The following is a 67,860-nucleotide window of genomic DNA, read 5'->3' on the forward strand; positions in this document are numbered from 1 at the left end:
TGGGCAGCAGGAACCCCACCGCAGGCCCTGCGCAAGGCCTGGGCACCCCCAGGCCCAGGTGTGAGGGACTCGGGGGTGCTGGGGCAGGAGGACGGCCCCTCCAGCCGCAGGGAAGGCGTCTGGTCCCGGTCCCCAAAGTGCGCCGTACCCGCCGACCCCCGCCGCCATGACAGGCTGCACGGCGGCACCAGGCCACGCTACCCCAGGCCAGCGGGAGGGAGTGGGCCCCGCCGCCGGCATTGACAGCAGCCTCGCCCAATCAGAGCGGCGCCTCCTCGCGCTTTCCCCGCCCCTCGCTCTTCCCGCGGTTTCTGTCCCAGAGCCGCGTCGATTGGCTGGCGTCATCTCCCGGAAGCGTGGGTGCTCGCTTCCGGCCGTTGCTAGGCGACGTGACCCTCCGGTAGCTTCCGGGTGGCGGGGTCTATTTCCGGGAGCGCGGCGGCGTTACCGGGGGGTGGGTGTGTGTGGGGGGGTGGCATCACCATGAGCACTATGTTCGCCGATACCCTCCTCATCGTCTTCATCTCCGTGTGCACCGCGCTGCTGGCCGAGGGTGAGTGCCGGGCGGGTTGCGGCGTCCCCGCCTCAGCGGGCCGGTGGGGCCTGTCCCGGCTGGGCTCTGGCGGAGTGGGGAGGCCTTGGGGCCTCCGCGGGGAGGGCCCGGGGTGGCTGGGAGGGGACTGGCAGGAGGCTGCTCCTCGCCTGTGCCGCGTCGCCCCTGAAGGCTGGGGGGTGAGCTTGAGTAACAGCAGTGAATAACTCTTGAGCAAAATTGGCCTATGATGCAAAGCGGTGGGGATTGGGTTTGTTTCCTCTAGAAAGAGGAAGGCTGTGGGAGGATGGGCTAACAGTTTTCAGTGTGCCTGAAAGAGGACACTGGTGGCTTTCTGTAGCTGTTGGGAGAAAGAGGTGAGGAAATCGCCTGAACTCGCAATGATGATGACTTAGGCTGCTTGAAAAGGCTTTTTAAATGGTAGGGTGTTGAAACAGGTGTAGCTTTTTAAGGATGGGTTGGATAGATGCCTTTTGGGGTAGTCAAAGTAAGGGGCTGCTCCCTGTTCCTGGCACTGCACTATATCCCCAAATCTCCATCATCCCAGAGCTGCAAGACACTGCCTTTGGGCTTTCAAGATCAGGGAGAGTCCCAGGTACAATATGATACTTGCTTTTTAGGAGCCCTTCTTCATTGCATTTGGGGTTAGATGGTGTACACATCTGTTGCCTTTCACAGCATAAAGCTGTGTTGACCTCAGAAGCATCTACAGGGTTCCCTTCTCTGCAGCGGGTGATTGGTCCCTGGGACTCAGCGGCACAGCCCTGTTGTCAAGCCAAAACAACAAAAAAAAAGGGCCAAAAGCTTTGTGTAGGAGCTTAGATTAAACTGTTAAGAAACCACTGGTTCTGCATTTGTGGCACAACTTGTTTTGATCATGTTTCAGTGCAAGGATTTAGACGGGAGAATCTCTTGAGGTCTCTTCTAGCCTAATATCTCTATTTGCCTTTTCAAAATGTGCTACTGCTAATGGGCAGGCCCTGGTAGGAGCGGGAGTTATTCCTCGGGCCTTAATCAGGTGCTGTGAAGATGCAGAACACAAAGATGTTTATTGCCTTAATCAGCTTCTGGTTTTAAGGTGAGCAACAGCTGGTAAATATGAGCATGAAGGAACTGACTGAGTCCCACAAACCAACAGTGCTCAGTGAGATAGCTGGCAACTTCTAAAGACGTTTATTTTATAGGCACCATTGCTACATGGAAGTTGAGAAGGGGATTTGAAGGAAAGTGATGATACAGCTTGCTGGTGCTTTATGGTACCTTTGCCATATTATTATGTGGTTTTGTAGACACGACATGTATTTTTTGCATATGTATTTGCTAACTCATATCCCTATTATTGCAAGAGGTCTTTACTTATCTAGTTACTTGCTGAGTATTTGTTTCAGGCATAACTTGGGTGCTGGTATACCGAACAGACAAATACAAGAGATTAAAGGCTGAAGTGGAAAAACAGAGCAAGAAATGTAAGTACTTTTCAGATATTAGAGAATGTGTCTTGCTGCTCCTGTTACAGCCTGCTTTAGCAGATGTCCAATTGAATAGAGTCTGTGCTCTGAGAAATTCCTGCTGCCTTTTCTGCTGAGGGAGGGAACATTCTTCAGCTTGGATTTCATAGGAGCCTAATTTTACAAGTTACACAAATCTGTACTGAGGGGACTTATTTCTGTTCTGTCCTTAATTCTCGCCTTTTGCTGGAGTAAAGGTTGGTACAAAAACCTGTTGTGTTGTCTGAATTTCCCCTCCTCTTAATGGAGGACAGGAGGGAATAAGAGATCAGTACTGGCATATTTTTTCTGAACATGAGTAGCCAGTCTCTGTAGATTCCTTTAGGTGCCTGAAGTAAGTTAAAAGATGCAGTTTCTGCTTTTCAAGGGCAGTGGAGAATTTGAGGTCTGCAGTAAGAAAGAACTAGGGTCGAATAATGAATACTGTGAGAGGAAAGCATTAGATGTAAGGAGTAAAAGTGATGAATAATGGTGGGGGATGAGTAAAGACAAAGTCATGATAGAAAGGTCAGAGCTATTAGCTGATATAAAAATAAATTATACTAGTGTAAACTGCAAACAAATAGAATTGATTAGGAAAAAAAGTCCCAGATTACTTCCATAGAAATGAGATCTGAGAGGCCTGGGAGGTGTTGAACAAAGGATGAGGGAGGAGAAGAAAAGAGGGCTGAGGGTGAGCAGTCAGAAGGTATGCATTAGATGTTAAGAGGAATGGTAAACAGGAGTGTCTGGGCGTGGAGTGTTTCAATGGACCTGTCTGTATTGGAAGCCAAGGAGCAGAGAAGAAATTCCGCTGATCTTTCAAACTCAATTGTATGTACCCTACACAAATTGCAGCAGTAAGAGACAGCACACAACTGGGGCCAAACGTGAGCTGGCTTTACCTTAAAAACATTTCACCATGATGTCAGCGCTGTTAGTGTGTGAAACAACAATATTATCAAAGTGTGCTCTTTCCAGTCTAGCTTATGCCAGCCTTCCCCTGGGCAAAATAAACTAAAGAGTTGAAGTATAGTCATGCTTGTGTCACAGCTCATAAATTAGGGGCTTTTGTCATCACAGCAGAATCAGATGGGGGATTGCATCTCTGCCTGACTGACTTCAATCCCACTTGGCTGACAAAAAACATGTAGGGTAGAATTAGTCCCAGAAGAGCAAGTTAGGGAAGTAGTTGGAACCCAGCTTGAAAAATTAGAGTTAATGTCCTAGTATGTTTTTGCTGTGGAGCTCTCAGAGCAGTTAGCAGGGTTTAATCTCTGGGGCTTAATGATTGCTGTAAGAGTTTAATGCTGTTTGTTTTTATAGCTCTCCTCATACCTAGGCTATAATCTGTGAAGGGAAAGATGTGAGGTTCATGCATCTCAGTTAGTTTCTAGCCTCCTTGTTTGATTCCCCACCCCCAACAAAAAAAAGTAAAACAGAATAAGGAATCACTAAAAATTCAGCTTTGACTTTTGTTTTATTGTGGGGTGGGGTGTGTCCCCGTCCCGTCCCGTCCCCCGTCCCCCGTCCCCCCGTCCCCCCCCCCCCCCCCCCCCCCCGCACTAAGGACAGCTGGCTGACCTGATGGCTTACAGAAAACTTGCAAAGTAGACCACTTCAGCCACACCGTTCAACTGTTATCTAACACATCTGAAACAGGAAAAAACACATTTGAGATATTTAAGCTCTCCCATGAGAGTCCTAGCAATCCTTAGGATTTGCAAAAACAAATGGGCCAAGTAGTGTGCTTGAGCTGACACTGTTACTCACAGTCCTTAGTTTCATCTCTTCCTGTCCTCTTGTTTCTATTGAGAGGCACAGCATTGTCCAAGACTGCTGCAGAGATTGTTCTGGGGTAAGTGTAGTGGTAAATTTGCAAGGCTGAAGGCTATCTCTAGAATTGCTGCTGTTTTGTTGTGTATGTTCCCATGGACAGGCTTGCTAGACTGCCTGATGGTTGTTTGTTCTGCTCAAACCCTAAGGGAATTGGGGCTGTCGAGTTCCTCGCTGTTGGCATAAGGCTCAATAGCTCTGTCTAGAGTGAAGCTATGGTTTGGAGGAGCCGTCTTGTTAGGGCTGAGAGCAATAGGTAGGCCTGAGAGTCAGTGTTCTCCAGTTGGGTTTAGAGTTGGGGGCCACGGGGCTCTGTGGACTAGGATAGGGATGGATTGATCGGGATCCCCCAGCTGGATTTGGCAAAAGGAAGGTTATGGAGAGAGCATTCTGTGAGCACTGGGTGTGTTGTGTCATCTGGCACCTCTCTCCAGCATTCCCTCTGAGCAGACTTCCATGTTCTTTCCCCTTGTACTAGCCTGCTCATCAGAGATATGCTTGTTCTTTGGGAAAAGAGATGATGTTTTGGTATCTTGTCTGGGCTAGTGTGGTTTTCTCAGCAGTTGTGACTGACTTGCGTGTCACAGGCATTTCAGAAGGCAGCACTACAAATCCTTGTGTGACTTGGAAGGTTGGCTGTCTTTATTTCATCTGTGCTTTGTTTGAAATCAAGGCTAGAAGATCTGTGCTGAGGTAGTACTTCATGTGGGAGAGGAATCCTAATGCTTGTGTCTCTAAGCTGATTCTGTGAGCTAACAAGGAGCCAAGTCTATTTGTTGGTAGAGTAGATACGGTACAGATACGTAGAGTTTAGAGTAAAAAAGGGCTGCTATCTGTTGTTAGACCATAGTCATGCTGTATCATCCTCGCTTCTTGTAGTACTCTTGTTATAGGTCTTCAATTAAGATGTCTCTTACTTCTGGAAAAGCTGCTCTTGCTGTCAGCAGAAGAGTGTTTTCAGATGAGCAGCCCATTTACTGTGTTATAAGTTCACTATGCTGGCTTTATGTTAGCTTTTTTTGCTGCAGTGGTAGTTGTTTGCAGGTGCTTGGTGAGTGTCTGATTTGGGGTTTTAGTAACTTTGAACTTAGGCTCCTACTTTAAAATATTGGAAATGCTTCAGTACTAATTAATTGAAGAATGGAGAGGCTGTAGCTGACTGCTTGGACAGCATTTCCCCTGAGAATGCCTGCCTGTGAAGAAGGGATGTATGAGAACACAAGCTTTCCCTGTATTCTGCTTCCCACTGCAGATAATCGGGAGCAGAGCTTGCCACAAAGCTCTTTTCATTACACTTGCTGAATCAAAAGTACTGTCTAATACTAATGACAAATCAGCAAGAGTCATTAGAGCCAAAATTGTCCCCAGACTGCTCAGTTAACAATGTAATGGGCTCTTGACAGACTTTAAAATTAACCCTTTAAATATTCTGATATCCAGGGTTTTGAAATTTTTTTTTATTATTTTTAAGTGTTTGGTGGAGTCAGCCTCGGTGGTTTATAACTTGTAGATTCTGAATACATTCTTAGTCATACCTGGCTTCCTTTTGTGCCCCTGTTCTCCAAAGGAATAAAATGTTTTGTTTGGTGTGTGGAAAAGGAGTGATGGTATCCCTGTGCAGAAATAATGGAATATCTTTCTTTTTGCTTGGCAGTGGAAAAGAAGAAGGAAACAATAACTGAATCAGCAGGCCGACAGCAGAAAAAGAAAATAGGTAAGACTGGGAGAGGAGTGTGGTGCCCTAAGAATGGGGGAAAGTTGAGAAACTTATGGAAGTTCAAAACTATTTATTTAAAGTGGTACTAGAGCTGATTCCTGGCCTGATGACTGGAATGTGAACACTTCTGCCTTACTCTTCCAAGACAGGAGACATCTGGCTTCCTGATGGTTTTAGTCAAATGCAGAGAAGGGCAGCATCACTGAGAGGAGCAGCACTTCTTGCTGAACTGGTTGCCTTTCTCTCCAGTTTGAGCTTTTATATCCATGACTGTTATTAACTTCTGTTGTCAAAGCTGCAGTGCACTGTCAGCTTGCAAAACCTATATGACTGTATGATTGTGATTTTTTGGATCATGCGGTTTTCTCCTAATCTGAACACTTCAGAGCTGAAGGTGTTTGCATGTTAACTGTGCTTGGGTTTATTTCAAGTCTGATAAATTAGTTTTGCTTGTAAGTAGTGTTTTATTTTTCCATTCTTTTTCGTTGTCAGTCAGCTTAAGTCTGGATAAAGGTAACTCTTTAACTACTGAACTATGTAAGAACAATGTGGTAGATGTTTAATGGATGTGAGCTTTAGAAAGTTCTGTTATCTGCAGGACTCTAAAACGTGCAGCAAAGCTCAGTTGAATTATTACAGAAATCATGGCAGGAACACTTCTGAGAGCTCCTGGGAGTTGGTTTCCTCATTCCTCTGTAACACCAGGTAGCTGGATTAGTCATTTGATCTGTACAAAGCTTGGGAATAATTATAAACATATCTTCAAAGAGTTCTTCCTAGGTATAAAACCTGTTATCTCCAGACTCTTGAAGGGACAGGAGCCAAAATTATTTTTCTTGTGCATTTTCAGTTCTTAATCTTGAATAATCCATGCATGGGATGAATACTACTTGGTGGATAAAACAACTTTTTAGTGTTACATGCTGTTGTTACATGTGGTCACTTTTTAATGTGTGGCAGTGACTTTTCTGCAGGGCACTATCCAAGCTATGTTCCTAGTAGAGAATATTTTACTTGTGCTTGGACTAAACTAATAAACAGTAGAATCTGAGGAATTCAGATGCTCCACCAATTTTTTTATACACTGAAATAATCTTGTTTTGCAAATTTAAAACAAAGCACAAAGGGACTAAGAACAGAACTTAGGAAGTGACCACTGATTTTGTTTGCTGTGATGCTTGCTGGCCAAGCCTAAGATACTGAGACTGATTTTTTTTTTTTTTTTTTGCAAGTGCTGCATAACTTAAGTGTCTCATTTGTTTTCAGGCAAAGAGGCAAAGCTGAATTCTTAGTGTTTCTGAAAAAATCAGTCCCTAAATGTCAAGCTGGACATCCAGAAAATGACTCACAGCTGTTAACTGCTTTTGAAATCTGATGCCAGTAACTTACGGGATATCAAATCATTCTGCAAGATGTAGCATTGTTGTAACAGCAAATTTACTTGTGCTGGAGTTCCTTTAAATACTACCATTCTAGTTAAAAAAAGAGAAAGAAAAAAAAAAAGCTGAGGCATTACAGATAAGTCACAGGTGTGGTACAGACCTGCCTCAGCTGCCATCTGTTTTGTGCACAGAGAAGGCAGGAGGCGTGTGTATGATATTACTTGGTTACGTAAGGGATGAATCATGCATATGCACAAGTAGATCGGGTGAAAGTTGCATGGGAAGGCTTAATTTGGTGTTTCCTACTTATCAAACTTTTTAAGTGTAAAGTGAACCAACTTCAGTCACATTGTGTCTGAATCACCTTTCACACTGCTGGAACAGGACACCTTTAACATCATGGTGCAGCCTTCTGTCACTTCAGCTTAAGGAGTGCAGTTAGCTTAAACTTTGCTACTGCTTTCTGCGTCCATGTGCCCCTAGAAGAAAAGACGGTGATGTTCCTGGGACTCCACATGAGTGCTGGGTAGACGGCAAAACAAAATCAAACCAAAACACCAGTGCTGGCAAATAATATTGCTGTATACCTGTATCTTTGTGGTTTGTGTTCCAATGAGCAGAATAAGAGGATTTTTGGACTCCAGGGTGCTGCTTGTTGACCCAGTTCTCTTTCTCTGTGCCTCTACCCAGCTGTATAGCAAAGTACTTAAATGCTGCTTATGATGACTTGGACAGGAACAGAACATTTATGTAAGGCGGTAGGACACCCAGAGCCTGTTTGTTTTGAATCTGTAGAAATGGGTGAGAAACAGGTCAGGTCTATCAGGGGATCAGGGCTGTATTCTTTATCCCTATGTAACCTTTAACCCATCTAAATAGATGGTTAGTTTTGCAGCAGAGGGAAAAAACAAGTATTTGTGCCAAATGTGATTCCTAAAGAGCTGGCCTGTGGTTGCTCAAATGTCCCAGAACAAAACTCTCCACCTGGGTCAGGAAGCAGGTGTCTGGAAAGTTCCTGCCAGAGGGAATGGCTTGTAGTTAGGAGCAATTGAAAATAGTGGTGAGGATTCGAAGAAATTGGATAGAGGCATTGCTATTGCTTTTCATAACACTTACTGCGAGTCCCTGTATTTAGCACGGGCTTGAAAGATAACTGTTGAGCTTCTGTGCCATGGGCCTCTTGTACTGAAACTTCAGCAGAGATCCACTGGACAACTCATGTGCTGGATAGCCCTTGACAGTTCTTTTGCATCCCCCCTTCTCTTCACTCACACTGTTCTCTGGATATTTCTTCATCATCCACATCCTTACTTCAGCTAGGTGTTGCTTCCAAGCCCTGGCTGCCCCTCTGGATCCTCAGTCTGAATGGAGCACAGTGGACAGGGGATGATGGGGACATGGGACAAGAAAGGTGACAAGTGGTGGATAATGCCAGAGGCCAGAGCAGGCCTCCAATGAGGGGCATGGAAAATGCCCTTCCAGAAAACTGGGCATCTTTGAAGTTTGTGATGACTTAAGGACAGACTAAATTTCCAAAGTAGTATTTTAAAATAGTCTCTGCAAAGCGTAGTAATACACACATTACTGAAATTAATATAGAAAACATCTTTCGTCTTTGCAGACTTTTAGGTGTTACAAGGGTCCAAAAGTCATTACTAAGACCATCAGGATCTTAGCCTTGCTGAGGTGCAGCTCCCAGCTCTGTGTACAGTTTCAGAGTCCCTTCTGACACCTCCAAAATAAAATCCTTATATAATGTATTTGTAATGGTGAGCCTGGTGTGCAGCAAATTGAGACTGCTCTCTTTTGGAAGTGTGATATAGAGGCACTGTCTTTGTTTTCTGGCAACATTGCTCATGCTACTATGTCAGTTGGTTGAGTTAGCAAATTTGGGATTCTGTGCATTTCTTTCAGAAGTGCTGAATGTGTGATTCTAGCCTCCTCCTCTTTTGTGCCTGCTTTGCTGCATGTTGCTGTGATGGAGAAGCAGTTGGCTATATACAGTTTTTCACTTTATACTGTCTGGCATAGAGAGCTGGAGTTGGTTTTGGAAGTGTTATTTGTTTGGAGAGCCAAGAAGGTTAAGTCTTCCTGGAAATGAAAACACTGTGGTTTCTAGGTTGTTATAACTGATTATAACTGTTGTTGTTTTTGTCTTTCCAGAGAGACAAGAGGAGAAACTGAAGAATAACAACAGGGACTTGTCAATGGTAAGAAAATTAAAGCCAGTTCCTGACTGCTGAAGATTTCAGTCAGACTTCCGACAGAAAGACTTTGTTCAATTGGCACATACAGCGGTTTTTCCTCCTGACAGGTTCTTCTGGATTATCTCTCATAGCTACAGATTTTAGTATGAGCCACAGAGTTCTCCAGCAGTTACTGCCTCATCTCATGCCCAACCTTAGCTATTGTCATCCTTATAAGCCTCCCATGATGTTTTCAAAGTAGAATTAATTTGTCTGACTTCTCTTGTAAGTTCTGTCTTACTAATGATTGCCTGCTGATTGGTTGTATAGGCTTAAGGAAAAAACTAACCTGTGGAAGGTAACAGGACAATTCTTGAGCACTTTTTTCCGCGCCCCCCCCGAAGCAGCTCTTCACACCAGTGGTCCTCTCTGTGACTGCCTTTGTACCCAGCTGTTGACCAAACTCCTCTTTGGGAGTTCTCCAGTCACTTTTACAATCCCTTTGGCCTTCTGGGTCATCTTATTTCCTTCTAGATTCCAGTGGTACTGTACAAAGCCTGTTCTTAAGGGTGTGAGCCCATAATCCTTCAGTGTAGAGATAATCAAAACAACAAGCCTGACCTTTCTGCTTGCAGGTTCGGATGAAATCCATGTTTGCCATTGGCTTCTGCTTCACTGCCTTGATGGGAATGTTTAACTCCATGTAAGTATCAACTTTCTGGATTTTTCTGAAATTTTCATGGTGAATATGTTCTCCACCTTCTGTGTATCACCTGAAGCATTACAGTGACAGAGTCCCTCCAAGAAACATAACTGATCTGTATAAAATGGATCAATATTTTATATGAAGATGTGGTTGTTTGGTTACCACACGCATGTTCTGCTCAACAGGGAATACTGCATGTTGAATGCAATCGAGTTGAACAAATTGCATTCAATCTAGACACAACTCTGACATCCTTTCTGCTTGGGAACATCTTGATTAGGGCAAGTTTGGTAGATGTCAGGCAAGCAGCTACAGTCTTCAGCTTCTTTGGCTGTGCTATAATAGTATGACCAAAGAATGCTCTCTCAAGCAAAACTGGGTTGGCTCCCTTGCCCTTAGAAATGAGCTATAATTGCAGAGTTTGTTGTTGCTCTACTTAAGGTGATCAGAGTCAAGGCACTAACAGGTTCAGACATGGGCTGTAATCTTCATTTGCTTTAAAAATGACCTGGGATAGGTCTAGTTTTAAAAAAACAAAGACAAAAAAATCCGAAACTGGTTGGCATGGTTATAGACAGCTTTGTTTCAGACATGCAAAACTGAAAGACTTTGCTTGACTTTTAAAACTTGATTCAGTCTTGAAATATGAACTTCCGGTTGGCTGTTAAATCTGAAGATGATGTGAATATGGTTAGTATAACCTTTGGGAGGCTACTTAAAATCTGGGCCATATACTTGTCCTGCAAACAGGAATTTACGTTCTTGGGCACCAAAACCTTTGGCCTCTGTGCTGGCAGTCCTCAGGATACAGTCAATTGTTATTTTACTGCAGATCTGTGGGTGGGTAAATTGCAAACAGGGGGCAACAATAATAACAGAAGTGCCACTGTGTGGACTCTTTATTTATTCAGCTTAGTCAGACTTCAGCATCTAGCATTCTCTGGAATGCTGTGAAACTGAGCAGAGGAAACAGTGCTAAAGGATTTTAAAATTTGGGTACGATCTTGAGTCATTGATGTCTCATTTCAGTGCAGCCCTGAGCAGGATGGAGGTGCGTTGTGCGTCACGTGCCCAGCAACATAGCGTCCGTCTGTGGGGGATTTAAGTACTGCACCTAAGGCCTTCAAGTGCTTGCCTAGCTATTTGGATGCAATGCAAACACCACCACCACCTCTGCCCCTGAAAGAAACTGAAAAACAAACTAAAAGAACCCACCCTACTCTGCCCACTTGCCTAGAGTGGGAGGAGGCTGTTCAGAGTATGCTACAACTGACAAGTGTTACAGGACTATAAGTTCATGAAGAGCTTTATGAAGGAATTGATCTTGGTTAAATCCTGTGTGGCTCCTCCTTCCATAGATATTAACCTGAAAAATCAGTTTATTGGTTTCTTCCCCTTTAAGACCAACAAGTTTACTTGTCTTGTTCCTCTGTTGAGGATTCCTGCCCACAGAGGTCATGCTATTAGACACAGAGTTGACATGAAGCTTTTGGGCATATCTTTCGTTTAACTGACTCCTTTCTTTAGAGGGAACCTGAACATGAACAGCAGGAGTATCCAGAGAACTCGCTGATTGTTTGACTTGAAATAGCTTTCTTGCTAATAGCCAAGGCTATTGAATTAAAATCCAAAGATTTTGCTGTCTGGCCTTTGGGGCTAGATAGTTAAATTTTTGCTCCTGGTCTCAGTACAAGCTACCTAGTGCATTTGTATCTGAATTGCAGCTTTGGTGGGTTGTATCTGCACTGTTAGAAGCTGATAGAATGGTTTGATGGAACTGGTTCTCACATATTGTCATTCTCTTGATGTATCATAAAGAGCAGCTGCTTGTCTCAGGAGGAAAGTACTCCAGTTAGGAATTTAGGAGGCTCTTAGGCTCCCTCTGGGAAGCTGCTACTGTCAGGTCATCCATGGAGGCTTTGTAGGTGTGGTAGGAAAAGGAGGAAAAGGGTGGCTGACACCTGCAATGGCTGTAGCCTCATTTGCTTGCCTTTCCTGTTCTTGAATGAGTTCATTGCTCTGGGGGACAAAAGGAGCAGGAATTGCATGGAAGTAGCATGATGTGCTGCCCTTTGGACAAGTACTGTGCAGACGCTGCTACTCTGTGGCTGGACACCTCATCTTTGCCAAGTGTCAGCTTAGCCAAAATGGAAATTACTGTGATGACTGGCTCTCTTTCTTGGAGTGTCAGTAGTAATGGGGCAGCAGGGTGGACCATGCTGGAAGGATATGTAAGTGTCAAGAAGGCTGGTTTAAACCCAAAGAGCAGAATGCTGTGCTGAAGGTGACTAGCTGAATGACTGTTGTGGTTTAAAAGTTATGCTAGGGCAGCAAGATCTGTAGTGGTGGTGGCCTCCAAGCAGATGGGGTTTGTCCTGGGAAAGAAATCAGCTTCTGTGTGTCTCAGTTTTCTCTTGTCAGAAACTTTTTAATGCAATCAGTTCTCAGTCTTACTCAGAGTTGTGCATTTCAGTATCCCTTCACGATGACTGTGAAAACCTGCTGGAATTAAAAGCAGGTACCTTGGGATGCTACTGCTGAAGTACTTGTCATTCTCACAGCAGGAATAACGCAGAATTTTAAGCCACTGGGGGATGTTACAGGGAGATAAACATCCGTTCCTAGCTCTTTTGCCAAACTGCCTGTGAGATGTAAACAAAGTTGGTGTGTGTTTGAGCTGTAACTGTGTGAATGCATCTCCACAGGAAAGAACGCTCATTTAGGATCTCTTGAAACAAGAAACACCTGTTAGAAAATCAGCGCATGCAGAGAGAATAACATCCAAATATGCACATGCTGATGAGGCATCATACACACTTACTTCAAAAGATTGGGTTGACTGTCTGGGTTGAGAGAAATCTTTGCAAACTGGCCAGAATTCACACTCTGCTTGATGCCCTGGAATGTGGACCTGGAGGAGTTCCAGGAGCAGGACAGCCTGCTTGGAATACATGGTATCATCCTGCATCTGCACTGCCTTTGTCTTCAGAGCTAATGCAGAGAAGACTATTGATATTAAAAACCATTCTGTTGATGGCTCTTACGCATCCTTCTTTTGCTGAGAAGTATAGCTGCTCTAGGAAAGGAAAAGGTGTCTTTGGTTTATGCTCTGCTTAAAAAATGCTCTTCTGCTTAAAGCAGTGAGTCCATCTTCTTGCACAATATGGCCCGGTGATAGTCATCCATCTTTCATTCAAGTGTTGACTGTGTTCTGGGAAGGGATCTGCTAAATTTGACTTTTAAACAAAATGCACCACTACACTGCAAAATACCAACCAAGGTTTTGTAAGCCAACAGCTTGTCCAGCTGATCACTTAAATCACTATGAAACGCTTTGTGGCAAAATTGTTACTGAGGGAAGCCTACTTACGCTGTAGATGATTGAGTGTGGAGGGCTTTGTGAGAGAGGTGTATTTAGCCTCCTTGGTGTAGTGTATGTAGAGGTGGGCTGGAGAACGCAGCTTGGCTTTCTGGCCTTCCACATAGTCTTATCTGCTCTGGTGGCCTGTTGAGGATGCTCACTTGTTCTTTCTGCAGTCAAAGACTCTTGTACTGCTCCCAGTTGTGATCCAGTGCTCTCTTTTCCAGATTTGATGGCCGAGTGGTCGCAAAGCTTCCATTTATCCCCCTCTCGTACATCCAAGGTCTCTCCCACCGCAACCTTCTGGGTGAGGATTATACTGACTGCTCCTTCATCTTCCTCTACATTCTCTGCACGATGTCTATCAGACAGGTGAGTACATTGCTGTGTCTCTTGCATGCCTGGAGCTGGGAAAGCACATCTCTGTACATAGAGGAGTCTATTACTGCTGTCCAGTTTTGCATGTATAATCTTTGATCTGTTTGTGGTTTCTGTGTTTGCCTTCATTCCTATGCTTCATATTCAAAGCAGTTCTAGGTTGGGATCATAAAAACAGCCACTATCCTGGTCCAGTATGGAAGACTTGACTGGAGACCTGCACCAGGATGCTAGGGCAGAGTTGACAGAAATGGGTTTCTTCCTTGTGTGTGTGTGATAGCTTTGCGGATTGCCATACCAAGAGATTGTCTCCTTCAGAAGCCAATCTAAGTACTGCTTCTTGGTAATTATGACTTTTAGAGTAATGTGAGAAAAGAGAAGTGTCGCATCTTTAGGGGAAACTTGCTTGGTGGCTCGAGGTTTTATAAAGGTTCAATCAGTCCATAAAGTTGCTCGAAAAGTAAGGAAAGAGTTAAATGTGTACTTTTGGGTTTGTCCTTCCTGTTTTTGCTGACTGCATGATTATTTTTTTTCAGGGTCTTAAGAACTTCACCTTTGGTGTCAAGACTCCCAGTGTTAGGGATGTGACACAGAAAGGGGGTCTGGTATAAGGAGGCAAGAGTAGGCTACATATAGCTCTCCAGTAAAGCTGGTTAGTCCCATCCTTTGAAAAGAGAAGCACCAGTAAGGATAAGGGAAGTGGCTGTTCAGAAAGGTTTACTAGCAGCTTAAGTGGCAGAATGGCTGGTGAGGACAAGTGGGGTTTCTCAGTGCAACCAGAAGTCTACTTTGTTTGCCAAATTTCCCCAGAGAGTGCTGGGGATAAGTTAATAGGCTCTGGGGGCTGGATGAATGCTGTGCAACTAGCTGCAAATTACCTGCTGTTCTGTATTTATATTTCCTTTTTCTTTGGTTCACTTCCTGAATTCTTGCTGCTTTTCTCCTTGACCGACTTGTTGCTTTTCCTCAGGGGGTGCCAAGGGACTTAGAAAGACTTAAAGCAGATCAGCAAAAGGAAGTGGCGTGTTATGCCAGCAGCTGTCAGAAGTTTGGATGAGCTTGATAAAGCAGCTTAATAATAGAGAGTTCCCTTAGTCACAAAGTGCATGCTAGTGAATCAATTCGCCATAGCCCTCCGAATTGGGTGCTTGTGTTGAAATGGATCTACATCTGGTCCTGTGCGAAAGCAGATAATGAATTGTAAAATAATTTATGTTGAAAGGGTCATCTGGAGGTTATCTGGCCCACCCCTCACTCCAAGCAGGGCCAGCTTCAGAGTACCAAAGGCCAGGGGCTTCCTTATTCTGTTTGCTGCAAGACAAATCTTGTTTTGTTTCACTTCCCAGTAACTGGAACAGTGTTTGCTGCTTTGAAAGAAATTAGACCTTTTTATGTCTCAGGATCATCTTCCTGAATTCCTGGGATACTGTGGTCTGATGCTGTTGTTTCAGGCAATCTTGTCTGGTGCTGCTCTGTGTTACTCACCTGTTGCATGAAAAGTCCCTTCTTTCCAATGTTGCAGATTATTATATGAAAATAAATAGCACCATCAGCAAGATTTTTCTGCATCCATTGGGTTGATTGGGGAACTCCCTTGCTGAAAAATCCCCTATGGATTTTTTTTGTCAAAAAATGTAATTCCTGTGGTTAGTTCTAGTCCTGGGCATTTCCTGATGTTTCTTATTGTGAAATCAGTAGACAGCATGAACTGGGTGGTGGTCCTGTCTGGTTCTGGGCAGAAATGCTGAGCTGTTTGCAGTGGGATGGGCTTTCAAGAGAAATTCTGAGAAAAAAAAATTGTCCTTGTGCTTAAGAGTTCATGCTGACAGCCTTGTGGAGGACATAAGTTACTTGATTGCTTTGGAGAAGGGTGTTTTTGCTTTGAAGTGTTAGATTGCAGTCTTCATAGTGCTGCCTTATCTATATGATCTTGGTTAAGTATACCTGCCGTTCTCTAGCTGCTAGGCAGCTCAGTTTCTTCCTCCTTGCTACATGGAGGGAAGGGCAGAGACCAGCCACATTAGTTTGTGCAAGAGCTAGGAACTGAAGCTGTGATTGGTGGCATCCTGCTCTTGGCTTTATTACTATTTGAAGGAACTTAAATGATAACAGCATTGGGAAGAGGACTTTGAAGGGCTGTGAGAGGCTGGGGAGAGGGTAAGAAAGAAATTAAGGGCTTAAAATGGTGCCAAAGACTTGCTTTTGGTGCTTCCAGTGACCTTGGAGGTGAAAGCTTTGTGACCCTTTCACCGTGTAGGAAAGGGGAAATCTTGCCAGGTCAGCTTCAAAACAGCTGTTAGCCCAAGGGAGGAGAACTGATTGATGTGGGAGTTAGCGTCTGGCTTGATGCTGCTGACACAAAAGGAGGAGGAGTGGAGATGTACCAGAAGTCAGGGGACAGGTTGCAAACAAAGGGAGTCCATGCAAGCCTCAGCCTTCCCTTAAATCCTGAAGCTGCCTGTGAAGTGATCAAGGGCAGGGGAGAGAGGTGTCCCTGTGGAACTCGGAAGTAGAGGAATTGGTGTGCGTGTGAAAAAACAGTGACCTGGAGGGAAACGCGGGGGAGTATGTGAGAGGAGGGAGACTAACTGGACGGTGATTAAATTGACATTAGTGGGATGGGCAGAAGCAGCATCAGGCAGTCTCTTCATGTGGTCCTCAGGCATGTGGGGGTGATAAACTCTTCAAACACTGACTGGGAAGCTTGCTGCCTGTGACCTGGCCAGCATCTCCCAAAATAGTCAACTCACAGTGAGTAACTTCCTTTGCACTGTTCCCAGCTCTCCCTGGCACGTAAATCCTGTCCCCTAGTTCCTCCTGCCTTCCTGTTTGGAGAGAGGAGGGTTGCTGGGAGAGGCCTTCCAAGGGTCCTTGAGCTGTTGGGTTTCAGCTGGGAAAGTCTGCTGCTGGGCTGGGCAGGAGGCATAATGTCAGGGTTACATCCTCTGTCCCTGCTCCTGTTTCTGAGCTCCCAGCCTTCACCTGTGCTGTTTGTGTAGAGGAATATGCTGCTGTTCCTCAGGCGTTTGCTGGTCTTCACTTCCTTTTCGCACACGCCTGAACTGTAGATTAGGCTGCTTCTCTCTGAAGTGTGTTCCCAGTGGGAAGGGGAGCCAGCAATTATCCCTACTGCCAGGAGTGCACTTTCCCACACGGGCTGATCTTGGGGCAGGGAGCAACTCGCTGCCTTGTCTTTCAGGCCCCTTGTGGGTTTGAAGACAAAAGCAGAAGCAGCTCCTATCCTTCCTGCAGTCATTTGAGGAAAGTTCAGAAAGAGCTCAGATGAGGAATTTGGATCCTTAAGTCTTACAGGTTTCCCTCCCTTCTCCTGAAGGTGTTGGTCTTTGTGTTGGAAGTAGACTCTGCAGACTTCTTGTGCAACGTGGCCCACAGCAGACAGGGCAGACTTCTGTTGGACCTTGCCCCAGCCCTGGTGTTTCGAGCTGTGTAGACTTCAGGATTGCTGTCCAGAAAAACTTGCTTTGCAGCTAGTGCATGAGGCAAGCTGCCTTCCACAGCAAAGAGGGACCTACTATGGAAGGATAATGCTCGAGAGTGACTGTAGTCTTGAATCCACATACAGACAAGCTGTCGTCTCTCTTCTTGGAACTGTTTAAGCAGATGGAGTAAACTTCAGCACCACAATTCTTGTCTCTCTGATACTTAAAGGAACAGTGAGGAGGCAGTGCACACTTCTTTGCTTCCATGGATGCTCTGTTAGGATCTCTGCTCTTCTCCACTGGTGAGCCAGTACAAAGCTGGTAGGATCCTGGTCCTGCCTGCTGCTAGCGCTGCAGCACCCTCTGGTGTTGCTGAATCTGTCCCTTAGCTGCTTTTGTTTTCTCCTTTCTGTCCATCTCTTGACTAAGGAAGCTATGAGAAGAGGAACCACATGAAGGAGTCTCCCACAGGGAAATGCTCTCATATATATTCAGTTACTGAATATCAATCAGTGGCTGATTTATGTAGGCCACAGACTAAACCTGATGTAATTCCTTTTCAGGTGTTCCCCTCCTTTACTTTCATGCTTGTGTGTAGGCTGAAACTTCCTTTCCATAGTCTCCACCTGGAATGATTTATGATTTTTTATTTTATTTTTTTTTTATTTAGCTACTGTGGAATTATGAAGCTCTGACTGCTTTTTTTTTTTTTTTTTTTTTTAGTTTGTTCTCCTTCCATGATCAAAAAGTTCAGGAACTCTATGACCTTGCTATCTGACCTATCCTGACAGATATTTTGGAGAGGACACTCGGGTTTGAAGAAAATCCTCCTTCTTCCTTTGATTGTCTCAATAGCTAGGACTCAGCTATAGTGACATGAGGGGGACACAGTTGTTTTCTTCTTTCCCTTGCATCAGATGTCCCTGTTTTGCCAGCACTGCATGAACAGCATCTTGACCTGTAGTTATTGACAGGAAGGATGGAAAGAACTGGTAGCTTTTTGTAGTTGCACTGTTGGAAAATTTAAAAAGAATTTCACCAAAAAAAAAAAAAAAAAGAAAAACATTAAATATACTGCTTTTAGCTAGTGTCTGGCTCTGCTACTTAATTCTTTCCTTGTTTGTTGTTTGCCACTGAAACACCCTGCTCAGATGCAGATGAGGTCATCTCAATAGTCAGGTTTTGGGTTTTGCTACATATGTCCTGTTATACTGCACGTCTCCACCGAACCATTGTTCTGTCTGCATCACTAGTATTCATGTTAATTCTGTGCCTAAGCTCCTGACTTGAACTTGGCACACACTCTGGTTGCCATGTTGCTGACCCAAATTCTGGCTGCATTAGGAGCGAGCCTTCCTCGCCAGCTTGCAGAACCTCGGGCTCTGATGACTGCCATCAACAGTGGTTTCTGGAACTTGTGAAAACTGAGGGCTGCTTTGGTTCTGCCTGTGAGCAGATGTTAGGAACCTGCTCCTGTGTGTGCACAGCAGTTAAATTGCAATGGTAACTATAGTAGGTTGATTTTAAACCAACCCATGTGCAAAGGCATTAATGAGGTACCTGCCAACTGACTGTGTGGTGTGTAACTAGAGGTGGAAAAGAACCTTCAACCAAAATGTGGATTTAAGGCTTTTGGATCATTTAAGGCTGTGGATCAGGCAGGTTTTGCTGAGGTGGGCAAGAGTAGCCCAGCTCTAATTGTAGCCATTGTGGATGGTTGTCTGGCTCTGTGCTAAGCTGTTTTGAATGTGTAGAGATTGAGGTCCAATATATAGTAGCCAGACTGGTAAGGCTATGTGGGTGAGAACCTGAATCTATTGAAACTGGGGGGAAGTTTGTACTTGCAAGCAGAGTTGGGATTTCTTCCTCTTTGTCTCACTTGTCATGGTCTGACACTATTCTGCTCTTCTGTTCTTGTTTTTGCAGAACATCCAGAAAATGCTTGGTCTTGCTCCTTCCCGGGCTGCCACCAAACAAGCAGGGGGCTTCCTTGGTCCGCCACCTCAGGCAGGGAAGTTCTCCTAAAGCACAGTTACAGCCTTCAGGGAAGGTCTGACCAGTGCACAAGACTGCCTTTGGGAGGTAACCAGATGGGATTCTGCACCAGGCTTCACATGTCCAAAACCAGCCTATGCAGTATTGGCTACAGTCTTGGAAAAATCTTCCATTTGGAGTATTCTACCAGCAGTTGTTTGCTCATCAAACCAAGAAAGTTCTCAGAAGATAACTTGACCTTTTGTTTCTGGTGTTTCTGAGAAATAAATGGCATGGGCATGTTTATTTAGATGTCTCTTAATTGTGCTGTAGGACAAGTAGAAATACGTTGATGTAGTGCAGTTGATTTAGTTTGCAGCATGGAAATCAACTCAGAAAGCAAGAGTGAGATCTACGAAGTAGACAGGTTGGAAAATTCAGAACGATTATGCTGCAAAGTGACTCTCTCAGCCACAAGACTTGGCTCTAGTCTTGTGTAGTAGTGAGCTGGGCAAGGAGGTGGGCTTAATTCTCCCTTAGCAAGACTTCCAGCATGGAGGGTGAGGTTTTTTGTTGGCTCAGGTGACTGCAGGCACTAGAACCTGCCTCTGTGCCAGGCTGCCCTTGGAGGTTGCAAGTGTTTCTGGATGTACTGTCAGCCTGTGTCTTCCTGGCAAAGTACAGCCCCACAGAGATTTTTGTGGCATTACACAGCTTCTGTAAAAGTTGCTTGCTTAGGCAGAATCTGCTCAATTACAGAAACAAACCTGGCCTTCAAACTTGAGTGAACTGTTAAAATATGTCAGTACCATCTACTGGTACTGAACCTTTTATTGCCTGAGTGGTTATGAGAGCAGCGTTTTATTTCATGCTCCTTAGTTTACTGCTGAACAGACTGATGATCATTATGCATCTTAAAAGGATTCTTTCTTAGGCCAGGAAGCTCTCTACACTGTCTTCTGCTTTACCAGATAACTACCTGGCTCAGTCTTGTTGGCTGGAACCTGCTCACCTTGTTTAAAAGGGGGGAATAAATCTTGCTGCCACTCTCAAGTTAAGCTGATAGTTTTCCTGAAGCAGGCAGTACCCTTAGGGACTATTATTTCTTGCTTCTGTGACCAGAGGTTTATCATGTGGTACTTCTTACTGGGAGTTTTTGACTAGATGGATGGCAAGAGAGTAAATCTGAAACACCTTATGGCAGTGTGGAGCACGTGCAATACTGTATTAAATACTAAATATTGGACTAATTTTCCCTAATAGGTATGGGGCACTTTTATAGGATTATTTAAAGATAAATCATGAGCGTGGAACTTCTACTGTATCCTGATGCTGCCTGGCTCTAAAGCTGCATTTTTTAACTTTTTTTTTTTTTTTTTTTTTTACTTACTGTTGTGTCTGGTGTAGCTACAACCTTCCATATGGAGCAGCCCCCATTGTGTAATTCCTGATTCCCTAGCGTGGCCTCTCATAGTTCAAGGGCCTGATCCCACGCCAAAGCCAGGAACACCCCAGCCTGTGTTACCTGCATGGAGCAGCCTTGTTGAAGTAGTTTATTCTGCAGCATATGGTTGTTTGCTCCAACAAAGACAGCCGCATCTGATCAAGCATAATGACAAACTTGCACCTTAAGGGCTTCGGAAGCCTTAAGTGCAGTACAGTAACTTTTCCTGCTGCTGTCAGAAACTCCGCCCTCAGCAAATCTGTGCGCTGTTGCATCACACCACTCTTTGTCAGCTGGGGAGGGAAGCGTTTGCACATCCACAGATTATCTGAGAATTATTGATCCGTTGCTATATTCTGGTTGCTTTCTGCTCTCATTTGTTTGCTACTGTAGTTCCCTGGGGGTTGTTAATCATTATAATGAACTGAGGGAGAACATCTTTCCAAACCTCAGCTGCTGAAAGGTCTGAATTCCAAGAATCTACAACATGGAACGAAAAACAACTTTATGACCACAGGAAGACTCTGGTTTGGGAGGAAAAAAGGATGTTTTTCGTTCTGTTTCATGGATAACTTTAAAAAAAAAAAAAAACCTCAACAGAAATTGCAACTGTGGTCACATCTTTGAGGAGGCTTAACTACTGCCAGGGGGTGGTAATATACGTGTGTTGCTGCTAGTCCCCTGCACGTGCTGCTCCCATCCATCATCTCGCACAGCTGTAGACCTGTTCATTTGCGCTTCTTTCTGTCCTTTACACACTTTGCAGCGCAGTCTTGCGTCCCGTCCCTGGCCGCAGCTATTAGAGGAGCTTTTCAGAAACTCTGCGGTAGGCGGCTGTGAAATATACGTCCGCGGGCGTTTGCTTTCCCGCAGCTCAGCCGTTCGGTTGTACGTATCGACTCGTTCTTTGCCAGTCTTAAAACAATTCACCGGCACCTCCAAAACTTCGGCGTCACCCGGCGTGGGACGTATTACCTCCGAGCCGCCAGGGGGAGCCCGAGCGCCGGGCAGGGCCGCGGGGCGGGGCCCGCGGCCCTGAGGTAAAAGGCACCCGGGTGGGGCTGGACCCACCGGTACGTCTCCCGTGGGGTTTTCCCGGCCCACCGCCTTCCCTTCCCGGCGGCCCAGCCGATGCTGGTGCGGTCGCGGTTGCCCAGCCTTTTGCCCCGGCTCTGCTCCTTTCGTCCCAGCCTCGCCATGAGCAGCGTTACCGGTACCGTCACCATCCAGCAGCCCCTCAACTACCGGGCGGGCGGCCGCGTTCAGCCCGTCGACGGAGGCCAGGCCGAGGAGGTGTATGAGCCGGCCACAGGTACCTCCCCGTTGCCTGCACGGGGTGTGTGGGGGGTTAAAGCTGCGCTGAGGCGCGGGGCCGGTGGCCGGGAGTTGCCTCCTTGTAATTTAACTGCAAGGGCCGGGTGCCATCGGCTTTTCCCAGCTGCCCACGTCGGATACCGCCTATGCAGGCGTCCTGAAGGCTGTGGTCTTTTGGTGGCTGCGTTTTGCCTCCTGCAGTGCAGGTCCATCATCAAACTTTTTAGAAGAAATCAGCTCTGATTCTTAAAAAAAATCGAGTGGTGCCTGATCTTGGCAAAGGATATGATTTAAACGTTTCTAAATTTATTTTTTTTTTAATTGGATATATCTAGGTTTCAGCAGAATCGCCTCAAGAAAGAGTGTTTAACTATGCTGGGGAATGTGTAACAGAGTCCTGAAGCTGGTGGTAGAAGTAAAACAAACTCCAGTGGGAAGTAGAGGAATTTTGTAATAATCGGAGCTAATTAGTAACTAGAACATGACTGTGGAGAATGGCAGATCTTGTACTTAAGACCAGCTGAATTGCAGCACCTCTTCTATAGCCAATTCCAAATCAGTGGGAACCATAGCATGAAGTTCTGCAAGCCTGGTATATATATATAGGTGGCTGGTCTGAAGACTTTGGGTTTTGATGCAAGTTAAACCATATTCTTCTGTGCCCCTTTTCTGAGATTTCCTGCCTGTTTATTTCCTGTTTAAAATGTGCCCAGGTCGTGTGATATGCAAGCTGCTCTGCTCTGGGCAAAAGGAGGTCGATCTGGCTGTGCAGAGTGCAAAGGCTGCCTTTAAAATATGGAGTCAGATGTCTGGCATGGAGCGAAGCAGGGTGCTGCTGGAGGCTGCCAGAATTATTCGGGTATGTTGTGGGAGCTCGTCTCCTTTTTTTGAGAGGGGTGGTTTTGTCTCTGAGCTTTCTTGTGGGTTACTGTGGTTGTTGGGGGCTTGCAGCAGGACTTCCAGAGCTCCAGGAGGAACACAGGAGTTAAAACCCACCTTTGACCAGAAGAGACAGTAGGCTGCCTTGGGCAGGGTTTCAGTCTTGTCACTGTATTCAAGGCCAGTGTGTACTTTCTCTGCTTAATTCTGTTAGAAGATATAAAACTGAAGCCATCCAGTCAAGATCTTGCATGGCTTCTTTTTACAAGTCCAAAGATTAAGCTGAAATTGCACAACTGTCACGTTGTTGAACTTCTAGCTTGTCGGACACTGTTGTCACGTGACTGGAGTGTGTCTTAGTTTAGCAATAAAAAAAATGTAGGAATGCTGGTTTTTATCTTAGACACCAGATAGTACACATGGGAGGGAGAGGATACAAATCTTGGACATCAAAGTTAATCCCTGTGGAGGCACGGATCTGTAAGAAACCAGACCTTCTTTCCCCATTGTGTATATGTGATGAGAAAACTGTTTCCTTCTGCCAGACTTCCGCGGTAGGATAATATTCCTGTCAGGGAGATGGTCTGTTAAAGGACGTTTCCTAGCTGTGTTGCTTTGTCCATTCTTCACTAAGTCCTCTGGTTCCATTTTGATCTTGCTGTTTGTTGTTCTTCCCAGTTTAGTTCTGTGAATTCTAATCATTGTTTGCCAGCCAGCTCCCAAGTTCAGATTTGCTCATCTTTTAGATGAACAGGGATGTTAGGCAAGACTGGACCAGCAGTGAACCCCAGCAGCAGCAGCAGCCGTCTGTTTGACATTCCCCTGCAATTGGTTGCCACTGGGAAACTGATAAATAGCAGTTGGGAATGTACCTTTTAGAGATGACAGTTTCTCAAAGCAGAGCCTGGCTTACTGATGGCAGAGCCTTGTTTGGGACTTGTGTGCTTGAGAACCAGGTATTGCCTTGTGGAGTTCTACTACAGACTTCTCTAATGCATTATCGCTGTGCTGTGCCTCTCACAGGAGCAAAGAGAAGAAATTGCCACCATGGAAACCATCAACAATGGGAAATCTATCTTTGAAGCCAGAGTGGACATTGACATATCCTGGCAGTGTCTGGAGTATTACGCAGGACTGGCAGGATCTCTAGCTGGTGAGAACGTTAGTGGAGTTTGGTCTTTACTCTCTGTCCTGCCACTTGTATTCCCTGGTAATTTCCATGGCATGAAACCATCTTTACTGTTGATTTCTTAAGAGATGGACTACTCCTTTTTCTGAAGATCTTGGAAGGATTTTCAGAGATCTCTACCTAATGCTGCCATGCTCTGTGGGCACTTATGTACCTTCTGGGAGCTTGCTGGGGTAAAAGCCATGTGTCTCTGTTCCCAATCAAAGCAAGATCTGGCCCCTGAGGCTCTGGTAAGACAGGAAGGGGCTTTGCTCTTCTCTAACTTCTGGCTGTTTTTTTCTTTGCAGGTGAACACATCCAACTTCCTGGGGGATCCTTTGGGTACACTCGGAGAGAGCCCCTCGGAGTGTGTGTTGGGATTGGAGCCTGGAATTACCCCTTCCAGATTGCCTGTTGGAAGTCTGCCCCGGCCTTGGCTTGCGGTAATGAAGACTGTCTGTGCAAGCTTCTCTTTGAAGCCAAATGATCCTGTTTGGGAGAGTGATTGGGGGGATGAAGTCTAGGATTACCTTGAAGGAGGTGTTGAAGGATTAGCAGAACCTTCAGGCTGTTACTCTGGCAGGAAGGGAAAGGAAATGGAAGTGGGAACACGGCAGATGCTAGGAGGGCAGGGAGTGCATCAGGAAAAAGACTGATTGCTTGGCTTTGTTCCAGTTGGGGAAGGTCTCTGGAAATGTCTGCAGTGTATCCCACCCACTGGGAAGGTGCAGTTCCTCCCTTTCACTGGTTGCAGTGTTCAGCTGAAACTGTTTCCTCCTCTCTTGGGGGGAATCTTCTAGGATCTGTTGACACAAGCTTATTGTGTGGGTTGGGGTTTTTTTGTGTTGTTTTTGGGTTTTTTTCTTTTCCCTAAAGTAGTTTGGCTGTTAACCCCACCTTGCCTTTGTCTGGGTTCCCCTAGGCAATGCGATGGTCTTCAAGCCCTCTCCCTTCACCCCTGTTTCAGTGGTGAGGTTGGCAGAGATCTTCACAGAGGCCGGTGTGCCCAAGGGGCTCTTCAATGTGGTGCAGGGTGGAGCGGCCACAGGCCAGTTCCTCTGTCATCACCCAGATGTGGCCAAAATCTCTTTCACTGGCAGTGTGCCAACTGGCATCAAGGTAAAGGCACCTTCACACTCGGGGACACAAGGTGTCTGTAGTGCCAGCCTTCCTGGTGTGCTGCGGACATTGATATCTCCTTGAGCTTTTGTGCATGAGGCTTGTAAAGATGGGGTGTGAGTCAGCATTTCTGGGTCTGAGCATGGAGCTTGCATGTACAGGGTTACGCTGGGGATCCAGTTAGCCTACTGGGCATGGGCTTGGGCACTCGGTCCTTTCAGAGGAGCCTCTTGGTCATCTTTATTTCTTTAGCAGGTTAGGTTGCAGTGAAGTCTCTGAGCTGCTAAAGGGTATCTATGTAAGGAGGAGGGTACATAAAACAGAGCAGCACTGCGAAAATGTGGGAGCGTTTCTGGCAGTAATAGCTCGGTTTAGTTGTGTACAACCTACTGCTTTTAAGCAAGAGGTTAGTTTTTGTGAATTTCTTACCCTCAATTTATTCTTCAAATAAATTCTTCGATCAGAAGTCCCTAAAAAGACTTTTAAAAATAAATTCTGATTTGAAAGAGGGGAAATGTTGCCCCTTGAACGCTCCCTACATGTGTGTACCTGTGGGGTGCAGTGACACAGATGCGGTTATAGCTGTCCTCAGCTTAGGCTGAACACAAGACTTCCTGCAAATGACTCCTCAGGTTTTGTTGGTTTTATCTTTAAATCAAAGAACAAACCCCAAACCCTCTGAGACTGTTCCCAGTCTGAACTAAACACATCTAGGAAACCCCGTTTGCCCTTCGTGCTGTTTCTGTTGCTGGTGAAGGGCCCTGCAGGAGCTCTCCCTTTGGGTCTCTCTTGCCTCCCTCCACCAGCCAGTGGGTCATTTGTCTCTTCTATCCTTGTTTCCCTCAGATCATGGAGATGGCAGCTAAAGGGATCAAACCAGTCACCCTGGAGCTGGGGGGTAAATCCCCCCTTATCATCTTTTCAGACTGTGCCCTGGAGAATGCTGTGAACGGAGCCCTCATGGCCAACTTCCTTACACAGGGCGAGGTGTGTGTCCATGGGGCAGGAGTGGTCCTTCTCAGTGTGGTGGGGTGGTTTGAGAATTGGGCAGCAGAGCCAGCCTGTGGCCTTGCATAATGAGGGATGCCCTGAAGCTCCCATCTTGCCACGCATTTCCCTGTGCAGTGTCACAAGAGATCAGAAGGGATGCCCTTGCAGAAGCCAGTGTAGGGCATCACAGCAGAGTATGCCTGAGCTGATGCCTTGTCCTTCCCAGAAGTGGAGCCTCTCTAACACCCGGTACCCAGCTCAGAACAGTTGCTCCTGTGCCCTGGGCTCTAGTCTGGTGCTCAGAGGTCAAAAGAAGCTGTGCTGGTGTCCTCTGGAGGAGCAGCAGGTTCCAGTCTGGTGCACTGAGCCACAGCCCTATGGGGCTCTGTCCCGTATTTGGGATCTCTACATGTGCTGCAGGTTTTGTGTAATCCTGCTGGCAGATTAGTTTACCGAGGTCATCTCTGGGAACTGGAAAGTCAGCTCAAGTTCTCTTCTGCTGGTGAGTTGATGCGTTTTTGCCACCTGGTGGCATCATTACTACTGTGTCCAGCATGGACTGTTCAGTGCAGGCATGAGCACCAGGATAATCTAGTCTTCTTTGTCCCTAAGGACAAGTTTGCTGTTTTAGCTGTGGATGGGCTGTTCTGAGAGCCTCTGTAGCAGGTCCCAAGCAGGGAAGGACTGTGGAGTGCTGTGTGTCTTACACTGAGCAGCCTGCCCTTTATCCCAGGTGTGCTGCAACGGCACGCGGGTGTTTGTGGAGAGGAAGATACTGGATGCCTTCACAAAGGAGGTGGTGAAACGCACCCAGAAAATCAAAATTGGAGACCCGCTTCTGGAAGACACACGGATGGGAGCCCTCATCAACCGACCCCACCTGGATCGTGTCCAGGGCTTTATCAAGCAGGCGAAGGAGCAGGTGGGATTGTGATGCTGCCTTGTGACTACCCTGAAATGTTTCTCTTTCTTGTCAGACAGACTGGCCCATGCCTTCCTAGTTAAGCTGGGGTTTTTTTGTTGTGGTTGAATTACTCGTTAGGTGTCTTGGGCCACTAGATACATAAATTTGATGGGTGGACTGTTTGGTGGATGAGGAATTGGTTGGATGGTCACATCCAGAGGGTAGTGGTCAATGGCTCAATGTCCAGATGGAGATCGGTGACAAGTAGTGTCCCTCAGGGGTCTGTATTGGGACCAGTATTGTTTAGTATCTTTATCAGTGACATAGTGGGATCAAGTGCATCTCAGCAAGTTTGCAGACAACACCAAGCTGAGTGGTGCGGTTGACATACCTGAGGGACAGGATGCCATCCAGAGGGACCTGGACAAGATTGAGAAGTGGGCCCATGCGAACCTCATGAGGTTCAACAAGGCCAAGTGCAAGGTCCTGCACATGGCTCAGAGCAACCTCCAGTATCAATACAGGCTGGGGGATGAAGGGATTGAGAGCCGCCCTGTGGAGAAGGACTTCAGGGTACTGGTGGATGAAAAGCTGGACATGAGCTGACAATATGCGCTCACAGCCCAGAAGGCCAACCGTATCCTGGGCTGCATCCAAGACAGGGTGGCCAGCAGGTCAAGGGAAGTGATTCTGCCCCTCTGCTCTGGTGAGACCCCACCTGGAGTACTGTGTCCAGCTCTGAAATCCTCAGTACAGGAAAGACATGGACCTGTTGGAGCAGGTCCGGAGGAGGGCCACAAAAATGATCAGAGGGAGGGAACACCTCTCCTATTAACAAAGGCTGAGAGAGTTGGGGTTGTTCAACCTGGAGAAGAGAAGGTTCCGGGGACACCTTCTTGCAGCCTTTCAGTACTTGAAGGGGTCTTATAAGAAAGATGGGGACAGACTTCTTAGTAGGGCCTGTAGCAATAGGACAAGGGGTAATTGCTTTAAACTAAAAGAGGGTAGATTCAGACTAGGTATAAAGAATAAATTTTTTATGATGAGGATGGTGAAACACTGGAACAGGTTGCCCAGAGAGGTGGTAGGTGCCCCACGCCTGGGAACATTCAAGGTCAGGCTGGATGGGGCTTTCAGCAACCTGATCTAGTTGAAGATGTCCCTGCTTATTGCAGGGGAGGGTTAGACTAGATGACCTTTAAAGGTCTCTTCCAACCCAAACCATTCTATGATTAAAAGTGACCCAGTCCTATCTCTGAATCAGCACTGAAGTTGACATGGCTTTTCATATCCTGATGCTGCCAAGTTTTAGAGGTGGTGAGATACCCAGCAAGGCAGTGTGTAAAATGGGATAATCCATAAGATTTGGGCTGGTTTTAAGTTGTGGTGCCACCTTGCATGCTTGGCTGTTATCTCATTTGGGTTCCAGTTTTGTTGGAGAAAGAGCTTGCTAAGTATCAAAGGCCAAACTTACAGGCTGCTGGAAACAATCTCTGTAAGAGCAATAAGATCTACCCAGGCTTTTGTGGGTTTTTTTTTTCTCCAGGTTTTATTGTAAAGTGTAAAGATGTTTTACATGTCAGTGCTAGGTATATGACTAGGTGTAGCCAGTTTGGGGAAGGGATGGAGAAGGGGAACTGTGAGTGAAAGCCAGGAGGGCTAGACCAGGATTTGGAAACAGGAAGAGGGATGTGGAAGAAGATGTGGGGAAGGAAGGGAGAAATCCCCATCTCTAAAACTGGGCATTTGATGGAGGTAGGTGTTTCTTGCCAGGTGGAGTGCTAAGGGACTGGTTGACTCACTAACGAGGGAATTTACACCATGTGAAGATGTGGAAGTTAATGTGATACCAGCTGAGGATCTGCTCCTAGTTGTAGTTGCTTCCCTCCAACCTACACTGGCTCCTGTGGCACTTGCACCCCAAACTGGTGTTGTTTGGACTTCTAGGATGGGTCTCGCCCCCTGACCCTCATCTATCAGTGATGCTCTGTCAGCAGTCCTGACCTGGAGAGACGCCAGGGAGGGCACAGGCACGGTTTGTCCGATAGGACTGTAAACCCAGCTGGGATTATTGGCCACCCAGAGCTGCAGCAGCTGGGCAGGATGCTCCTGGATGTGTATGCCTACCTTCTGCTTGGCTCTTTTTCAGGGAGCAGAGGTGCTGTGTGGTGGGGACCTGTGGGTGCCAGATGACCCAAAGCTGAAGAATGGCTACTACATGCGACCCTGTGTGTTAGGTATGATCCCTCCTATCGTGGTCCTGTGGTCTTCTATGTGGATGTTACTGAGTTTCTTCTAGAAAAAGCTGTGTTCAGCATAACCTGCCTCTGTGTACATCCGCAGTGTAGACAGGCACTCATAGGTGCACTAGAGAGAGCTGAGGCACCCAAGAACTGCATCCAGAGAAATCTCTGCTGTTGGAAGGTCTGACAGGGCACGTGCAGTTAGTGCCTCTGCTGCCTTGAGATGCAGGATGGAACTTGTTCCACTGCTAGCCAAGTCAGGGGGGCTGTGCAGTGCTGAGTGCTGTCTCCAAGGCTGTGGGGGTTGCCAAATGCACAGGCTGTGCCACTAGCTCTTCCTCCTGAAGGACGTGTTCTCTGCCTTGCTTCCAGGGAACTGCACGGATGACATGACTTGTGTGAAGGAAGAAATCTTTGGGCCTGTCATGTCCATTCTGCCATTTGACACGGAGGAGGAGGTTGTGGAGAGAGCCAACAACACCAAATTTGGCCTGGCAGGTGGTGTCTTTACCAGGTATGACTGGGTAGTGTGGTTGGTGTGGAAGCAGTCTAGGGAGAAGGGAAATACTGCAGTAACTTGATGCTCCTCTTGCAGTGCCTGGCACAGGCATGGATATCCTCTTCCAGAAAAGCTGGAGCAAGGGATTGCCAGAAGGGAACATTGTAAATGACTGCACATCTCCTCCCAGTTTTTTTCCTGAAGGGTTAGGTGGGCCCAGCTGTCCTTCAGACTCCTTCCAGCCTGTGCTTGGCCTGCTGCCTGCCTTCCTGCATCTTGCAGAGACGTGCATCAGGAGCCTGCTACACTGCTGAAAGCATGCAAAGACATTTGCTGGCCGCTTGCCATAGTCTGCTTTGCTGGTGTCCTTGTCCTGCCTTCTCAAATCAAATGCAGTTTTGAGTGTCCTTGAGAATAGGAGCTGCATCCTTTGAGCAGGCAAAGACAGAGCAGGGCAGGCTGGGCTCCAAAAACCACTGCGACCTGCTGACCTTTCTGTAGTGGGATGTTAACTGGCAGGGAAGGAGGGAATGAATGGGAAGGGATCCAGCTGAATTGCCCTTTTCCTGCAGGGATATCCAGAAGGCTCACAGGGTAGTAGCTGCTCTCAAGGCTGGGATGTGCTTCATTAACAATTACAACATCAGCCCCGTGGAGCTGCCTTTCGGAGGTTACAAGGCATCAGGTGAGCTCTGTTTGACCTTCCCTCGTATATGACTACTTGCCAGTTACAGGGGATATGAGTGGTACCTGGCACAGCCTGGAGCTGTGTTCTCATTTCTGGCTTGTCCCTGCAGGATTTGGCAGAGAGAACGGGCGGGCAGCCATTGAGTACTACTCGCAGCTGAAGACTGTCTGCGTGGAGATGGGTGATGTGGAATCTGTGTTCTAGTGGCTCTGGGGCCTGCTCAAGGGAGCTACAGCCAGTTCTTGCCTGTCAGCCAGAGATGTGGATCATTTACACAGCAATAAAGTGCTCTAAAATTGTAAGTGCCTGGGTGGTAATGTTGCTGGAGCAGCATTTAGCCATCCTGCTCCTGCCAGGGGGAAATGTACACACAGGGCTTAGCTTGTGGGCCTGCTCTGTCCTGTCTGGTACCTTGGACTAGGAGGCAGCAATATGGCTTTCAGCAGCAGCTCATGCAACTACCTAGGTGTTGCCAGAGGCTTGTCAGTGACAGAGGCCTGGCCCAGACGGCTTCCTGTGCTGTGTGCCTTGAACCCCACTGCCTTCCACCCTCAGTCAACTTCATCTTTGGCTTAACAGGTATGACCCTACTCAGTGCACACATAAGCTCTTGGACACATTAATATCCTGTAGCTATAGGCTCTGTCTATTCTTTGACTATGTAAAAGCCTTAAGGGTAGGATTGTTTATTCCCTCTAGCCCCCTTGTAAACACAAGTTTTGTTTTTTTTTAACTGTACCTCACTTCCAAGGTGGGACTAAATATTGCGGGGATGGTTAGCTGATGCTGCCTGGGACAGGCATGGCCCTGTGGATCATCTCCACACACAGAGTATGGAGCACAACCAGGGTGGTAGCAAGCTCCAGCATAGGATAGAGTGCTGCTGCTCTTAACTGAAAGCTATTTGACTTCTTTCCTATAGGTCTACTGTTCTTTATAACATGATGAAGCAACAACTTTAAATGTTTGCCTACTTCTTTTTTAGCAATCAAATAAATAAATATTAACTCTGTCTGGAACATCTTATCTCAGAGTGACATGAATTGAGGGGTTCATAAAGAGGGCTGCTGCTGTATGGGTTGAACAGGGTGCAACATAGCTTTTCAGTCACTAAAAATCATAAAAGCTAGAACATCTCTGCCTGATGGGCACATTTCTTTAGGCATACAAAACCAGAGTTGTTCTAGCATTCTACAAAACTTCTTAAGAAAACCCTCTATAACTTCAGAATGAAAATATAGAATTGACAACTTCATTTTATTGAATGAGGAGAAAAGGAAAACAACCAGGAAATGTTCTAAAAGAAAAGAAAACAAAAATGCCTTTAGTTTCCCAGGCAGCCATCATGATGGTCAGTTAGTCCTGGCAGATCCAGCCGAGGTGCTGGCAAGCTGAATACACGCCTGTGCCCACTAGCCCAATGAGTGCAACTGAACCAATGGCCCCTCTCCTTCGGTTTTTTGGATCTGGAAAAAAGACATGTTTTGTCAGTTCAGCAGGCCATCACTGAAAGGCTAGCCTACCCCATCCTGAAAATTAAAGAGGGAGCAGGAATTAGAGATATATCTCAAGGCAAAACAGCAGGCACCAGCTCAGGCCATGTACCTACCCTCAGTCTGTGCTGTTATTAGGCTAGTGCTCTTCCTATCAGTAGGAAAAGCGTACTCAGAGTTAGCAGCCTGTGGACCTGCACCCTTTTCTCTACACCCAGAGTGGAAGCTTTATGCTGCCTCCTTGATGTGAGCTGGAGGAAAGAGCCCTGAGGCCACTGTGTAGGAGATTTGAGTTTCCAAGTGCCTGCTGCGTGCTGCAGGGTGAAGACCCACCTCCTGTGTAGTAGCCATGGGCATAAAGGATTCTCCCAAGGATCCAGGTGAGGCCAAGCCCTGTGGCAATCCGCTAGAGAGAAAGGAGAAACATTAAGGTTTTGGAGACTTGCTGCTTGCATGTGCTTTGCTGTTACAGCAGCCCTGCTTCAAAGAAGTGACTACCAACTACTGTGTGGGTGCTGACCTTGCCAGAACAACTGGGAGTCAGTGTGGGGGAGACAGGTGACTGATGCAGTGTGCTAGGGTGAGTTTTTTATAGGAGTCACTTTCATGATGCCTATGGGGAGGAAGCATGTGATGCAGAGTCTTGCTCTTTTGCAGCACAACTCTTCCCAAGCAAGAAATGGTTAAGTCATGCAGGCAGGAGATGCTGAATCTCATTTTACCAGTGTCCAGTTAGTGAGCTAGACCAAGTGCCACAATTTTGGAGGCAGCTGTTGCCCCAAGTCCCACTTCACTGCCTGCCTCCAGCAGGTGTACAGGTTTTCCTGTTGCAGGTGTTACAAACTTCCACCTTGCCTCTTAATTTAAAGCTTGCTGCAACCTGGCTCCAGTTTGCCAGATCTGCCTATGCTGCTTCCTTCCCTCTCTGAAAAAGAATATTCAAGGGCCTGACGTCTATTGGTGGCAAAGAAAGAGCTACTGGTTTTGGCCTCTCCCACATGCCTCCCTCCTCATGGGTTGTCCACATCTCTTAGTTAAAAATAATCCAGGCTTTTTTTGATCCTTTGCGGACCTCCTCTGGTGCAAGTGAGTAGGAAGATCACCATGTTCCCCATCTATTCTTATCAGATAGACTCCTCATGAAAGTGTTTTTAGGTGGGGGAAAAAGTGTTCCTGTCCTCCCCACAACCAGCTGCTGAGTAGTACTGTTGTAAGCCCAGCAGGACACTGCAGGGCTTGGAAGAACCAGGCAGGGTTGGAGGGACCCTTCCCACTCATGGTCTGGAGGCTGTGAATGCTTCCGTTTGTCCAACAAGGCACCCTTAGGGGAGGGAAAGGGCTCTAATAGCTGAAGCAGCAGTAATGAGTTTATTAAATACTTGTGATTCCCCTGCACAAGACCTTCTACAACTACATTTTCAGAAGGGGCACAGCTGTGAAGCAGCCTGCTGCCTCCAGAGGGGCTAGTTTGGCCTACTGCCCCCCACCCTCCCCAAGTCAGGGAGCAAGAGCAGAGTTCAGGCATGCAGACCTGCACTGTAGCATCACTTACCGGGTGGTAGACTCCACCAGTGGCTAAAAAGAACAGGAAGGCGGGATAAACTTCCAATCTGAAAATAAAAGCGAGGAGGCCGTGTTTGTGCTCAAGTTGCTCACAAAGAGGAAACTAGAAATGCAGAAGCTGCGAGCATCCCCTGCCAAGGTCTCTGTTGGGCCTGTTACAAATCTCTGTGCTCAATGCTGTGGTCACAGATGGAGGAAAGAAGGAATGTGAGCATACACGGACTTTTAGGGACTTCCCCTGTCTGTGCCTCTCTCCGAGCCCACCCACCCACTCTCTCCCTTCTGTGCCCTAAGCCACTGCTAAATACTACTTGCCACCAGCTAACCCAGGAAGAGTTGTTCCTCCCGAGCACCCCTCTGATGTGCTGTTGCAGCTTGGTTCACAATAGCTGGGTGGTCTTAGACCTCCCCAGAGGGAGACCTGGGCAGCACAACAGATCAGCAGTCCCCAGGCAGCCTCTTCTGGAAGCAAGATTTCTAGTGTCTTCAGATCTGCCCACAAAGGAAAAGATCCAGGCACCGGGGAAGAGGAGGCTGCTCCACAGCCCCGTCTCCTGGTTTAAGGCACGGTAAGGAGCCAGCATGGCCTTACTGCTGAGCATGACACGGCCGTGTGTTTTCCTCAAGCGTTGATCCTGAACCCAAGCGCTTGGCAGCAGCGAGTCTCTAGCTGTAGGCTCTGCTCCACAGCCCTGTGTATTTTCAAGGTCTGCGTTCGTACATGTTACTCACGTGTTCTGGTGTGCACGCTGGATACAGTTGAATATACGCCCATGTTCAGGGTCTGTGCTGTACATGGTTGGATACTGCCAAAAAAAAACCAAACCAGCAGCAAAATATGAGCAAGCGCTGTCTGGGCTTGGGAGCCTGTTCTCCAGCAGTGAGGACCATGCCCGGCAGCACCGCTCCCCAGGGAGCCCAGTGCTGCCCGGGTGCTTGCAAGACTGACTTGCGTTGGTAAGTTAGAGCCTGTCTCCTGCCCTGTGACCCACAAATGCTTTGTTGAAATTACTGCTTGCCCCAGGCCACTTCCTGAACTCCCTGAGCAATCTGGTAGCAGTGGGATCCCCCCCAACAGGTACCCAAGGTCTGCAGCACATGCCCGGGGCTGTCCTTGCGCCCACCCCTGCTTGTCACTTCCCCCAGTGACTTGGGGAAAAGAGCAAAGGAAGGTTTGTGCCTGGGGCCGAGTGGCACAGCAGCCTCTGCATGCCATCGCCCTGACTCACCGAGAGGACCGGCTGCCCCCACCCAGCCCACAGGCCTGCCCAGCTCAGAGGCGATGTGAGGGAAGGTCACTTTGAAAGACTTTTTGTGATAGGGCTCACATGCTCCCCCTGCCACGAGTTTGAGAAACCCTCCTGTCACTTTTGTTCCACTACAATCCCTTTGCCCCCAATGCTGCGTCAGCTGCCTTTGCAGGGAAGAAGGGCTGTGCGGTTTCTTGCTCATCAGCGTTTCCAAGCTCAAAGCCTTATGCTTTCAGCTGTCTCGGCTTGGTGCCAAGCACCTGATGCCCCAAACCCCAAGCTCTGTCGTGCCGTCTGCTCCAGTCTGGAGAGCCAGAATGACAGCTCCATCTCTTCTGCATCCGTGTGGAGGGGCAGGAAAGCCAGCAAGTCACCCAAAAATAAGCAAGGTGTCACCTAGCTTGTCTGCAACATCCCCTGCAGACTGGCTCCGACCTTCCCATTCCCTCAGCCTGAGCACTCACCTCCACGTTGTACTTCTTGCGGGCCTTGGCCACTTTCACCGCGAGGTGCGTGACCAAGACGAAGCTGGCAGCACCCGTCAGGATGACGTAGCCATACTCCTTTGAAAGAACAGCCATCTCGGTGCTGTCACAGAAAGAGAGCCCATTACTATTTTGGGGTGTGACTGGAGAAGTGGCAGCTCACTACACGCAGATATGTGTGTGTGGAAGAATTGCTGAGCAGGGACCCAAGACCTCCCAGCACAGAGACTGGCTGAAGGAAGAGAGAAATGGTGAGTCGGGGAATTTTCGCCTCTTGGTGCCTGCTGAGTATTAAGCAGCACAAAACAAGGGCTCTCTGCTCAGTTCCTGTCAAGCAAGCCTTCAAATCACGTTAAGTGTTGGTGGGAGGTGGTGTCTGGAGGACCTTAGTCCAGCCTCTGGCTCGGAGCAGGACTGCAGCCAACGGTAGGTCCCACCAGATCTAGCTGTGGCTGGCCAAGTCCCACGACCTCACTGACACGGCACTGTGCCTGCAGAGATGCTCCGGAGAGGTGGACAGAAAGTAATTGTTCGTGGCCACTTCCAACATCAGAGCTAGGGGTCACCAAATGAAGTCAGGAAACAGATTGGAAACAAACCAAAAGAAGTGTTTTTTCATGCAGTGGGAAACAGACCTGTGGAACTCCCTGCTGAGGGATGTTATGAATGCAGGCAGTTTTCATAAACTCAAGGGGAAAGTGAGCAAGGTAGGTAAATTGGGAATTATAATACAAACACAAACAGGCTCAGAAATCCCAGGCTGAATGGAGCTGGGCTATGCGAATGATTAGTTTGAACCTCTAAGGTCATCCTTACATAAAACAATAATAAAACCCACCACAACAATAGCAATAATAACTGAACCTTTTAAGCAAAGGGGCACCGGCAAGATGAGCGATGCTCGCTCCTGCAGCTTCAAGGAACCCTCTCAGAGTCACAAGTCAGTGAACAGCCCCAGCAACACACAGCTGCTGGCATTTACCAACATCTGCACACACAAGTCTGCCGGCCAGGAGACACCAAGGCCCGCGTGGTTTGCATTTAGTGGTTCTGTGCCTCCTTGCCCAGGCCCATTTCGGCTGGGACAGAGTTCATTTTCTTTGTAGTAGCTGGTATAGCGTTATGTTTTGGATTCAGTACGAGAGGAATGTTGATAACACACTGATGTTTTCAGTTGTTGCTACGTAGTGTTTATACTAAGTCAAGGATTTTTCAGCTTCTGATGCCCAGCCAGCGAGAAGGCTGGAGGGGCACAAGAAGTTGGGAGGGGACACAGCCAGGACAGCTGACCTGATCGGGGTATTCTGGGCAACGGTCAGCGAGTGGTGAGCAATTACATTGTGCATCACTTGTTTTGTACATTCCAATTCTTTTATTATTATTGTCACTTTATTATTATTAATATAACCATTATTTTCTTCCTTTCTGTCCTATTAGACTGTTCTTATCTCAACCCGTAAGTTTTACTTTTTTTCCCCCGATTCTCTCCCCCATCCCACTGCGAGGGGGTGGGCAGTGAGTGAGCAGCTGCGTGGTGCTTAGTTGCTGACTGGGGTTAAACCATGACAAGGCCTGACGGAAGCAGGGAGCAGAAGGTGCATCCAGCAGCCTCCTGCGCCGCTGCCCCGCAGCAAGGCCGCGTTGCACCCTTCTCCCTCTTTCCTGCTCCCCATCTGCCAGACCTGCCATCAGCCTGCGCCGCTGGGAGCTGCTCGGCACCGAGCGCTCCGGCACCTTCCCCGCCTGCAAGCGAGCACAAGGGCCCTTTCCCACAACTGTCTGGCACGGGTCCTCTTGCACAGTCCTAAACCTCAGATGTTGCCTGTCTGCGTAACCCATGACGGTGCTGCATCATGCAGCACAGCAGAAGACAGCAAAGATCTCTCTCCAGCACTGAGCCAATTCCCTCTCCAACCCAAAATCCCAGCCGATGCCTATCTCCCTCTGGTGCCTCCACGACGTAGCAAGGTTTTGGTGGCTCCTGCACTGTCCCACCAGCACGATCTGTCAGTGTGGGGGAAAACGGGCCACCTCGTGGAACCGGTGCAAACAACCTCGCTATTGCAGCAGCGCCGGCACCCCTCACAACAGATCTTCAGAGACTAGAGGCTTTTATTTCTCATTTGCAAAGGGATTATCAACAGAGCAAAGTGAAGACAGCAGCTGGCTTTGTCCACATGAAGTTTGGTAAACAATTATCAGTAAGAACATTGAAAACTAAAGTAACGAAGAAAAGTCATCTGCACCTACACATAATAGAGGTTAGCACCTGAGAGATGACACACTGAAAATATAACACGTTCCCACCCAGGAGAGCAGGTTGATGGTCACATTTCCCCCTTCAAATTACAAGGTTGGTGGAGACCCCCCGCCTGCCAGCAAGAGCGAAGCATTTTATCTTCACAGTGCTAAATTATAATCTGGGGCTTTATCTTAGCAGCAAAGAGCACAGCAAAGCATTAAGCCAGGTGTATTACAAAGCTGCTACTCCTACACTACTGGTATAAAACTAAACCTCGAGCCTTTGCTCTAGTAATCTGGAGCCACATTAAGCACTCCAAAGTCAACAGGACTTTCAGCCTCTCTCCGATTGCACGCCTTGCGGCTGTTTCCGGATTCTGGTGCCTTGTGCGTATCAGCAACCTTTGTCTGCAGCTGCAAGGACTTTTGCTAACGAACACCGGCCCGGTGCACAAGACTGAATTTGTATCTTCCGTGCAGCAATGTTTCAGGCCGGAGCCGCACGACCGAAGAGATTCTGGAGTGTGACACAGCACAGACCGGGAGCTGTAGCAGAAATGCTCCCCGAGGGTGCTTTTACTCCAGAATAAGGGTTCTTACCAAGTTTGCGGTAACGCTAGCGTTATTATGAGTCAGCAAAGCCGATGAATTAAGTCTCCTCGCGCAGACCCACGCTGGGATTCTGACCGCGCTCCCCGATCCCACCAGCTCAGACTTTCTCTCCAGCCCGGAGCGCCTTTTGTCCCCGCTGCCACCAGGCGAGCGAGCTGCTCCGCTCCGGAGGCAGAGCTCCCCGCCAGCCCCGCGGGGTCAGACCCCCCCCCTCCCCCCCCGAGCGTGCTGGGGTGCCGGCGGGGCCCCGCCGCCCTCCGCTCATCCCGGGGACCTTCCCCCGGAGCCTGCGCCCGGCGGGACAAAGGGGAAGTCAGGGAGGAAGGTCGCGGCCCTTCCTCTCTACTTTCTTTACCATCCGTCAGGATAATCAGCATAAGCACGCCTTGGGAGCGTTCCCTCCGCCCGTACCCCCGCCCGGCCGCGTCCCCGGTCCCCGGAGGGGTGAGCTGGGGGGGGTCCCCGGCCCTCACTCACCCTCAGGCGCGGCGCAGACCAGCCCGACAAGCTGCGGGAGGGAGCCGGGAGCGGGGCCGGCTCTGCCCGCCGCACCGCCCGCAGGCGGGGCCCCGCGGCGGCCGCCCCCGCGGAGGGATGGGCGGTGGGTGAGGTCGTGTTTGGGGAGGGAGTTTGACACGTGTGGGTCTGCAGGGGGATTGGCCCTGCCAGTGTCTTCCAGCATGCCAAGAGTGTTGCTAAGGGGGGGGCTGTCCTATCCAGTAGCTCCGCACATGTGTCCCCAGCACCTTTTACATATATATCTCTCTCTCCCTCTCCTTCTCCTTAGCAGACTGTGCTGCCGTACCTACTCTTAACCATTTTTGTCATAGCGACGATACCTAAGACAAAGATTTCAGCCTTGATTCACAGTTTAATGTCTCTAAGACAGTGTGGTAATTTATACCATGCTTGCTGGAATCTTCTCCTGCTTTTCCCTTTTATTTCACCAGATCCTGCTAGTATCGGATGAAGAAGCCAGTGTTTCACACGTGCAGTTGCTGTACTCGGTCAGGTAAGCAGATACTTCTCTTGGCAATTACCAGCGTTAGTGATATGAAGGATCTTACTTACATCTCCCTTTATTCTGGTCTGTAGAAGCCACCCTGGGACTTCGGCATCGAAACACAAGCCATTTCCAAGAATACTTGGAGTGTGCGTAAGCAATATCTTTTACATCAAAAAACTCCCGTTTTGGGGATATGTGATACAAAACTGGAGCTGGACTTTCCAGTTCTGTAAATGTTCATAAACTGGTGGAGGTACAGGGGGTCCGGCCGCAGGGGGACAGATGGCGTCTGTTGCTGTTGCCAGCATAATGGGGAAGAAAGCAGCACTCAGTGGGATCCCAGGCCTCTCAGTCCTGGCTTTAATCTCTTTATACATACCTGCCTTTCCACAGGAGAAAGTTCTTGGACTCCCTGGGGCTCCAGTGAGCCATCTGGGCTGGTCCCAATACGCTCTGCTGGGTTTTCTGGTCAAAATGCCTTGGTGAACTCCCTGGCTACAGCACACTGCCGGGACCTTTCCCATATTTCAGATCGTACCTCCTCAAGCCGGTCCCTGTGACCATGCTTTTATGTGGTCTCATGGTCAAACGGGAGCGTAAATGCATGGCACTATGCACACCTCTCATGCCCCCCCAAATTAATATCTTGCCAATGTCCTGAGTCCCAGTGGAAGAAGAAATGTGGAGGTAGCAGAGTGAGTGAAACTGGAGCTCAGAGACTTTTCTTCTCTTGCAGTTTTATTTCACTTAAAAAAAATAGCATCTAGAATGGGACATAACGTGGGAAATTGGGCAGGAAGGGCCTGCCTTCAGTTCCCACGACAGGCGTTCAGAGGGATTTGTAGGGCTGATCCTAAGTGACTGTGTCATCCTCCTCCTCCTCCTCCCCCTTTGAAGTGTGGACTGCATAGATGACAGCACAGACACCAGCCAGCCAGGCTGCCACGGTGCCGGCAAAGAATATGCAGAAGCCAATGAGACACAGAAAGATGTAGTCTTGCTTGTACAGCTGGGTCAGGCAGTTGAAGTGGAGCTGTGCCTCCACTGCAGGCATTTTCAGGGCACGCAGGCCTTCTGGGGTGTAGCAGGTGATGTTGTCAGCATCTGCAGAGGGAAAAGCAGAAGCAAGACTCTCCTGCCTGTGTCTTAAGCATTAATGATCAGTAGTCCTGCTAAAAAAACCTTGCTAAACTCCTGAAAAATATTTATAGACTTTACACCCCCCTTCCTCCATGGCTTAGGTAAAAGCGGACAGGCAAACCCTTGCCAAACCGCAATTGTCCTGTTGCCAGAATGATTTCTGGTGGTGTTGCCTCCATAGGAAAATATTGCCTGTCAGATTATGCCACTGTGGCAAAATGCTGTCCCTGCACTGTTCATCTCTGCTGATTGAGCACTTTTATCTTAATATAAGAGCACTTGTGTTTGTTCCTTTTAATCTCAAACACCTTCTGAAGTGATACAGCCTAAATTATGCTGGAATAATGAGGCTTGTGCACAGGGAGTCAAGTTTGACAACAAGAGTGGTTTGCAGTTAGGCATAGCCTCACCTGCTCTGTGAGAGAAGAGGAGGAAACTCATCAATGATTCATTTCCACTGAAATAATGACTATACCCTGTCGTATTGTAATATACGTGGGGATAAAACAGATGCTGGATTTTCCCTCTGAAGTTAGCAAAGGCTGAGTGAGTGTGGTAAAAAGCACTGTCTCCTTTTGATGTCTGTAGCAGCACAGCATGCTCTCAGCCATGGCCCTCTCCTTCACCTGCAGGTTTTGAATTCCTCAGACCAGACACAGTCACTGTGCTAGACACAGGCTGGTCACTGCATGATGCGCTGGATGGATGCGCCTGAGAAAAAGGGAAGCAGTGGAGAGGAACAAGCTACAGGGGATTTATATTATATTATATTACATTACATTACTTCGTATATTACTGAGGGATATAGCTACAGTGGTGTTCAGGCTGATATCTCTCATTGTCCTGAGTATAACTGGAGAGATTTTATCTCTCTGTTACCCAAATCCATCTAGACCTGGGCAACTTCGTGTCAGCACCTAGACTGCACAGATCCAGCTAAGCACAAAACACTCGCGCAAAGGGGTTCTGTGAATCAGCAGTAGCTTTTTAAAGGCCAGGATGGGGATCTGCTTGCAACAGATTTCAGGGCTTGGTCCCAACATCCCTTTGCACTGGAGCTGTCAGCTCCTGTCAACAACCCTTGGTTTTGGGCCACCTCAGTCCCAACGAAGAGGGAGCTGCCTTTCCCTGCCTAAAGGCACATGGGTGTTTGTGATACAGCGTCCAGCCTGCATACACTTACCAGCAGTGTGAAAATTTTGCACAGCGTGAAAGTTTTGCACAGCCCTCACGCCAGTCCCAGGAGGCACATGGCCTCCTGTGGACTCACCCACAGCATCTCGCCTGGACACAGCAAAGCCCAACAGAGCAGGGAAGTGGAGCAGCCTCCACAGGCTCCCTGGTTTCTTTGGCTTTCCCATTTTCCAGAGGACAGTGCAGGGATCCATACTTATACCCCCAGTCTTTCCTGCCACTGCCTTTCCTACTCCTACCCTCCCAAATTGCCTGCAATGAGCTTTATTCTCCTGTTCCAGGGTTCAGTGAGTTATCTCCAATCTTACTGCTAAGGACATTACTTTTTTACACTGTTCCATAACTGCCTGTAATGTGTTTGTGGAAATTAAAAGACTTTACCATCTACAGGGAGCTTACTACACCTAGTAAAACACAGAGACGTCCTTAATTAGGTTCTGTCCTAACACTAGCTTCCATTTGCCATTCCCTTTTCTCCCCACGGGCTCTTTTGTGGTCCTTTCTTATTTGATGGACACTTTCTCAAACAGTTTCTCTTTTGCAGCTCTCTCACCATTCTGTCATGCATTAGTGAAAACCAAGCTTTCTTTGTTAGCAGGTGCTGTGCTGTGTTCCTTTTCAGTTTGGAAAAATTGAGTTCATGTGCTGCAGCTGCAGAGCAAAGCTTTGCCCTTGGGACCAGTGTTTTTCTGGGAAAGGGAACTGGTGATTACCCTGCCTCATGAACACTCAGTGTCCATGGCCCAGTTGTAGAATGCCTCAATATGATGGGAAACAGCTGATTTTGTGATCCTAGATGATGTAAGGAAAGAAGTCTTGGAGACCCTGTATTCAAGAAATGGCTTTTATTCAGAAGCAAGCTGCACTCTGCTGCTGCAGCCTGTGGGACTCAGTGCTCACCTGCATTGCACATACATTTCTTATTTTGGAAAACTTCAAATAAAAGACAGCCAATTTGCTCTGGGGTTCTGGAGGAAGAGGGGGAACATATGGAGCCTCCCAGCCATAAGGATACAGAGGCTTTTCTGAGCACAATTTGTGTTGTTTCACTCTGACCATCAAATGTCAGCTGGGACCCAAACCAAAGCTCCCATGTAAACAGTAAAAGGTCTTTTGCTGACTTCTGAGCATTGGGTCACAGTCTGACACAGAGAATCAGTCAAATGTACCTGTTCTGAGGGCTGAGGAGCACTGTGACACCTGGAGATTGCAGGATTTGTAATTTTTATCTATCTTAGAACAACAGCTGCTGTGCTCTTAAGGCAAAGGGTATGGTGTACACTCTTCATGTACAGAAATAGGTCAGTGGAGAGTAGGGTGTGATCACAGCCCCACAGAAGTCAGCAGCTAAACTCTCAACACTACCCAAACTTTTCCCGGAGACCCTGTCACTGAGGGATGAGAGCAGAAGAGGAGCTGACTGGCTTTCAACCCAGCTTTGTTTCCAGCATTGAGCAGAATGGCTGCTGCAGAGGTTGCACAAATGAGGTCTACCTGCCACGCACGTTGTGCACAAGAGGCTAGCGGGAGGTGTTTGAGGTGAAGGGGACACTGGCCAAATGGTGGAGAGCTCAGGGCTGGAGAGGTTGCCCCGAACAAGTCAGAACAGAGGCAGGAGAGCATTTCCACAGAGGGGGGGTTAACCAATCATTACAGACATACTGGTACTGCAGCAGCACCAAGTGATCAGAGCAGCTGGAGCCAAGGCAGGAAATTCAGAGCAGCAGCTTTCCCAGGGCAGATCTCCCCAGAGCCACGTTGGGCTCCTTGTCCTTGACACTGCAGCCACAGGGTGCTGTGACTCGCAGGCACAGGGACACCTCCTGCCGGAGCCAGGAGTTTTGGAGCAGCAGCAATATCCTAGCTACGGGCTACACCTCCCTGACTGTCCTGAGGGTGTGAGCAGCTGTGACCCTCTGTGAGTGAAGCATGTGTAACCCAGCTGCTCTGATCCATGTTTTGTGCAACACCAGAAGATGGGACCCACAGTCAACGCGCAGCGGCACAGCCTTGTGAGCTGAAGTTTTGGGAAAGAGAACAGAGGGCCCCATCCATTCCACACAGATCTGCAGGAGGAGGGAGGTCCTGCTCACACAGCTCTCACCTGGAAAAAGAACGTTGCTCTCTGTCATCCAGGTGATGAAGTCCAAAAAGGAACAGTTGCAGTGCCACAGGTTGTCACTGAGCCCCAGAAACCTCAGGTTGGGCAGGTCCCGGACAGTGCTGGTGTCCAGGAACTTTAAGCCTGTCCGGCTCACATCCAGGTGCCTCAGCCAGGTGTTGTTGGCAAAAGCATCCTTCTCGATGGCTACAAGGTTGGGATTGTCCGAGATCTTCAGCACCACCAGGCTGAGGAGGTGTGAGAAGGTGCTGAAGGTGACCTGTGTGAGGTTGTTGAAGCTGAGGTCCAGATAGACAAGCTTGGCCACACCAATGAAAGTGAAATCCAGGTCATCTCCCAAGAGGTTCTTCCTGCAGTCCAGATAGACCAAATCAGCCAAGAAGCTCAATTCCACTGCTGGCAGGTACGAGACGTTGTTTGCCGCCAGAATCAGCTGCCTGGTGTCCAGCGGGATGGCCGCAGGGAACTCCTGCAACTGCTGCCCTGTGCAGTTTACTTCCAGGTACTGACAGCTACACCTGCTTGGGCAGTTGATCCTCTCCGATGCCATCCCCATCCCCAAAAGAAACACGAGGCTCAGGGGCTGTGGTCTACCTGAAGGAGACATGGTCTAAGACCTTCCAGGCCACTCAGCCCTTTGGGGACTGCAAGCAGCCCTATGGAAGCTGCATTACCATCACAGCCATGCCGAGGAGGCGTCCAGCTGCAAGGCTGTCAGGAAGCGCTTTGTGTCCGTGACTCACCTGACTCCTTGGCAGAGTGCCTGACTGGAAACCGAGCCCGGTTTCTGTATTGGCAAGTGTGGAACGGTGGCTGGAGCGTCTCCATGTCGCACTCGGTGCCAGCTGACACCTCTGTGATGTCAACGGCTTGCAAAAGCTGCCCGGCTTTGGGGACAGTGCCATGACCTCGCTGGCCCAGCGGGCACCGGTTTTGGCCAAGTGGAGGTGTGGGGAAGGCGTGCATCAGGTGAGAGCATTGAAACTGTGCAGGATGGGTGTGAACGGTGCAATTTTTTCCACAAATGGTGTCAAAATCCGAGCGGTGGTCACTTGTGCCCTGTGCAATGCGCTGGATTGGCTTTGTCTCCTTTCTGGAGACCGGAGAAGGCAGCTAAGGAGGTTCTTCCAGAGGCATTTTTACCGAGGAGAAATTCTCCAAAGCCGCCTCAGCGCCCTCTGCTGACTTACCACGGCGTTCCTGCGCCTGCCCACCCCTCAGCAGGAGGTCCCGCCCTGCCCCCGACAGAGGGCCGCTGGCCGTAGGTGCCCGGGCAGCGCTTAGCACGACGAAGCCGGCCTGCGGGCGGCCTTCCAACGCCCCGGGGGCGGCAAGGCGCGGGGCTCGCCCTGGCAGCGGCAGAGCGCTGGCGGCCCGGGGGAGCCGCTCCGCGCTCCGGCTGGAAGCGGTGGGGGCTACGGAACCCCACACAGGGGCGAGGCAGCCGCGGCGACCGGGCCGTTCGCTCTCCTCCCCCGCTCCCGCCGCCCTTCCTCCTCCTCCCCTCACCCCGGCTCCCCGGGCGCCTCACGCCGCCCCGCCCCTAACGGCCGCCGGCCGCCGCGCGCCCGGGCGGGGCGGAGCCTCGCCAAGGCCCGCCCCCTCTCCCGCCGGCACCGTCGCCGATAGGCCACCGGCGGGCTTGCGCGTGACGCGGGCGGGGGCGGAGGCGGCGCCCGCCAAATTCAAGCCGCGGCCGGCGAAGGGCGGTTGGCGGCGCGGCCGTTGTCCGGGGGCGGGATGGAGACGCTGACCTTCCCCCGCTACAGCCCCGACGACATCATCAGCTACCTCCGCAGCCACGTCCTGGCGGGCGCCGAGGCCCGCAACCTGGTCAAGGGCGACGTGTTCGGCAACCCCAAGGTGCGTGAGGGGGCTCGGGGGAGGCCGCGGCCCGCGCTCGGGCCGCCTCCCGCCCGCCGTGGAGGAAGGCCTTTGCGTGCCGTAGCACCAGAGGTTTTCTTGCGCGCCGGGTGATCGATCCCCCGGCTTGCGTGGTCTTTGGCGTAGAGCAGCGCCTTCTAAGTAAAGTGATGGGTTTTTCTGATGTGGCGGATTAGTCTCGTAGGAGTTACAGGGGTAGACCTAGAGCTTCTCCTCTCTTCGGCTTGAAAGAAGCTTGCTCAAGCCTCACCAGGAAGGGGGTGGGTTCGTAAACGGGCACACATGAAACTACAGTCTGTCCGCCTCGGTTCTGTGGAAACTAGGTTAAAATAGCCGCTGTGTATGGCATAGTGTCATAGTTTCAACAGCTTTGTTGATCGACTAATGCTTTTGAACCAATGCTGTAAAAAGCAACTCCTCCCTGCTCCCCCCTCTTTTTTTTTTTTTTTTTTTTTCTTGTATGGGTCTGACCGTTAATGTTAGTGCAGGCTTGGAGTGTCCTCAACAAAAGAGAAGTGGCTTTAAATTGAATTGGTGCCTCAGTGTGGTTCCTTGTGCTGCTATGTAAATGCTCGTGCCTGCTGATGGAGAAGGCTGGCCCTGCTCTTCTAGGGAACGATGGGATGATCATTTTAAGAAGTAAGATTGATTTGAATTGATCATGGATTAGTGGTGTAAATTAATAACTGTTTGGCTTGTAGGTATTTTTTGCCCCTCTGTTTTAATAATGTGATGAAGGGCACTCTTTGCTAGGGGATTATAGTTGCTGTGACTTTTTTTGGTTTTGGTGTCACTTGGTTTGAAAACTGCTCAGTGAGCAGCAATGTAATGAAAAACAATACATAGCTGTGGCAGTTAGGACTGTAGCTGTCCGAGCTGATTGCTGTCTCTTGTGATTGTGTTATGAGATAGTAATGCTTGAACTGCAAGCTATTGAAAGTAAAATTTGTTAGTCTTGGTGACTCAGTGAAATCAGCCTACATGTGTTAAAAGCAGAACTACTTTTATGACCTAGTCTGGGAGCCCTGAATAATTCAATCATATGGAATACTGATTCATGTCCTTTCTTCTTGCAGCTTGAAGTTTTACACATGATTTACATGAGAATCCTGCAGAAGGTATATGGAATCCGCCTGGAGCATTTCTACATGGTATGTCTGTAGTGGCAGGTATAATGAAATGTGAAAGGAAAAAGATGTTGCACTTAACAAATTAAATGTTGAAGTATCTCCCTCTTATCTTCTCACTAGCAAATGGCAAGTAGCTTACTGTTTTGTATGTTGTAATTGCGTGAACGAGAGCTTAGAAATTCTGCCTCTATTGCAGAAAACTTGTGTGTGAGGTGCTATATACCTATGGGCATTTGTGTTTAGGGAGGCAACTAGCCTGTTCACTTAGGCAGGAGTGAGAGTGCAATGCTGCAGCGCAGCCATCAGCATGGGTCATTTACCAGAGGTAAATGAACCTGGAAGCATGATCTGTGGGTTGTTGCTGAGGCCTTGCTGATTACATCTGAGAAGTTGCTTTGATCCTTGCTCCTGGTCTTGAAGTTGGCTTCAGCTGAAGATACTTATAGAAATAGTAGTTCTGTGGGTGTGCTGCCTCTGGTGTAGTTTGTTCTTTGTTTTTGTTTTGGTTTGGTTTTTTTTGTTGGGTTTTTTTTTTCATGGAGAGGATATTTCCTTCTCCACTATAGGAACTAGTGGGCATGAAGAGGAGCTCCCTTGCCACTGTAGGCTGTAAGGAAAGGCTCTGTGGAGAGCCTTTTCCTTATGCGATTAAGCTGTGAGTTGTTTTCTTTGAGATGCTGCTGGTGCCAGAAATGTCTGTAAGGTCCAGGAGGGACTGGACAAGCTTATGAAGGGATGCCATCTCTGGCCTTGAAAACACATACTGTCTTCTTGGGCACCTGCCTTTTGGCCATCATTGGAGGGAGGGTCTCTGCTTAGATGTTAGACTGGTCTAGAAGGAAAGTAAATGTCGCTTTTAATGTTTGATCATGTCTGCTTCTCCATTAACTGAGAGGAAAGTAAGGAGAAGTGTAGCTCGAGGTTAACTGATACCTTGTTGATTAACGCTTGATTTACCTTTTGCCTCTGTTAGACAAGAACTGATTCCTGAAAGTGAGATTAAATAGTGTTGTCTCGTGCCATTTTTGGATAAACTGAAACGGAAGATCATATGTGCACCAGATAACTCAGTGTTTCACAGGCAATGACATTATCTGGGATACTGTATTATGAGGTTTAATATACCAGGAAAAGGTGACAGTATACCAGTACCTTCTCCTTCTGACTTCTTCATAAAAAAAAAATTGTGTGTGTGAATTTCAGGGTGTTTAAAGGAAGAGCTTGTCGTTAGGTCTGTAATGTAGAGACTGTCCTTCTGCACTAGTTTTGAACAAATTAAAACTGAGAGTTTAGATCAAATTTCAGAGTTTGTGATGTTACTGCTTTAGTTGTTATTGTCTTTTTGTATTTTGACCAGCCAAAATTCACACTTAAAATAGTCTGCTGATTAACTTGATGACATTCTTCAGCCTCTAACACGTTCCCTGTGGATGGGGAGACCATCCTCAGTGTGTTTAATCTATTTGAATTATCTTATGTTGTGAAAACAAACCTGTGTATTTTTGTTTAAGTATTGTCTACTTATGCATTGACTCTTTACTCTTTAGATGCCAGTCAACGTTGACATAATGTATCCACAGATATTTGAGGGCTTTCTACCTGTTTGTAACTTGTATATTCACATGTAAGTAGAAGATGCTGCATCTGTTCAGTTGCTATTCCTTGTAAAGGTCCAATTTTCTAGAAGCAGTGGGGCTTTATGCCTTTTTGCTGATGGTGGTTCTGCTGTTTGTTGGCTCTGAGCAAAGTGAAATTTGCAGATGAAGAGGGGACAGCAATGTTTAATAGAGTAGAATTCTCAGCAGGCAGTTATCTTGTCAAAATGAACATGTTAATGAAATAATCCAGCCTTATCAAGGTGGAGCACTAATCTATACTTTGAATGGCTAGAGGGTCATGATTACACCTAGAAGAGGGATCTTAAATACCTGTTATATAAATTTGCTGTCTGAATTCTCTATCTTTGTTGGAATGAGGTGAGTATTAGAATTTAAGCTTCATTTCAGTCGTAAGGGGAGAACTGACTAACAGTTAAGCACAGGAGTTCCCTAATTAAGATGAAAAGTTGTTCTACAGGCAAGTATTTTTGTCTATAGAAATCTTTGTGAGATGCTGTAAGAACACAAATTCTTAATACTGATTTGTGTGTGGAGTCCTACTGTGTTATTCTCCTGAGACTTACTGTTGTCTTGTGCTTGCTGTACACGTGCTCTGGGATGAGAGGACAAGATCTGTTTTGTAATAAATGGATATAACACAAAAACTGAATAATGGTCACTCCAGATAAGGTTGTATTTTGTTTTCTTTGCAGGGAGCGCTTACTTCCAGTGTGCCGGATTAACGATTTTCAAATTGCTGATGTTTTAAACCCAAGTAAGCAAGTGCATTGTAGTTCTTGTGCATTGTAATCCACCTGCGGTGGTAGGTGTCACTTGATATTCAGATGCCTTTTGCTCATTTGGTGTAGCCAGATGGGCATCTAGTACAGAGAGAACTGTCCATGGCTTCCAGCTAATCTTCTGACCCTTGCTGTGTCCTTTAGACAAGCTGGTTCAAATGAGCAGTTCTTTTCCTTATTCCTTATGTAGGCTAATGCAGTTAAATAACTGAGGATAGTTTTGAATGCTATGAGTCTCTTGAACCTGCTGGTCTGGAGAGTGGACTGTGACATAATTGAAATAGTGTAAGAATAGATGCTAATGAAAATTATCTTGGCAACTCTGGAATAATATAGGAGCCAAATGTCCCTGCAGTTCAAACTGCTGTCTTCAGTTAGCCTGATAGTTACAGTTAGGTTCTATCTTCAGAGTTGTATTAGAAGATTGACACTGACTTCTGTTTTAATGGGAGGCTGTATGTTAATAGTCTTCCTCCTAGGTGCAGTTTTCATTTGCTATATTGCATAGAATTGCTAAGACATTGTAAGTTCATGGCTTGGTGCTAGTTTTTGTGTAGTCTGTGAAATTTTTACAGGGTGAGCAGGGGAAGAACTAATTTGGATTCCATTGTTTTGTAACTTCTGTCTCTTCTCTGAATTATGTTTTGCCCAACTTTTTCTAAACAATTGTGATGCATGTGGAAACCAGAATAGTGATGGCTTGCAATTCCTGTTTCAGAAACAAAGAGGACAGCTCGCTTCTTGAGTGGCATTCTCAACTTTGTAAATTTCAGAGAATTCCGACGTGAGGTCTACTTGGAGTTACAACTGAACTATGTAAGATTGGGTGCCATGTTACTCCAGATACCTACTTGAGTATAATTAATGTTAACCTAGAACTGGGAACATAAAGGTTGTGGGGTTTTAACTGCATGTTTACATAACATATTGGAATCTTAAATGTGGCCAAGTAATACAGGAAGGTACCAGTTTAATATTATGTAAAACTTGTACGACTATATTAAATGTTATAAGCATAAACAGCTATTGTAAATGGTTTGAGAAAAACCTTTGCAAAGCCCTTAAGGAAACATGTCAGTTTAGAAGAGTAGATGAGCTTGTCAATATTTTAAAGGTTTCTGTATGACCATGACCAAGTTATTACTTAGGCTGTTATCTGAAGTTTTTTTCCAGTAACTTATTTGATAGCTTAGCCTGGTAAGCAAAGGTTTGACACCTTGCATCGTTTTGAGAAAGGATAGATGTAACAGTCAGTGGGCTGAAGCTAGAATTGCAGGTGGCTTCTCTTCTGAATATTTCAAGTAGTTCAGGGACGGTGCGTGTCATGTGAAATAATGATGAGCAGGGCTCTAAAAGAAGCCCAGAGAGAAATGGTATTCTGCTAAAATTAAAAATATCTCTGAATATTTAATTTGCAGAAATCAGCTATGGAGAAACACCAACAACTAGAGACTGCAAATCGGGAGGCAGCAGCGAAGCTGGAGAAACTGAAGTGAGTATGAGGAGTAAGCGCTGTGAGATGCACTACTTGACTTTCCTGTTCAGTGCACACGATTTGGACAGGCTGGATCAATGGGCTGAGGCCAATTGTATGAGACTCAACAAGGCGAGGTGCCGAGTCCTGCACTTGAGTCGTAACAACTCCATGCAACGCTATAGGCTTAGGGAAGAGTGGCTGGAAAGCTGCCCGGCAGAAAAGGACCTGGTCTGGGGGTGTTGGTCTAAAGCCGGCTGAATGCTGGCAGTGTGTCCAGGTGGCCAAGAAGGCCAATAGCATCCTGGCCTGTATCAGAGATAGTGTGGCCAGCAGGACTAGGGAAGTGATGGTCCCCCTATACTTGGCGCTGGTGAGGCTGCACCTTGAATACTGTGTTCAGTTTTGAGCCCCTCACTACAGGAAAGACACTGAGGTGCTGGAGCACGTCTAAAGAACAGCAACGAAGCTGGTGAAGGGTCTAGAGAGCAAAACTGATGAGGACCAGCTGAGGGAACTGGGGTTATTTAGCCTGGGGAAAAGGAAGCTGAGGGGAGACCTTATCACTCTCTACAACTACCTGAAAGGAGGTTGTGGCAAGGTGGGTGTCGATATCTCTCCCAAGTAACAAGGGGAGGTTTAGATTGAATATTAGGAAAAATTTCTTCACTGAAAGGGTTCTTGAGTATTGGAACAGGCTGCCCAGGGAAGTGGTTAACTTGCTGTCCCTGGAGGTATTTAAAAGACGTGTAGATGTGGTGCTTAGGGACGTGGTTTAGTGGTGGATTTAGCAGTGTTAGGTTAATAGTTGGACTCGATCTTAGGTTAATAGTTGGACCTTTCCAACCTAAATGATTCTATGATTCTATATGGGGTGCCTAATCAGGAACTGAGTAGTTTAAGCTGTGTGTTTTGACAGAATTGTTCGATAACTACTGCAGGAACTCTTAATTTGAGCAGACTTGACTTCTCCTTTGGCCCTTGTCTGACTTTGTTGCTGGTTAGCCTCCCTGGGAAATAAGCCAGAAAATAGATGTTGCTGTTGTGCTCAGTTACAGAAGTAGCTCTACTGGCGTTAAGCTAGAAGGCTTCCTGGCAGAAAATAAAAAAGTGACTTTGGGATTATATGGTTGCTTTGACACTATAGCGTATTTTGTATGTTGGGGATTATGGTGAAACTTCTTGCTGTTATCATTAGCTTTTAGTGATATGTCTTTATCTCTCCAATAGCTGTAGGAAGCCCATCTTGAACTGAATAGATGGGTAAAGTTGTCTTCCTTAGTTATTTGACATGTTTGCCCCATTCTGTTTCAGGCCATTTAGTCCTACTGCCTGTGTCTTTGCACCATTAAGTTTTGTTTTTGCTTCTGGATAATAGGATGAAGAGATGGCTAGTTTCCAAGATAGCTTTCAAAACAAAGAGTTTTTTCTCTGATAGCTGCTCTTGGTATGTGTTAGACAGGAGATTCTCTAGCTAGCTATAGGCCTACCGTAATACAAGCTGTTTCTATGGCAGGTAATATTATGCAAATTTCATAAATGAAAATCGCCACAAAAATTGGTAGAAGTGTTGTTCTTTTGTGCTGTGCTTAACATGATCTTTAAATTTAGTCCTCTGTTACGCTTGTCCCACTTCTTGCCAAAATAGCTCTTTAGGTTATGCTTCAGCTACAAAATCTTACACGTAAAGGAAAGTAAGATATATTAATTTGAGACTGTCTTGCCCTGATTATTAAGTTGCTGGTTGTAAACTCTTTGGAGAGAGTGATTTTTATTTTTTTAATCTATTGTACTCTGACCTGACTATAATGATGTTGAAACTGTCCAATATCTTTATTTTTTGCTTAGCACTGTTCCAGTTGAACATCAAGCAGAGGTCAAGCAACTGACAGATAACATTCGAGAACTGGAGCAACTGCTAAGGCAAGACTACCGTCGGAAACAAGTATGATCTTGTTATATATTTCTCTGAAATGCTGCAGTGGCTTCTGATCATGGGTGTTCCTTATTTCTGTTGATTTTGTTCCCTGCCACCTACTTCTACAAAGGATAAAAGGGACTTTTCTGATTTAAAACAAAGGTCATTGCAACACAATGTCTTGTCTAACCCTTAGCACATTTCACTGAAAGGAATGTGAAACATACTTGAGATAAGACTTAGGGAATACAAAAGTGTATTTGGCTCTTTCTTTTTGAAATGCATTACTGCAATGACTTGGGAGGTACCTGTGTTATTGCTGAGAAGTGCAATGTGTACGTTTCCCTTTTTCCACCTGGATTCGAAGAACTGGAGGTCAGCCATGGCAGGAAATGAGGCCTAAGAAGGGTCACCCAAGGGAATGCCTGGCAAAAAGAGTAGGGTTGATTGCAGGGGTAACTTTCCAGCAATGGCAACTTGCCTCTAAGATTTCATAGGTAACCTTTTCAGCTGCTTTAGAAAAAAAACCAAAAACACACACACACAAAAAAGTTGTGGTTAGGTGTTTTTTGTTTTGTTTTTTTGTCACGTTAAGTCATGTCTCTACTATTAATATTATTAACCATGTGCTTGACTTCTATATTATTGGGGACCTTGTATTAACTTAGTTTTTTTCTCAAGAACAGTGCCTCTGGCAAAGAAGGTTGTGTGTGTATAATGCTGCCAGGGTCAGTAAGAATAGAAGTAGTCTGTCTCTTATCCCTACTGCTGCATCCCTAGTGCTCCCAGTGGCTTTTGCGACAATGTTCTTGTTCCCTGTCTTTTAAATCTTACAGGCTGCAATTTTTTGTCTGCTATTTATGGCACTCCAAAGAAACCATAAATGGGATTTTTCTTGTAGACAGATCTATGATAGAAGGGTAAAGGAGGTAGCAGTTGTAGAGATGCTTACTTAAATTTTGTTGCTTTTTAGACAGCATTGCAAGAAGTGATTTCACAAAAGAAGTCGGATATTGCAGAGAGTACCCGGAAACTGGTAAGTATACCTCTGTGTAAGTGTAGGCTGTAGCTTACATCTAAGGTCAACTAATAGATCATCTTTCTTCCTAGGATCAAATTATTCTTGGAGCAAGGTAATGTTCAGGTGGTGACTATTAGTTTTTTAAAAAACTGATTTCATTTCATTTTCCCCCATGGAAGCTTTACTGCACTAGCTTGTTTTGTTGTTAACTTTAAATACACAACTCTGCAATGTAAAGCTCTGTCTGTGTTCAGGAAGCTTATCTGTAAAAGGGCAAGAAATCTGGACTTCTGAGGAGCCATTGGCTTACCTTAGGTGCATAGAAGAGCTAATGAGGTAGCCACTCACCTGGTGGGAACAAAACAGGAGGTTTTTGAGAGATTGAACAGGAAGCTTGTTGCTCTTTTACCAGGTTGATATAGCTGGCTCTGAAACCCTGCAGTGACTGCCTCAGTTGTCCTAGGTGAAGGGTTCTGAAAGAGAGCTGCTAGTAATATGCATTAGCTAACAGGCTTTTTGTGGAGTACTAGTTAAATGCTGTTCTTGTGACTTAGTATTGCACCCGTGTAAGCATGTTCAGGGAGCAAAATGGACTGTTAACTGCTTTGGTTGGGAATGTTAATGCTGTTGAGAGGAATTTATTTTTAAAACAAACTTGCTAATGAGGAATGGCTTACAACAGAGAAGAGAACCTGTCTAGTCATAAGATCCTGGCAAACCATGCCTCACAATTCCTCTTTGTTCATCTAACTGCTAATATTGAAGGTGTATCTCTTGTTAACTAGAATGAGCTTAAAGTGACAATGGCTACTTTGAAAGAAGAACAAGAGCAGCTGAAATCAAAAATTGTGGAGAGTCCAGAGGAACTGAAAAATTACAAAGAACTGATGAAAGAGACTGTTAAGAAACTCAAGAAATCCAAGGTGAGGTTTTCCTCTGTCCACACAAGGAGATATTCTATTAGAAAAAGCACATTTTGCTGAACTGTCATTGTCTAGAACTGCTTCTTGAATGACTTATACAGTCGTTAGTCTGAAATGAGATCACAACTTCAAAGAAAACTGAAGGTTGGTTGTAGGGGTGGAGTTGGGTTTTTTGTGTTGGTGGCTTTTTTTTTTTTTGAAAAGCAAGATTGCACATACTGCTGTTTTGGCCTTAATGAGTGACTGTTTATTTGTGAAATTAGGTGTAGAACTCTTGAATCTATACTACATTAATATATAGTTAATATTTACTATATTAATATAATAATATATTACTATATTAAATCTGGCTGTTTGCTTTCAAGACATGACAATATTTTGGCAGCTCACAAATGTCCTTGGATTTAGAACACATGCTTCATAGTGTCTCTGTTATCCTTCACTGTTTCTGGAATTGATGACTGTCTCCACTAATATGCTGAACACAGAGTTCCCTTCCTGGCTTTTTGTTGTTTTTTTTTATAGTGACGTCCAGTCTTTAAATCTGTGTAGTTCATGATTGCTCATACATCAGTGAAGCTCGCATAACTTTGTCTCTCTAGGTACTTTTGTTCCAAAGGTGTAAACTTTATAGCTTTAATTCCAGACATCTGTTTTTATGATGCTTTACGTAACTTCTGTTTTACTGGTATAGAACTTATTCACTGGACAGCTTTTTTCTGTCCTGAAAGCTCTTGTAACAAGCTAGTTAGTTCAGGGTAATAACACTTGCATGTCACTTTTCCTGTGCTTTCCAAGTAAATGCTTTTTATGCAAACTGAAGATGTCATTTCAGTAACTACTAAATAGTAATTTTAGTGTATGTTAAACAATGAAGGAATTGGGTACAAAAGTCAACATGCATTAATGCTATGCAAGATAATGGCTGAACTCCAAAGCTGTTTTCTTAAGTCTTTTCTCTTTAAAGCAAGAAGTTATTGAGAAATATGAAGGTTATAGAGACCTAGTTGAGGTTCTGCCATCATGCCAACTGGAGGTGCAGTTATATCAAAAGAAGATGGAAAGACAGGGAGCAAATGTGGAGAGACTGGCCAGTGTATTATCAGAGGTTTGTATTATTCCAGTTATATCTGTTTAGGGAGAATTTAATGTCTAAGCAAGATAGGTGATCATCAGTAAATGTCTGTATTTTGAAATTTCCCATCTCTCCTCTTCCCCAAAAAGAAAGAATTTGGATAACTTTAAAATCTTATTCTTAAAAATATCAGTAAAACATAGCTGTTGCTTTGCTGCATGCCACTAGCTAATGTACTATTGACCACTTTTAATATTCAAAGAAAGCCTTTGTTGCCATAGAAACCTGACCTAAAATAGTTTGAACTGTCTTGGGGTTGTTCGTAAGAAATGATGGAAGAATAAGAAAAGTGAGATCCAGTTTCTTCTGCCTAGAGAGCAGAAACTAAGAGCAAAAAATTACTACTTCAGGAAAAGTCATGTCTTAAGTGCCTTTAACTTTATAACTAAGCCAGCCGTTCCCTGATGAAATGTTTGTCACAATACAGTACCTTGCTATTTGCTACTCAGTTTGGGGAGAATGCAATTGTTAGCATTTGAAAAATGGTATCCAGTCTTTTTGGATATTTGCATAGCTTATGTTCAAATAACCCTTGGCTAAGAGCTATAGCAGAACTCATAGCAATTTCTGAAAATCATGGGAAGTGATGGGATCTTGCACATTTGGATGTATTTAAAATCAGATAAAGATTAGGGAACTGGGATTTAAATGGGAGAATTAGTTAGCAATCAGATCTTCAAAAAGCAGGAAGCTAGTTCTAATCTTGGTAAACTATAACAGGGTATGCTGTTTTGATCCCCCCCTCCACCCTAATTTATTTCAATACTTATGTACTCTAGGTCAGAAATCTGGAAGACCAGCTTGAGAGTGCTCAGATAGAGCTGAAAAAGGGGAAGACAGATGAAATGTCCTTAAAGAGACTGGTCACTGCAAAACACGAGAAGCTGTCTACAGCTGAAATAAGGATAAAAAAGAAGCGTGAAGATGTGGAACAATATAAGCACACTGTATTTGAGTATGGATGAGCTGACATTTCTGCTTGATGCTACTTTATGTCTTCGTTATGTGCTACCAAAGTTCGCGTCTGGTACAAACACGTAGCTTAGCAGTAACAAGAAAATGAGTGATGTGGGATAGCTTTGTATGAAGACCAGTAATGCTGCAGGCAGGGACTTGGGGTCTCAAATCAATAATTGCAATGTGACTTGACAGCATTTCTTTTATTGGAGCACTAATTTAATTTATAATGCTTATTCTTGATTCTTTTATCTTCTTAAAGAGAATGTCACATTGGGATAATTTTCCAACTTATCAGACTTCAACAAAGCCCCATTTGCCTTTCATGAATTTTTCATAATTTCCCTTGCCACTTTTGCTCATTATCAAAGATGTTCAAGACCCATGGGGAAATGGGGCTCATATCTCAGAGGAGTATTATCCTGACATGATGCTTCTAAAACAAAAGGAAAAGTGTCATTTGATCAAAGCCTCTTAGCCCATCTTCCTTCCTACCATATGCTAAAGGCAAGTTGCAAGGCACTGTTTAGAGCACAGCAGTCACTTCTGCAGCAGCAAACTGTAGCATTGTAAGGTCATGGCTTCACTGTGAGATTAGAAGTGCTGAACTGTTATGGAGACAGCTTATTATATAACATTTTTTTGTACATGGATAGGAAAAGGAATGTGGAAAATTATTGGCTGGAGAGATTAACTATGATGGAAGAGAGCTTTTTCCACGTGGCTGAGAGAGTCAACTAAGATTTAGTCATGCTGATAAGGCTTGTGTGGTGTGTAGAATGGCAGCAAGATTCCTGGGCTTCCTTTGCTCCTCGTTTAGTGTATTGTACCAGCTAAAGGAGATTAATTAAAAGCTACTTTTCCTTCCAAATAAAGAACAAAAATAATATAATCTAATGCTCCTTTATGTTAGAAGTTGCTGCTGATTTATCTGTTTTAATGTGTTAGATATTTCCATTGAGGGATAAAATTAGATGCTTTGATAAGCAAGAGGAGAAGGGAGGTAACCTTGGTCTGAAAACAAGAGGTTTTGCTGGTGAATAAGAGAATGTGTCTTGACTCTTCCCTTGACGGAAGATTTAAGTAGGCTCTTGCTAAGTATGAGTGATTTCAACCATTCTTTAGAGAAAGCAGCTGCTATAGTTCCAACTGTAATTATTGTACAAATGTTTAGTATAAACTGGTAGGTGTTTTTTGCACTTGAAGCCAGAGTAGATCTCCTGTTCCCATGCTAACCCTTTGTTGGTTACATGGCAGCTCACAGCTGGAACTATGTGAATTTACCTGCCATCTGGGGAAATATATCTGGTCTTCGTTTGGAATGCAGTGAAATGATGGACTGGAAGTTGCAGATGATATATGTCGATGTATGGGATTAGAGCTCTAACTTGGTGGGAGAGGATCTGTGGCTAAGGAAAATTTGTGACTTTCAGTTGTGCTGAAACATCCAGTGCAGCTGTATTGCTTTTAACCTAGTCCAGTGTCTGGCCTTTAGGCAGGGCTCTCCACTGACACCTGTACTGCATTACTCAAAGGCAAGAAGATGCAGTGTCCAGTTGTCTGTTAGGTTGGTTCCATTGGAGTCACTTGAGTTGCCTTGTTTGGCAGCCACTGAGAATCTTCAACATACTCCTCTAAATCCACTTTGAATTTCACTTCTTGTACCTAAGTTCTAGTTTAACAATTGAATAGATTTTCAAGCAAGTAAATTCTGTACAGCATTGCTTCTAGAAGCTGCTAGTTTCATGCTCATAAAATGCAAGCTTTGCTTGTGGTGGGGTTAATTTTAATCTGGAATTAGTCAACTGGCTTAGTACTAACTCTTTTTTCCCACCTTTAGATATTGTAACAAAGTTCAGGAGAAGAGGGGTGCTGTATATGATAAAGTGACAGCCATCCACAAGGAAATCCAACAGACAAGGTTCAAAATTCAGCAGCTGAATGAGAATGCTGAAAAAGAAGAAATGAAAGCCAAGGTGAGGGGGTTTTGTGTGGTGTTTTTGGTTGGGGTTTTTTTCCCCCTCCCCCTAAAGGAATCCTCTTTGGTATTCTCAAAACCCTTTTTTTTTTTTTTTTTAACTTGGTCTGTGTAGATAGAAGAACACTTATTGTCCCTAAAAATGAGTAGGCTGTGCAGGTGATGGTTTGTGTGAATAGTGGAAGGGAGAGCAATTCCTGCCTGTGGTTCCACTGGGTTGCTAGGGCTTGTTCTCATGTCTGCAGGCTGTATAGATGGCCCACAGGAGAAGTGGGCTTTGCAGACCTGAGAGGAAAGACTCTGGAATGGTGTGATTGCCCAGTATTTTGGAAAGTGAAATCAAACTTGTCTTCCCACCTGTGCCTGTAGCAGATACTATGCTAGTTCCATGATGTTTGTTTTTGTATCATGGTACTTCCAGCTCTAAGCAATTGACTTTTTTTTTCTTTGGCCCCTGAGACCTGACCTGTGAGGCTTTATGTTCCTGTTGTAGTGATGGGCAGTACTGTAACCCTCTCAACAGTCTCCCTCAAATACAGGACCACTTGCCATGTCACAAATGCTTTCTTCCTGAGGTTTCAGGAAGGTTACTGTCCCACTTAGCTTTGGAAAGGGGCAGAAATCCTGATGGGTTGGGAGTAGGCGATCACAGTCTGCTTATAGCATCTCAACCTATCTGTTCATTACTGAAGTACTGTCTGTGCTGGGAGGACAATGGTAGCAGTCACAGTGGCAGAGACCTTGGTGACACAGGTTAACACAGAATGGGGCAGTAGTAGTGTGAATATTGGGCTAGTGCTGTGTGTGACTACTAGAATTACAACAGAATCAAAATATTGGGATTTTGCTTGTGGCTGCTCTTATTCCGGTATTTTGTAACTTCCCTGTGTTCTGTGAATGCTGCTGCTTAAGCCAGGGACAAGTGACTTCAAAATGTACCTTAAGACCACCAGACCATTCTCACTTAAATCCTTATAAAGCATAAATGTTAACTTTGCTAATGGATTCCCCCCCTCCCTCCCTTATCCTCTCTTTCTAGGAAATATACCTAAATCTGAAGGCTGGGTTGGAGAAGCGTCATGACTCTCTCGTTAAGACGGCAAAGAGTTACGCAGCCTCAAGAGAAGATAAAATTGCTGAACTGAAGAAGGGGCTGCTTAGACTTCAGACTCCTGGAAGTAGTTCTTAGACCTGTCTTCACTTGTATTCCACTTTCATTATGTTTATACTCGTATCTGAACTCAAAACCTTGTGCTTTGCATGGGATGGATAATTATTCCAGGCAAAAGCCAACTTTCTCAAAAACCATGTCAGAGCACATTTAGCTTTCTAGACAGATCTGACATCATGAGGCCCCTAATGTGGCTAAGAAAACACTGTTGAGCCTGTTTGTATTCTTTCAGTCGGTATCTTAGTGGTAATAATGCAAGTCTTGCTAACGCCAAATTGCTTGACATTTAGACAGAATCCTGCTTTTTGTAGAAACTGTTCTGCAAACTGATCTGGGAAGACCTGGTGCTTTGGTCTGGCCTGAATGGACACAATGTTCAAGATAAGTCAGTAATAGGTGATATTCCACTACCATTATTCAATTAAGATTAAATCCTGATTGTGCAGTAGCGTCCATGTAAATGCCAACTTTCTCTCATCACAAATATTGGTGACTAAACACTCAAGAGTATCATTTTAGTTAACAGTACAGTACCTCTAGATTCTTGAACTCATTGTTTCTGCTCTGTGGGGTATTGAACCCTCGTCTGTGTTTATTAGAAAGTCTGTGTTTGAGTGCTTAGTCCCATTAAAAAAAAATACATAGATGAGTATTTTGTACCTTAACTTGTGATGGCATTCAGTTTGCCACAGTGTTTTTAATTACTTCAAAAAATAAAATGTTAATTTTTAAAATAGTTGATATAAAGATATTTAACCCTATTTCTCTTATGTCTTTTCCATCCCCATTCTCCCAACTGACTTGGCATAATGTTCCAATTTAAAAATTTTGGTTTGTATATTTGTAGGAATATGCACTACTAGAATTTTTTTCAATGAAGGGAGTAGGATTCAAGCCTGTACAGATAACATCTTTCTGTTTTTGTTTAATTCTTCAACTTCTGTTATTAGCTAGAGGTGCTAGCAAGTCAGGAACAGCAGGTGATCATTGCTTCTAAAGCTCTTACTGAGACATCAGACCCTTTTAATATTTTGCTTTGAGGTTTTTTCTTGCATTGTAACACGTGAGACATTTCAGTGAAAGTCCTTGTTAATCTGCAAAACTTGACCTGGTACAAAGCTTCTCATACAGTTTTTCCATTTCCACCAAATATAGCCTGTGATAGGGGGGTTCGTGTGTAGCACAACTTTGTGTTAAGTGAGTGTACTCTTCATCCCAACAGTCTTGAAATGTTATGCAGCAGCATCTGGTGTAGAGACTAGTGAAAGTCTAACTGCTAAGGTAGACGATTTTTTCCAAGAGCTAAAGATGTTAAGTACGTGCAAGGCACAGAAGAATGCTTTATGGATTTCATGTACTAGGCCACATGTGGAATAGTCATGTTTTGGGTGTTGTGCTTTGACAGTGAGTTTTTAATGAATCCCTCCTTTTTGTGCTGTGGGTTAAAGCATTATGTTCTTCACGTGCAGGTATGCTCCACTCCCTTTGCCATAGCATGGATTCTAGCTGATGACCCAGACAGCATCTACAGGAAGATGTTGCTTCTCATTGGCAGTGTTTGCTAATGAACTTGATGTCTGTGCAAAATGGTGTGATATTTGGGTACTTCCAGACTTACAATACTAGGAAATTCTTGAAGACAGATGGCAAAGCTTAGGTAGAGTTTTCTCTGAGCTTTCTTGACATCCCTGCTTCCTGCGTCAGTCTAGCCTACATCCCAGTTTGACAAGGTACCAGAAGCCAAGCATTCCCTCTTTAACTTCTCTGAGAATTTTGGGGTGTGGCTTATTTCTTTTGGTGATGCTATAGATATTCAAAGTAAACTCATGTGACTTGGTATTCTATAAATGTAACAGTAGTATCTACTTTCTCATAAAGACTGGTTGGATGTTGTGTTCCACAGCCTGGATGTTGCAGCAGCTCCTGAGAAAGATTCCCAAAAGCTTCAAATGGGTACTGCAAGGGATTACTCCAGCCAACAGATGATTTTGACAGGTTAAGTTTACTGTTCTTCAGGAAAATGCATATCAAGATTCTTAGGCTTGTAGCCCAGTGACTAGGAATTTGCAGGACAAAGACAATGCTACATTCTGGTCCCTGCTCTCAGGGGTTTTGCAACACCAGCTGTTGGGTAAAATAAAAGGCTGCAATTGATGAAGAAACAAAACTTCTGCTTTATAGGGACAGGCTTATGTATTTCCAATAGGGTCTTATGCCTTCAGAGTGGCCTGTCTGCACGTAAAATACCTATAAATAAAGCAAATCTATATTTTTGTCTAGAGATAATTGATTCCTAGGTGTGAGTCTAGGGACAGGCTTATGTATTTCCAATAGGGTCTTATGCCTTCAGAGTGGCCTGTCTGTACATAAAATACCTATAAATAAAGCAAATCTATATTTTTATCTAGAGATAATTGATTCCTAGGTGTGAGTCTACTGCTGCTTTTCAAGAACTTCTACTGATCTTGAAACATATGGCAAGGCAGTGGGGGGAGTTTTAGTGTGACCTGAATAGCAGTGAAGGGAGGATGGCTTTGCTAAGCCGATACAGCTCAATTTCCCTCAAGAGGGCAGTGTTGTTCAAAATTTTCTTGTTTGTATTTTTTGTTAGTACTTATGTTTAAGTGCCTCGAGCCCTCTGCCAAGGCCTAAATCGAACAAAACTGCAGGACTCCTTTATTTTGCAACACTGCTGTTAAGTAAACAAGTTATGGATGGACATCTATCATGAAGCTGATAGAAGAGAATAGCCAGGGTAGACTTGGTGGAATGAGACTTTCACAGCCTTCTCTGTAGTCTACCTGTGAGAATAATTGAATGTCAGTAGCAGTTACATAGCTTGGCATAACACTGTTTAAATGTGTGTTTGATTTTTTTTTTTTAATGTGCTTTAGTGTTTCATATACTACATAAAGCTTGTAGCAAATTTGCACTGGGCTGCAGTTAAGCTAGGTGATCTTTGGGAAACCAGGACAGGATGTAGCCCTGACCTGAGCATGCTAACCTATATGTGAGATTTAATGTCTACTCCATCGTTTTATAAATATCCTTTAAACATGGCTTTACACCTCTGCTTGTATGTTTGAGTAACCAGGTAACTTTGATGTCAATTCAGATTAATACAGAGCAGGCACTTGCTCTGTGCTCTGATATAGCACGGTCTGGGTCTTACTAGAGCTTTTGTTTAGGGAACCTGCATAGATGAGGCAGTAGCTTAGATCACCCAGAAGGTCAGTGTGAATATAGGTTACCACTCGGAAGGTCACTTTCCATGAGCAGGAAGTTTAAGATGGATTGTCCGTCAGCTTGTCCGTAGCCTGTCCCCAAAACTTCTTCCTTACAGCTGAACAGTTTTATCCTAGAATTTTTAGAAAGTGTGTATGGGGGGAAGTGGGTAGAGGAGAGGGCATGGAGGTTGCCAGCACAGTTGTCGTATGCAGCTGGGAGTGTGCTGTACAGTAACATGGAAATGAAAATAACCTCTTACAAGCTCAGATATATGAACATCCAGAACATATGTATGGATAGCACAGCTTGAACTTCCTGTTATTTGTAAGCATCCTTCCTTTGCACAGACTCCATGCCATAAACTATTAAAAAGGAAGGTAAATGTCTCCTGCCCATGATGATATGTTGTCTCAGAAGAAGGGCGGGGCTTTGTTCCAATTCTTTAAAGAATTTAAACTTTGGTATCTTTGCAAGTAGAAAAAGTAGTAATGGGTAAGATGGGAAATGGGTGGGCAACTTAAATTATGGCTTAGCACAGTATGTGAACATGAACAAAACTTTAAGAGGCTGCGTGATACCTCTTCCCCTGCTTGTATGTCTTGCTGCTCCTTTCTTTGTGAAGGAAATCTTTTATTCACTGCCCTGTTTTGCCTTTACTCCACAGTCTTGCTGGAAAGAAGATCTTCAGAACTCTGTCTCAGAAGCCCTCTTTCAGTAGGCTTTGGGCAAAGTGAGCAGGGTTGGGTTAGGTAAGCAAGTTTTGTATTTTTCAACAGTGCTTCGTGAGCTGTTTCTGCTTTGGTTGTAGGATGAGCTGGAAGAGACGTAGGTGTGTTTGGCCACTTGGTGGGGCTGTTGGCACAGATAGCGGTGGTGAATTCCCGTTTTGTTTTTGCCACGGCTTTGCTGAGGAAGCCAAAGGAAACTTGCTGAATCTGCGGCTCCAGAATAACAACTTTGCAGCTTGACATTCATATATTCTAGGACTAGTCAGGACCAGGTAAACTAAAAGTTAAAACTTTTTTTTATATAAAGATTTCAGACAACTGATGGTCAGTTTTGCATAAAGACTATCCAAACAACTGCAAAAAGCCTCTGTGTCCTTCTTGGTGTTGTCTTCCAACTGGAGGATATGAAGGGTGTTTTGAGGTTGCCAGTACCCATGAAATCACATTGCATTATACAGTAGTGGGACTCAGCTTTGAAGTGCACTTCTGCCTGTAGTAAAACTTGCTCAGGCACTGAAGCCACCTTTAGCTGGTGCTGAGCCTCCAAAGCTTACCAACAGATGTTTCCATCTAAAGCTATTTCCCTTTATGTTGCTGAAGTAAGAGCTAGGAGAAAGGAGATAACAGAGCCTGCACTTTGTAGTGTCTTCCCTGTAGTTACTGCAGGTGATTACTCTAGGAGTGAGTGTGAAAGGCTCATATACATGGAGCTGTGTTTCGATGTTGAGGTGAAGTATGTGTAAGTTAGGAGACTGTGAGGTGTGGAACAAACAAACAGAATCTGGCAGATGAATGCTCCTCCTGTGCATTGAAGTCTTGTATCTGGAGGGACATCTTCCTTTTGGAAAGATTTTTCTTATGTTTCCATCAGACTCGTTAAGGGTAATCCCTCTTATAATAGAGTAAAAATAAATGGCTGGAGATACCTGGGAATAAAAATAAGGAAAACTTTGAGCTGAATATCCAAATTCTCTTTGTCTGCAAAATGTGTCTTTTTCCAAAGCTAAAAAGGGAACACTCCATTTCTTGAGATATTCTAAAGGGGGACACCCATGTGACATGATGAAACTCCATAGCATTTCACGCTTAGTTGATCTCTCTTTGGCATTCAAGGGACCCTCTTAATTTGTGGTATTTTTAGTGCTAATATTTCTATGAAAATGCTTGCAGAATATTGGTTATGGTGGACTTTATACCAGTGGATGAAAGAAAGTGGTAGGTGTATACCAGCACTGCTGCAATACACTTCTGTTTCTTCAGCCCCCAAAGGTTTGGGTGCTCTCTTGCTGTTCTGTAGTCTGTTGCTCTAACAGTAAGGTGACTCGAGAGTGACAAAACCCAGTAGCAGTTTTTAAAAACTGCACTGATGTCTTGCAAGGTAGAGACCAAATTTTTGGTTTGTGTGTGTGTATGACCTGATGGGGATTGGATCAGGTTTGTTCCTCTCATTCTTTATCACCTTGTGTTGCTTTTGTTTTTGTAGTGCCAAGGGGCCAGATTCAGGTTTGGCTCCTGCTGTGCTATGTATTGTATAACAGCCCCTGCTGGTCTCTGCCCTATGGTGCTGACAATCTGAAAGAGACAGTGTGACAGGTAAGGTGAAATGACCCTACCAGTGTGTTGCTGGTGTCACTGCCTGTACGTGATTCTCTGCCAGTTTGTAGTAGTACTGCTAGATTCTCATCTGGCATCCTCAAGTTGTACACATACAGTCACTGATGGTGCCTGGGCTATCTAACACAGAAGAATCCACAGGACCTTGCTTTGTTTCTTGCTATGTTCCTTGCTTTGATGTGGCTGTCTGACTCTGCTGCAAATAAAAGTCCATTTCTAGGGGTTTTAGGTTGCTTTTAGGGTTTGGTCTCACTTGCTGCATGGAAATTTCATGGGCAGAGCTGTTCCAATTTGGAAGTAAACACTTGTAATGCCTACAGTGAGAACAGGTTGTTACAAGTACTAAACCACAATCACTAGAGGTGCATGTTGCTGACTCTGGGAGAAGGGAGGTTGCTGATGTGCTTTTTCCCTGAATGAAGCCCAAGAAGGCTCAGTTTTATTACCATGAGACTTTTTTCCCTTTTTCCCCAAGCAGAGAGAGAGCAAGGTGTTTAGGAACTGAGTTTGCTAATGGGTAGCAAATTATACAGTACTTATTGCAAAAGAAGCATTTGGAGGTTATGACAGTGATGATGTGAAAGGCAATGTACTGAAAAATATACTTGCAAAGAGAAGTGGACATTAGGAGAAAAAAAATTGGTTTTGCAAGCTGCAAGACCAACTGGGGAGGACTTGGAGAGGCCAGTGTTTGTAGAAAATGAACAAACAAAACAAGGGAAAACCCAGGTTATGTTGAGGTTTCCATAGCAACACAATACTTTTTGTGGAAATCTCAAATGATGAGACCTAATCTATCTGCTATTTAACTCTTGCATACAAAATCTCCTTTCTCAACTTGCCTGCTGTCTTTCACAGCATCCTCTGGTGATGGGTGTACTCTCATTATGCAAAGGTGGTCTGCATGGGAAACGATGTTCCTGCAATAAGGCTGTTCCTCTTTTGTTCCCCCTGTTCCAAAGCACATAGAAAAGGCAAAGCTTATGTGTGTGAGTGGCTGTGTGTAGGAATGACCTATTGGCTGTGCTGATCTTGAGAAGCTTCTGTTTCCTGCAGATCCCAGAGAGGATGGGCTAAGCTGGTACTGCAAGCAGAGTTGCCAGGCAGGTACGTTACTGAGATGTTCCATAGCCTGCAGGGTTTACTGCATAAGGATGTGTCCTCCTTGGAAATGAGGCAGCTTAGTGCCTGAGATCTGCAGAAAACTTTCTGTGGATGTTTGGAGAGTTCATCAAAGTAGCCTGACTTAAATTTGTACCCAGAAGTCTACCCTTTGCCTGAAGAGCCTCAGATTTGGGAATCCTTGATGGCAGGGGAAGTTTCTTGTGGGGGGAAGTTTCTTGTGGAGGGAAGTAGAAGGCTGGCCATTTTTACCTGATAAAAAGGACAACTGAGAGAGTGGGTGGCATGACAAAAGTCTGTGAAATTACTAGTGGTTTCAAAAATGTAGGAAGGAGTGTCTGTTCTTCCTTCCTTGTGGAGAGAAGCCAGGAATGGATGTGAAAGACCCTGTCCTGGTACAACATTGAGGAAAAAAAATTCTGTTCCCTGCCTTCTGCCCATAAGAGCAACACCCTTTGGTCCATCCTTCTTGTTGCCTGTGATGCAGCCCCTGGCAGGCAGAGCAGAGTGAGCCTTGCAAGATGGGCTACTGTTGGAGGAGGGAGGTGCCTGCAGCAGGAGACAAGGAGACAGGATGGTGGTGGTGGTGGCAGCAGACTGGCATGAGGGTGGGTGTCCTGGAGGTCATGGGTCCTGCCTTAGAAGAAATGGTCACAATCCTGATGGCTGTGGGGATGTCCTACAATCACTGACCATTGTCCTGCTGCTTGGATCTTGCTCTCTGGAACTGACTGCTTTGCCCTTTGCTGACAGTGTGGTATTTGTAACTCACTCTGGAAGTATTCATGAGACTGTGATGCTTGCTTGGCCAGCAAGAGTGCCTGGGGCTGCTTCAGCAGAAGCCAAGTGCAGCTGATTTAACTGTTCAGGTCATTCAGCTCTCTTCCTTGCATTCCTCCTGCTTTTTTGGCTGTTAGTGGAAGGTGGAAAAATTTGTTTGTTTCACTTTTTTTCCGCCCCACCATCTCGCCGTTGTATCTGAGATCTCCTGCATGGTAACTAGTAACAAGGAGAGCATGGTGAGAAAAGATGGGTCTCCAAATGATGCTGTATGTCTATTATGTGTATACCTTTAACTGCATTTGGGGTGGAAGAGTTCTTAACCTTCAAAAGAGTGAAATTTAGAAACTAGCTTGCAAGCTGCCTAGTGAAGGCACTTGATTAAGCCATGGAAAGAATCTTACAGCTGGAGAGGAGATTCCTCTAGAAGGAAACTCAGGCTGGTGAGGACAGGCTCAGAAGGAATTTGTGTTGCTGTTCATGCCACAAGTTCTGTGATGGAGGATTTCTTCTGGTCGCCCCTTGCATATAGAAAAGAGTCCCTTTCTACTGTGCCACATTATCTATTGACTAAGCTTCTGTGGTTTTCTTCCCCAGAATCCATAGGAATTGGGCATGATACAGGGAGGGTGTTAGTACAGACCTTTGGTATTCCCCCATTAGCATGATATTATTTTGAGTGATCAGCTGGTGCATCCTGCTTGCAAACTCAGTGCAAAACTGATCACTAAATTTCAGAGCTACCATCAGGTGACAATGACAGACACTGGGTTTTTTACCTCTTTCTAGCAGGGCATATGAGCTGAGGGCACATGATGAAGATCTGGGGAGACTTCTACTTATTTCTAGGAACACTTGACTTACCTTTTCTGCATTTGTTTTGGTGAAAGCTGGAGTGTTGGTGATGCTTTGTTGCATGCTATGGCCTTTTCTTTTACTGTAGGCCTTAGGACTTTGGGCAAAGTGTTTTGGCCTGTGGCGTGTGGTATGCATGTAGTGTAGGCTATTTTTGGTCTCTTCGGTTA

The 67,860-nt window shown here is 45.8% G+C and overlaps 5 protein-coding genes across 8 annotated transcripts; 3 read left to right on the forward strand and 2 right to left on the reverse strand.

Moving 5' to 3' along the window:
- The first annotated feature begins 398 nt into the window (after positions 1–398).
- TMCO1 (transmembrane and coiled-coil domains 1) lies at positions 399–19,326 on the forward strand. Of its 2 annotated transcripts, none has more exons than XM_049808896.1 (7): positions 399–553; positions 1,942–2,019; positions 5,531–5,590; positions 9,139–9,185; positions 9,797–9,864; positions 13,456–13,600; positions 17,770–18,964. In XM_049808896.1, exons 1-7 carry the CDS (start codon positions 484–486, stop codon positions 17,785–17,787), a joined length of 486 nt encoding a protein of 161 aa, XP_049664853.1. In that variant the 5' UTR covers positions 399–483; the 3' UTR covers positions 17,788–18,964. The 2 variants fall into 2 exon arrangements, with proteins under 2 accessions (XP_049664853.1, XP_049664852.1); XM_049808895.1 differs by lacking the exon at positions 17,770–18,964 and adding an exon at positions 18,973–19,326 and having other exon boundaries at positions 401–553.
- Positions 19,327–19,427: 101 nt separating this feature from the next.
- Positions 19,428–31,287, forward strand: ALDH9A1 (aldehyde dehydrogenase 9 family member A1). 2 transcript variants are annotated; one of them, XR_007507069.1, is made up of 12 exons: positions 19,428–21,776; positions 22,492–22,637; positions 23,681–23,810; positions 24,134–24,268; positions 24,748–24,944; positions 25,791–25,931; positions 26,668–26,856; positions 28,988–29,075; positions 29,454–29,595; positions 30,153–30,265; positions 30,378–30,566; positions 30,735–31,287. XR_007507069.1 is itself a non-coding variant. In XM_049808882.1 (11 exons), exons 1-11 carry the CDS (start codon positions 21,596–21,598, stop codon positions 30,470–30,472), a joined length of 1,557 nt encoding a protein of 518 aa, XP_049664839.1. In that variant the 5' UTR covers positions 19,428–21,595; the 3' UTR covers positions 30,473–31,287. The 2 variants fall into 2 exon arrangements, 1 of the variants encoding a protein (XP_049664839.1); XM_049808882.1 differs by having other exon boundaries at positions 30,378–31,287.
- Positions 31,288–31,498: 211 nt separating this feature from the next.
- On the reverse strand, positions 31,499–38,476 carry MGST3 (microsomal glutathione S-transferase 3). The gene is made up of 6 exons (XM_049808897.1): positions 38,390–38,476; positions 35,039–35,162; positions 34,057–34,130; positions 33,314–33,371; positions 32,095–32,167; positions 31,499–31,734 (listed from the first exon to the last, which is right to left on the reverse strand). The coding sequence occupies exons 2-6, from the start codon at positions 35,153–35,155 to the stop codon at positions 31,625–31,627; spliced, it is 432 nt and encodes a 143-aa protein (XP_049664854.1). The 5' UTR covers positions 35,156–35,162; positions 38,390–38,476; the 3' UTR covers positions 31,499–31,624.
- Positions 38,477–39,771: 1,295 nt separating this feature from the next.
- LRRC52 (leucine rich repeat containing 52) lies at positions 39,772–44,377 on the reverse strand. The gene is made up of 3 exons (XM_049808894.1): positions 44,118–44,377; positions 43,357–43,968; positions 39,772–40,022 (listed from the first exon to the last, which is right to left on the reverse strand). Exons 1-3 carry the CDS (start codon positions 44,338–44,340, stop codon positions 39,772–39,774), a joined length of 1,086 nt encoding a protein of 361 aa, XP_049664851.1. The 5' UTR covers positions 44,341–44,377.
- Positions 44,378–45,094: 717 nt separating this feature from the next.
- NUF2 (NUF2 component of NDC80 kinetochore complex) lies at positions 45,095–60,124 on the forward strand. Of its 2 annotated transcripts, XM_049808884.1 has the most exons (13): positions 45,095–45,237; positions 46,335–46,409; positions 47,936–48,012; positions 48,700–48,761; positions 49,505–49,602; positions 50,205–50,278; positions 52,109–52,205; positions 53,152–53,214; positions 53,985–54,122; positions 55,090–55,230; positions 56,037–56,212; positions 58,055–58,190; positions 59,232–60,124. In XM_049808884.1, the coding sequence occupies exons 1-13, from the start codon at positions 45,115–45,117 to the stop codon at positions 59,379–59,381; spliced, it is 1,410 nt and encodes a 469-aa protein (XP_049664841.1). In that variant the 5' UTR covers positions 45,095–45,114; the 3' UTR covers positions 59,382–60,124. The 2 variants fall into 2 exon arrangements, with proteins under 2 accessions (XP_049664841.1, XP_049664842.1); XM_049808885.1 differs by lacking the exon at positions 47,936–48,012 and having other exon boundaries at positions 45,155–45,237.
- The last annotated feature ends 7,736 nt before the right edge of the window (positions 60,125–67,860 follow it).

The sequence above is a fragment of the Accipiter gentilis genome, chromosome 8 (genome assembly GCF_929443795.1).
Source record: "Accipiter gentilis chromosome 8, bAccGen1.1, whole genome shotgun sequence".
NCBI lineage: Eukaryota > Metazoa > Chordata > Aves > Accipitriformes > Accipitridae > Astur > Astur gentilis.

Coding starts and splice junctions, on each gene's coding strand:
- TMCO1 (XM_049808895.1), top strand. CDS start 484: ATGAGCACTATGTTCGCCGATACCCTCCTCATCGTCTTCATCTCCGTG. Junction 9,865..13,455: donor ATGGGAATGTTTAACTCCAT/GTAAGTATCAAC, acceptor TCTCTTTTCCAG/ATTTGATGGCCGAGTGGTCG. Junction 13,601..18,972: donor GCACGATGTCTATCAGACAG/GTGAGTACATTG, acceptor TTGTTTTTGCAG/AACATCCAGAAAATGCTTGG.
- ALDH9A1 (XM_049808882.1), top strand. CDS start 21,596: ATGCTGGTGCGGTCGCGGTTGCCCAGCCTTTTGCCCCGGCTCTGCTCC. Junction 24,269..24,747: donor TGCCCCGGCCTTGGCTTGCG/GTAATGAAGACT, acceptor GGGTTCCCCTAG/GCAATGCGATGGTCTTCAAG. Junction 29,076..29,453: donor CATGCGACCCTGTGTGTTAG/GTATGATCCCTC, acceptor CCTTGCTTCCAG/GGAACTGCACGGATGACATG.
- MGST3 (XM_049808897.1), bottom strand. CDS start 35,155: ATGGCTGTTCTTTCAAAGGAGTATGGCTACGTCATCCTGACGGGTGCT. Junction 34,131..35,038: donor GCAAGAAGTACAACGTGGAG/GTGAGTGCTCAG, acceptor TTTTTTTGGCAG/TATCCAACCATGTACAGCAC. Junction 33,372..34,056: donor CAGCGTGCACACCAGAACAC/GTGAGTAACATG, acceptor TTTTATTTTCAG/ATTGGAAGTTTATCCCGCCT.
- LRRC52 (XM_049808894.1), bottom strand. CDS start 44,340: ATGCACGCCTTCCCCACACCTCCACTTGGCCAAAACCGGTGCCCGCTG. Junction 43,969..44,117: donor GCACTCTGCCAAGGAGTCAG/GTGAGTCACGGA, acceptor TGTCTCCTTCAG/GTAGACCACAGCCCCTGAGC. Junction 40,023..43,356: donor GAGCAACGTTCTTTTTCCAG/GTGAGAGCTGTG, acceptor TTCCCTCTGCAG/ATGCTGACAACATCACCTGC.
- NUF2 (XM_049808884.1), top strand. CDS start 45,115: ATGGAGACGCTGACCTTCCCCCGCTACAGCCCCGACGACATCATCAGC. Junction 45,238..46,334: donor ACGTGTTCGGCAACCCCAAG/GTGCGTGAGGGG, acceptor TTCTTCTTGCAG/CTTGAAGTTTTACACATGAT. Junction 50,279..52,108: donor GCGAAGCTGGAGAAACTGAA/GTGAGTATGAGG, acceptor TTTTTTGCTTAG/CACTGTTCCAGTTGAACATC.